General features: G+C 38.5%; 2 protein-coding genes, 1 long non-coding RNA gene and 1 pseudogene across 3 annotated transcripts; 1 reads left to right on the forward strand and 3 right to left on the reverse strand.

Annotated features, from left to right (window-relative positions):
* The first annotated feature begins 10,864 nt into the window (after nt 1–10,864).
* LOC114269057 (DEAD-box ATP-dependent RNA helicase 38 pseudogene) lies at nt 10,865–13,557 on the forward strand (annotated as a pseudogene).
* A 16,729-nt stretch (nt 13,558–30,286) lies between these two features.
* On the reverse strand, nt 30,287–31,312 carry LOC114285676 (uncharacterized). The gene is made up of 2 exons (XR_014365715.1): nt 31,081–31,312; nt 30,287–30,984 (listed from the first exon to the last, which is right to left on the reverse strand). It is a non-coding gene; the product is annotated as an uncharacterized LOC114285676 (long non-coding RNA).
* Nucleotides 31,313–32,576: 1,264 nt separating this feature from the next.
* Nucleotides 32,577–39,083, reverse strand: LOC145789486 (L10-interacting MYB domain-containing protein-like). The gene is made up of 2 exons (XM_082866160.1): nt 34,712–39,083; nt 32,577–33,441 (listed from the first exon to the last, which is right to left on the reverse strand). The coding sequence occupies exons 1-2, from the start codon at nt 35,111–35,113 to the stop codon at nt 32,809–32,811; spliced, it is 1,035 nt and encodes a 344-aa protein (XP_082722286.1). The 5' UTR covers nt 35,114–39,083; the 3' UTR covers nt 32,577–32,808.
* A 7,641-nt stretch (nt 39,084–46,724) lies between these two features.
* On the reverse strand, nt 46,725–48,752 carry LOC114269011 (CBL-interacting serine/threonine-protein kinase 5). The gene has a single exon (XM_028210262.2). It carries the CDS (start codon nt 48,482–48,484, stop codon nt 47,081–47,083), a length of 1,404 nt encoding a protein of 467 aa, XP_028066063.2. The 5' UTR covers nt 48,485–48,752; the 3' UTR covers nt 46,725–47,080.
* Between the last annotated feature and the right edge of the window lie 23,337 nt (nt 48,753–72,089).

Genomic DNA, 72,089 nt, shown 5'->3' on the forward strand with positions numbered 1-72,089 from the left:
AACACAACCTAGTTCAATACTGATTGATGACATTGATGAGTTCTTTGGAGATCAAGATGAGTTTCATAAGTATATGGATGTAGTAAAAGTTCAGTTCCAAAAGGATGGTGGTGGAAAAGCTGGGTTAGAGCAAGATAAGGTAGTAGAAGTTGATGATTTGTTTCATAGTGGATATGATAAAGGTTCTTAGACAGAGTCCACAGATTTGGAGGACTATGAAGATAATGAAATTGATGAAAGTGAAGATGACATGCTATTTGAAACATGTGGATAGGAATGTGGAATGGGGTGGTTTAATAAGAGATAGTGTGACTGATGAAGCTGGTACTCATGAAGCTGGGGTTGGTTTAACCAACAATCAAGAACAAGTTAAAGAGAGGTAGGAGGATGAGTCAGCTTCAGATGAGCTTAGAAGCACTGATTCATGAATTGAAGGTGAGGATAATGGAAAGAAGAAAGAAAGGTATCCTCAATTTAATATGTATACAGATATGGTTGAGCCCCAACTTAAAGTTGGGATGTTGTTTGCGGCTTCCAAAATCTTTAAAGATGCTAATAGACAACATGCTATAAAGACTAGAAAATCAATTAAGTTTGTGAAAAATGACAGCCTTAGGGTGAGAGCCATCTGTAAACCTTCATGCAAATTGGTCCTTTTTGCATCTAAAGTTCAATGGGAAAATAATTTTCAAATCAAAACCTATCACCCCACACACAACTGTGGCAGAGTTTTCCACAATAGACAAGTTAATTCAACTTGGTTGTCCAAACAGAACATGTAGACACTTAAGACCAACCCTACATGGCCATTGTTTTCTTTCCAACAAGCTGTACAGGTGGACCACAAAGTTGGGGTCTCAAAGAATCAAATTTATAGGGCCAAGAGGAAAGCATAAGAGCTGATTGAGGGCAGTCATCAGGAACAATATGCAAAGTTGTGGAATTATTGTGAAGAAATTAGAAGATCAAATCCTAGGTCAACCATTATTATGTAGGTTCATGAGATTCAGCCAGAGGATGGGGATGATATAAGGAAGTCCAGATTTGAAAGGATTTATGTATGTTTGGGGGTTTCTAAGCAAGGCTTCATTGTAGGTTGTAGGCCATCTATTGGAGTGGATGCTTGCCATTTGAGAGGTCCTTACAAAGGGCAGTTGCTTCAATATGTGGCCATTGAAGGTAACAATAATACTTTTCCAGTGGCTTTCGCTGTAGTGGAAGAGGAAACAAAATCCTCATGGAAGTGGTTTCTAGAGATACTATAACAAGATCTAAGGATAGGCAACCAAAAAGGGTTCACAGTCATGTCTAATAAACAAAAGGTAAAGGGTTTGGTATTCTTTAACTTAATTTAATTATTCTGTTGTGGATAACCTATGTTACTTGCTTTTGGCTTGGCTTTTAATTGTTGTTGTCTTTGTTTTTGTTTTTGTCATAGGGACTGATTCCAACAGTTGCAGAGGAGCTTCCACATGCTAAGCACAGATTTTGTGTTAGGCATTTGTACAACAACTTTAAGGGCATCCATTTAAAATAAATTTTGTTTTATGCAGCCAAAGCCACATATGTGCAAAGATTTGAATATCATATGGAAAAGATGAACACAGATAAAGAAGCTTTCTTAGGGTTTGCAGACAAACCAGAATGCTTCTGGAGCAGGTCCCATTTCACAACATATAGCAAGTGTGATGAGTTGGACAATAACATGTGTGAGAGCTTCAACAATTTGATACTATATGAAAGAGGTAAGACTATTTTGCCACTGCTTGAGGAAATTAGATGCATTTTGATGAAGATGATACAAATAAGAAGAGAAAAAATGAGGACATATAAGGGTCCTATATGTCCTAACATCCAAAAAAGGCTAGAGAAGAGGAATTGGATGCATGCAATTGCAATGCAATTTGGTCAGGGGAACGAAAGTACCAGATCGACTGCTTTAATGGACAACAATTTGTGGTTGATCTACACGATAACACCTGTTCATGCAGAAGATGGAGGCTAACTAGCATCCCATGTTGTCATATAATAGCAGCCATTTATGATAAACATCAGAACCCTGAAGAATATGTGGCACATTGGTTCAAGAAAAAGACTTATATGGCCTCTTATGAGCCAGTAATCTACCCCATAAATGGATCTGAAATGTGGCCTAAGTTAGTGTTAGATACACCATTGCCCCTCAGAGTGAAAAAACAACCAGGGAGGCCAAAGAAATTGAGAGGGAGAAAGGCAGATGAACCCAAAAATCCTTACAAGTTGAAGAGAAAACACACTCTAACCACATGTGCCACATGTGGTCTTGGACACAATAAAAGAAATTACAAAGGTCAACCAGTTGAAGGCAATGCTATAAAGCCAAACTTACCTATAAGTGAAATTATTGTCAATTTATTTCACTCTTAGAGGATAATTTATATGGGGCATTGATTGATTAATCATATTAAATTTCACCATGTTTGAAGGTGAGGAAGAGTAATAGTTCAAGCCACGTTGACATACCTGCAATGGTTGCTGACCAAAACATGGCAAGGAGGAGTAAGACAAAGGTAGCTGTTGTAGGAGGTAGTAGTAGTCAACCAAGCATAGGCACCAGAGCAAAGGCAATAGCTGGAAAAGGTATTGGCAGTCAACCAAACATAGGCAAAAGGGCAAAGGCAACACCAGTGGCAGTCAACCAATCATGGCCAACAAGGCAAAGGCAAGGTCAAGCATTGAACCGTGCATGCCTACCGTGGCAAGGTCAACACCACCACCTGGATTTAGTTGCATTTTCACAACTCAGTCGTCAACATCTACACCTACAGACTCATTCATGTTTAGGGGGAGGAGATTTGTGAAATTGTCTCCACAGAAACAAGCTGCAACTGGTGCAACCAAGAACAAGAATGCCACTTTGTGAGCTATTAGGACAAGGACCAATTGTCTTTTGTACATAAACTGCTATGACCTAATGTTTTTTGCTAGGGTTAACAATGTTAATCATTTTTGTGTAGTTACACTTTTTGATTAGATGTGCTCATCATTTTGCTGGTTTGTAATCTCTTTTGTTGATCAACTATTGTATTAGGCATTGTCTTTTGTTGGTGTACCTTGTCTTTTGTTGGTGAACAATGTGATTGCTTTTTGTTGTTTAATGAATGAATATATCTCAAGTGTTTTTGTTTTATTCTTATTGCCTTTTGTCATTGTATTGTTCTGTTTTTTGGAAGTCAATATTACCAAATCACAAAACATTATACATTTGTATGTAATCCAATTGCAGTCTAACATTGATCACAAAAGCTCACAAAATTCAATACATAATGTTCAATTGGCATTGCAATTCACAAAAATACAAAACCCATTTCATTTTAAGCATTCAGGCAACATTACACATGGTTATCATTGCATAAGCTATTTTAGCATTGTTCACTAAACTAACACAATCCAAATTCAAAACATAAAAGCATGAAACACCTATTTCTACCATTCTCATTCCCATTCCCAAATACACAAAAAAGGAAGCAACCCAGTTTATGTCGAATCATTGTCATTGTTACTGCCAGCAACTTCCCCATCTTACTCTGTTGTGAGGTAGCACCATTAGAAAAAAAAATCCATGACATCACTACAAAGCTTAGCAGCTTCCTTTCTCTTCTTATGTGCAATCGGACCTGGTCTTCAATGACCCCAATTCTTCTAAGTAATCCATTAATCACCTCTTGAACTCGGGCACCAGAAAGAGGATCAACCCATATGAAGAACCCAAGTGTACCCTTAGTCTGCATTTATCAAACAACAAAAAATTCAAACAAGAATGATTCAACAGAGGAAATATACATATATATATATATATTTTAACTTACTCAATGTCTGCATTTATCAAACAACAAAAAATTCGAAACAGCATAATTGAACAAAGAGAATATATATATATATATATATATAGTAACTTAATCCATATTTGCATTGAACAGAGGAACAATACATATGTGATTACCCTGTTCCGTATTATACTAATTGGTCTTTATTATGAATGTGATTATGTGTTTGATATGATTTTGTGTGCCATTTATGTGAAAATATGTGGTTTTGAATTTCTATCTGTTCACCGTAGGGATATCTGTTTGATTACCTGCTTTGGAATTTAAATTGAAGGCCCTATCGGCCACAGAAATCGAAATTGACTGTGCCATTATGATTGGTGTAATTTTTAGAGCTTACAGTGAAATTTAATTGAAAACTGATTCGGATCAAATTAAATAGATTAAATTAATGAAATAGTGCTCAATTATTTAATATTGATAAATGTGACCAAGAGAGCTTTTTAATAGGGGCATTATACACTCACATTCATGGGTTTGAGTTCAAAAATCAGATTTTGCACCTTAGAGTGAGAGAGGGTCGGCTAAAGAGAGAGAGGGTGAAGGAAATTGAAGTTTTGATCTTAAAGCTTAAGTAATTTGAAGACCAACTCAAGAATTAAGCATAAGTTTGGAAGATTAAAGCTCCTAGGTGAGTAATCAACCCTTAACTCATGAGTTTGAGTTGTGATTTTGTGAATTGAAGATTAAATGGTGAGTTAGATCATGAGTTGAGTTGATTAAGTTGAAATTGAAGTTGATATGTTCATGCATGCATAGAATTGCTATGAATTGCCATGAATTTGCATAATCTAACATGTAGCATGCCAATTATGCAAGATTGGGAGTTTGGATCATACATGCAAGCATGGTTTTGTTGAGTTTCATGAGAATGGACACCATTTGCATCATTTGAAATGGAATTGAAGCCAAAAATTGGCATGCATGTTCGAATATTGAAGATATGGAGATTATATGAAGTTTGAATGCATGGGCCTTGATTATACAAAGAAATGTTGATTAATTTTGAAGATTGGACCATGATTTTGAATAATTGGCCTAATGTTGTTTACATCCATATGCTATATGATGTATTTGCCTGTTTTTGGTGCCTTAATTTGAACTTTAAAGCCTTTGTATGTTGGATTTGAGCTTAAGAACAATTTTGGATTTTCCGAATTTTGGCATGTCCGCTCGAGCGGGGAAGTCGCCGCTCGAGCGTGAAATACGAGCTCCCAGAAGTTTTGCAGACATGGATGTTCGCTCGAGCGAGGAGATTAACGCTCGAGCGGGGAGCCATGTAGTGAGATTTTCAACTCGAGTGTCCAAATTCACGCTCGAGCGTAAAAATGAGGTAACCAGAACTTTTGCAGACCTAATGGGTCCGCTCGAGCGGGGAAGTCCACGCTCGAACGGGGACCCCTGTTTTAGAAATTTTGTAAAGATGCTCTGTGTTTCATTTTCCGTTCTCTTTCACTTTTAAGCACTCTTAGGCATGCATTGAGCGTTATGAATGAATTAAAAGGATAAGAAAGGAGCCTAAGAGGGATGTATGAATTAAGAACGGATTGAATCATTTGTGACCCATATGTGTTATGTAATGTGTACGGTCAAGCTCAAGGGTGAATCCATCGGCAGAGCACTATGAGTAATATCTTAATAAAGATATTTTGAAATATGTTATTTGTCCAATTACTTATTTCTCTATAAGTTTTATGAGTTTGTTGAGTTAAATTGTGGACAAATGTTTACTATGCCATATGAATTGGGCCTAAGGCCGTTTGTTATAAATGAATGGGCCGGAGGCCGTCTGACATGAACGATAGTCTAACTCGAATGATAGTCTGATATGGATGATAGTCTGACTCAAATGATAGTCTGACATGAATGAATGGGCCAGAGGCCGTATGACATGCATGAATGGGCCAGAGGCCGTATGACACGAATGAATGGGCCAGAGGCTGTATGACTTGAATGAATGGGCTAGAGGCCGTATGACACGAATGAATGGACCAGAGGCCGTATGACACGAATGAATGGGCCAGAGGCCGTATGACACGACTGAATGGGCTAGAGGTCGTATGACATGAGTAAATGGACCAGAGGCCGTATGATACGAATGAATGGACCAGAGGCCGTATGACACGAATGAATGGGCCAGAGGCCATGTGATACAAATGATTGGGCCGAAGGCCGTCAGACAGGAATGATTGGGCCAAAGGCCGTCGGACATGAACGAATTGGGCCCGAGGCCGTTTGATGTGTTTGGAATCGCAGTCACCTGACCTATATATTTATATATATATATATGCCTGATATAAATATGAATTGGGCCCAAGGCCGTTGGTGTATATTGTTCTTAGTACCGTTTGTGTAACTTCTTTATTTGATATTATTCACTGGGCTTTCGCTTACGCTCATTCATGTGTTTGTAGGTGAGCCAAGAGAGGTCCAAACCCAGCCTCGATGAAGTTTGTGTGGAATAACTAAGGTTTTGAAGGGTCAGCCCTTATGTCTCATGCATGAGACTCATCTACGCCGTTTTGCTATCTTGTTTTATTTTGTCATGTTGGCGAGGACTTTGGATTACGACTGTATGTAGTTTTGATTAGTTGACCTAGACTTGAATGATCCTGTATGTACAGAACTTTGTGTTAGTATATATTTTGATGTGAGTTATTAATATGTATATGCATGGTTTGTTTATGACGTGCCATATAAGCACAACTCTAAGCACAAAGTTTTAAATTTGCTTCCGTTTGGCCCCTCTACTCTGATGAGTTATGTCTTATTTGGTTTGAGGCCGTAGGTAATCTCGTGATTACTGGCCGATTATGTCCTTAACCCATGGGGGCGGGTTTGGGTCATGACAGAGTGGTATCAGAGCACGAGTTAATAACTCGCACACTTATCCAAATGAGCAATAAGCGTCTAGAAAAGATCTAAGATGCATTTATGTGACAAGTATGAATTTGGAAGCATCAAAAATATGCTTTAAATGTTTTAATATGAACAATTATGTGCTATAAGTTTGTGATTTGCTTGCATTGCAAATTATTTGAATATGTATGCTCTTTAGTACACTACAAGAAAAGTGGGTTTATGAGACAGAACTATTTGCGACGGCACACTTGCCGTTTCAAAAAAGCAGAGTATTTGCGACGGCAGAAAATGCCGTCTCAAAAAAGCAGAGTATTTGCGACGGCACCATTTGCCGTCTCAAAAAAGCAGAGCACAAATGGTGCCATCGCAAATACTCTGCTTTTTTGAGACGACATTTTCTGCCGTCGCAAAAAGTGACTTTCGTGTTTTTTTTTTTGGGTGAATATTTTTAAAATTTTAAATATTTTTTGTAGATGCACCTTACTTAGATGTATCTAAAAAAAAATTATGAAAAAATATTTTTAAAAATTAATAAACACATAAAAATACAAAAAAAAAATGTATTGAATTATTGTATTTTTGGTATTTAGTGAATTTTTAAAAGATTTTTCTTACAATTTTTTTTAATTTTTAGGTGTATTTATGTTAGGTGTGTCTAAAAATTAAAAAAAAATACTTAAAATATTTAAAAAATTCAGTAAAAACAATATAACACGGAAAACAAGAAAGTATAATTTTCTCAAAAGAGTTTTTGGAAAACTCTAACCTAGCGTAGTGATTATGGTTTTGACATAGCTTCATATATATACAGTCACAAAATGGTTTGAATAAATTCAACGGTATCTTTCTGTCGCAAAAAAAAATTTAAAAAAACAATGTCGTCTTACTCTTTTGATATAACATTTCTCTTTTCATTCATTTTTTCATTTTTCTGTCTCTCTGTCTCTCTCTCTCTCTCTTCTCTTTATCTCTTTCACTCATCACTCTTCTTTCTCTATCTGTCTGTTTCTCTCTTTCATTTTCTCTCTATGTCTCTCGCCTATCTCTCTTCTCTCTATCTCTCTCATCTGTTTTCTCTCTCTGTCTCTCTCGCTCATCTCTCTTCTCTCTATCTCTCTCATTTCTTTTCTCTCTCTTTCTCTCTCTCTTATCTTTCTATCTCTCTCGATCTCTCTCGCCCATTTCTCTTTTCTCTCTGTCTCTTTCTTTTTCTGTGTGTCTCTCTCGCTCATCTCTTTTCGCTCTATTTCTCTATCTTTTTGTCTATCTCTCGCTTATCTCTTGTTTCTCTCTCTTTTTCTATCTCTTCTTCTATCTCTCTCTATCTCTTTTTCTGTCTATCTCTCTCTCCCTGTCTCTCTCTCACTCGTCACTCTTCTCTCTCTCTCTCTATCTACCTGTTTACTTGTCTATTTGTCTATTTCTCTCTCACTATGTTCGCCTTGCTCACTCTCTTACTCCCATCTTCTTTATTTATCGAGCTCCTTCTCGATTTATCGATCCACTATAAACGACGTCGTCTTACTCTTTTGAACATTTCTCTTTTCACCTATTTTTTTATCTTCATATCTCTCTGTCTCTGTCTCTCTTCTCTTTCTCTCTTTTACTCATCACTCTTCTCTATCTATCTGTCTCTCCCTTTCTCTATATGTCTCTATCTTTCTTCTCTCTCACTCTCTCTCACTCATCACTCTTCTTTGTCTGTCCATCTCTCTCTTTCTCTCTGTGTCTCTGTCTCTTTTCTCTTTCTCTCTCTCACTCATCACTCTTCTCTGCCTGTCTGTCTGTCTCTTTTTCTCTGTGTCTCTCATCCATCTCTCTTCTCTCTATCTCTTTCATCTATCTTCTCTCTCTGTCTGTCTTCTCTCTCTTTTCTTTTTTTCTCTCTCGCTCTCTCGCTCATCTCTTTCTGTCTCTTTCTTGTTTATCTCTTTTCGCTCTTTTTTTTCTCTCTCTTTGTCTATATCTTTTCACCCATTTTTCATCTTCTTCTCTCTCTTTTCTTTCTCTCTCTCATTCATTACTCTTCTCTCTCTGTCTGTCTATTTGTCTCTCTCTCTCTCTCTCTGTCTCTCATTCATCTATCTCTTCTCTCATCTCTTTTCTCTCTTTGTCTCTTTTGCTCATCTCTCTTTTTTCTATCTCTCCCACCCATCTCTCTATCTCTCTCACCTCTCTCTCGCTCATCTCTTCTCTGTCTCTCTATCTCTTTCATCTATCTTCTCTCTCTGTCTATATTCTCTCTCTCTCTTCTTTTTTTCTCTCTCGCTCTCTCACTCATCTCTTTCTGTCTCTCTCTCGTTTATCTCTTTTCGCTCTTTTTTTTTTTCTCTCTCTCTCTCTCTCTATCTCTCTCTCTTTGTCTATATCTTTTCACCCATTTTTTCATCTTCTTCTCACTCTTCTCTTTCTCTGTCTACCTGTCTGTTTGTTTGTCTGTCTGTCTGTCTGTCTGTCTCTCTCCCTCACTGTGTTCGCCTTTCTCACTCTCTCCCTCATCTCTTCTCTATTTATTGAGCTCCCTCTCGATTTATCGATCCAACCATGTTGGGGACCCCCAGTGGGAGGTGACCCGCAGCACCCCCAGAAAACAGTGAGGGTGGTGAGGGTCACTCCCACTGGGGGTCTAGGGCATTTTCCTTATCGATCTACTACAAAAAAATGCACTTTTACTACCATCATCGCCACCACTCCACTACCACTACTGCCACTACTACTACCATTACCTCTCCTCCACAACTGTCACTCCATCTCCTCTGTCTGTCTCTCCCTTTCTCTATGTGTCTCTTTCTCTCTTCTCTCTCTTTCTCTCATCACTCTTTTCTGTCTGTCCGTCTCTCTCCTTCTCTCTATGTCTCTGTCTCTCTTCTCTTTCTCTCTCTCACTCATCACTCTTCTCTGTCTGTCTGTTTCTCTATTTTTCTCTGTGTCTCTCATCCATCTCTCTTCTCTCTATCTCTTTCATCTATCTTCTCTCTCTATCTCTTTTCTCTCTCTTCTTTTTTTTCCTCTCGCTCTCTCGCTCATCTCTTTCCGTTTCTCTCTCGTTTATCTCTTTTCGCTCTTTCTCTCTCTCTCTCTCTCTATATCTTTTCATCTATTTTTCATCTTCCTCTCTTTCTTTTATTTCTCTCTCTCACTCATCACTCTTCTCTCCCGGTCTGTTTATTTATCTTTCTCTCTCTCTTTCTCACTGTGTACGCGTTGCTCACTATTTTCCTTCCGTCTTCTCTATTTACTGAGCTCCCTCTCGATTTATCGATCCATTACAAGAAAATACACTTTTAGTGACCACTTTGTCTCTCTCTCTCTCTCTCTCTCTCTCTCTCCTCTATCTGCCTCCCACTTATCTCTCTCTCTCACCACCCATCTCCTCTACCACCTTTACTACTACTGCAAATGCCATTTCACTACCACCACTACTACCACGGTCGCCATTTCACCTCTACGACTACCATTACAATATTTTCATTAAAATATTACCCATACTTCTACTAAATAAAAAAATAATAATAAATTTTTTTTCATTAAAATAAAAATGAAACAAATAAATTTTCAAGCTTAGTAACTACAATAAAATAATTTTAAAAAAAAATTATTTTAACAAAAAATAAAGTTTTTTGACGACGACTCCCCTGTTGCAAAAAAAAAAAAAAAATTAAATAGCGTTGTTTTATTGTTTAAATTTTTAAAAAAAAGAAAATTTTGATTTTTTCTTTTCTTCCCCCCTCCCCCTTTTTCCATTCCCTCTCCTTTTTTTTTTTTTTTTTTTCCATTCCCGCTTTGTTTCCCGCCGCCCGCCCAAAACCAAAAAGCCCTAATCTCTTCTTACCCCTCCCTCTCTGTCGGTCGATCGAGCGGCGGCAGACGACGGAGAGCGGAGAGAGAGAGAGGCAGAGAGATGGTATGCAACAACACATTTGCGAAGACCATATGCTCAATCTGCTACGAAGATCTCAAACCCATTGTCGAAGACCTTCAATCCATCTCCATTTGCAGTCAGGTCTTCCACGAGCTCTGGTCAGTCATCACTCATTCATATTTCATATATATATATATATATATACACACACTCATTCACATTAATCGATTGAAAATTTTGTTATTTACCTTTGTAAAAACCCTAGCATTCAACAATGGTTCGAGTATTTTTCAAATGGAAAGAAGAGAAATTGTCCTGTATGCAAGCAGACCTGTTCGAAGAATTGAATCTGTTTGCTGATTTGTTGAAGGGTTTATATGTGGAGATGAAGTTTGAGAGGCCGAGTAAGATCCAGACGATCAGTTTGCCTATGATTCTGACCCCTCCTTACAAGCACTTGATCGCTCAGGCACACAATGGTTCTGGCAAGACTACTTGTTTCGTGCTTGACATGTTGAGCCGTGTTGATCCCAAACTCACTGATCCTCAGGCGCTTTGTATTTGCCCTACCCGAGAATTGGCGATCCAGGTTCGTTAACATATGCAAATCTGTACATAATTTCTATTTGTTGATGTTTACAAGTATCTGAATGTTTGAACTCTGTTTAATATATATATATATATATATATTTTGGCATGTGAATTTGGTTTTAATTAATGGTACTCTTTGGGTTGGGATTTCAGAGTTTTAATCATATTTACTTATTCCTTTATGTATATTTTGTTCTCTTTTGATCCTTGAAGTGTCTTTGTGAATTCAGGGTTCCCCTCAACCTTTGGATAGGGAATGGGAAAATCTAAGGAAAATGTTAATGAAATATAAGCTCAATTTTTTGGATTTTAGGCTTCATTTGGCGAATGGGTTTGTAACCAAAAAACGAAATATAAAATCAACTAAAATAGCCAATTGCCAAACGGGGAAAGTGTGGTCGTGTGTGGTTTCTTTAGGTTGTTTGTGGGTGTTTAAGTTTTGTTGGTTGGGTTCGCTGTGGTGATTTTATTTATTTATTTGGCTGCTAGTCTATGTAGTTATGTATTTGTTATGTTCTGTTCTGCAAAGTTTGTGAAACTAAGGATGAATTAATGATATATGGTTCTTTGGTGGGTTTAAAGATCAGTGTTCTTTAACATGTAGTTTAATATTTAATCAATGGTAGCAAGTGGATCATGTGTACACATTTTATTGGGACTTTTCTCTAAAGTGTTTGTGAGTTTAGGATTTAACTAATAGTAGTGGATGACAATGATGCAGAACATGGAAGTTCTTAAGAAGATGGGGAATTATACAAGAATTACTTCTGAATGTGCTATACCAATGGATAGCAGCAATTATGTTCCAATTTCAAAACAAGCACCAGTGATAGCACAAGTAGTGATTGGCACTCCTGGTACAATCAATAAATGGGTGACAACAAAGAAATTGAGCACGAACTATTTGAAGATTCTTGTTTTTGATGAAGCTGACCACATGTTGGCAGAGGTACTATCATACCTCTTATTGAGATTATGTATGTTTTATGTGCTTATGATAAAACCCAAAAATTAGTGACCTACTGTGTCTAAATTTTTTGATATTGTTTTCCTTACTTCAATTATTAGTAAATCTTAAACCCCCAAATCTAGTATTTGTGTATTCTTTTATTTACTTTTAATTTTAGATATTGATGATGGTTTTGCTTTGATTTGTATTTTCCGATTTGTATTTTCCGATCTTTGTTAAGTATGTGTAGATTTAGAAATTTATGTATGATCTACGAGTTTGATCACTAAACTCGTGTTATTTTGAAACAGATTTCCCTAATCCCAAGTTGTTTTGAATGTATTTCACATCCTGGGTTTGAGAAATAAGTTTAGGGTTTAGGGTTTAGGGTAATTTGTTCGAAAATGACATGGGTTTAGTTAATAACTCCATAATCTTCAGTGCTTCCGCTACTTTTCAATCTTTTATTTTTTGAATTAATTTTGTTTTGGAATTTTATATTTTTATGATTTGTTGTTTTATTTGGTCTTTTGGTGCTGACTGCTGATATAGATTAACCAAGGAATGGGGCAATCTATTTTCTCTGTTTAATTTTAAAGATATTTTTAGCCCTCTTTCTCCTGAAAAATGAAAAATCAAATATGAAGAGGTTTTGCCAGAGTTTTAAATGTTAGCTGTTATGGTTTGGGATTTTGGACTTCTGATGCCATTATTAATTGATATTAGTTGTCGATACTATTTGGTATTGACCGTATCGTTCATACCGATACATATCCTAATAACTTTATTAAAAAAAAAAGGGTTTTGCACATAATAATTTAGGGTTGTGCTCCCCTTGGTTCCCAAATCCCAACTATGCAAATGTTCAATTTGTGGCCAAAAAAAAAGGATGAATCACAAAACAAAAGAGACATTGTTTGATTTTTAAGTTTACTTTTATTATTTACTAATTTATCATTTAGATTGGACATCAAACATGATTAATTTATCATGGTTATCAAACATGCTTCTTCATTTACTAGACAAATTTTGATATAGTTTTGTTTGTGTCTTTGGTAGATAATTTTCATTTATTTCTAGTGTTGGTTAAATGCTTTCATTGAGAGGGTTTCTGGTCTGGAAAGCAGGAAATGTGAATGATTTGTTTTGAATAGAAGTTTGATGATACTATTTCCTTTGTTGACACAGAATCTTTTCTGACTTAATTATGTTTTTCTTAGCTAGTAGTAGTCAAGAAACTCGATACTACAGCTTGTAGGAAGCAGAGCAATGAAGATTTCCTTGAGCTAGTGTTTAGTGTCTCCAAGCTTAAACACGCTAATGTAGTTGAGCTTGTGGGTTACTGTGCTGAGCATGGACAACAGCTACTTGTCTTTCTTGGGGGAGACTTTGGAGCAGGTTTTCTATCTCCTACATTGAGTGCATAGAAGATTTCCCAGATGGGGTAATCGATTGAAAGGGTGGAACCTCTTTCTAATTGCAGTTGTTTGCAAAGTCTTATGCGTCCATTGTTAATTTGTAATTTTTTTTTTTTTTTTTTTTTTTTTTTTTTTTTTTTTTTTGGGTTTTGTGGCAAAGGTATCTGCATGAAGTTTGTTAATTAGTTAGTCTTTCTTGTACAATATATGACAGCAAAAAGAAAAAAATAGAAGATGAATTTTCATATTTTTAATTATGGATGAATTTTTATTTATATACTGGACTTTTTATATTATTTTGTAATTATTGATTTTTTTTAAAGTTATTTTTTATTTAATACAGGTCATTTTCATAATTTTAACAATTTTATTATATTTTTTTTTTGAGACGGCAACACACACCGTCTCAAAAAAAAATTGAACCAGGGTTTTTTGCGATGGCACCTTTACTGTCACAAAAGATAGGAAATTGGTTGAAATGTAATACCTTTAGCGACGGTTTTATTGCCATCGCCAATAGTTCTTTAGCGACGGCTCTGCTTGCTGTCACAAATACACTTTTAGCGACGGTGTGTTCTGTCGTCGTAAAAAACCCCTTTAGCGACGGCAAACAGTGTCGTCACAAAAAACACAGATTTTGATCCATTATTTGCGACAGAAATTTTCCGTCGCAAAAAAGGCATTTTCCAGTCGCAAAAAAAAGGCGACGGCATAACTAAAACCCTTTTTGTAACACCCTTTGTTGCGACCCTCACTTGCCGTCGCAAAAAGTCACTTTACCGTCACAAAAGCCTTTTGCGACGGCATTTGGAGTATTTGAGACGGCGTTTTGCCGTCGCAAAAAATAAATTTTTTTTTGTAGTGGTAGATGCATACCTATGAATCTTTTGTATAAAGTATAATGCGAGTCTAATCACATGGTGAGAATAAGAGGTGATGAGATAGAGGAGTCCTCTATTGCCAGAATGGATAGAATGGAAAGATTGATTCAGGAAATGGGAAAAACCTTGAGGCAACAACAACAGTGGCAGCAACCACAACCTCCACCTCCAGCACCACCTGTGCCAGATAATCAGAATGATGACCAAATAATAGCTCTCACCAAAGAGTTTAAGAAAATGAAACCACCACAATTCCATGGGGGACTAGATCCGTTGAAAGCCGAAGCATGGGTTCTCGACATCGAAAAGCTATTTGAGGTGTTCCCTTGTTTGGAGACACAGAAAGTGCTTCTAGCCACCTTTATGCTAGAAGACGAAGCAAGAAGATGGTGGATGTTAATGCGTGAAAATCATAAAGATGTTGACTGGGCGATATTCCTAGAAGTTTTCTATGATAAATACTTTCCGCAATGTGTCCGTGATAGGAAAGTATCAGAGTTCATGGAACTTAAACAAGACAACATGACAGTGGCTGAGTATGAGGCCAAATTCACTGAATTGGCCAGGTTTGCACCACATGTGATTGATACTGATTATAAGAAGGCGAGGCACTTTGAAGGTGGGCTTCGAAGCGACATTTTAGAGAGGGTGAATGTCTTGAAGCTGAAAACCTATATTGGGGTGCTAGACAGGGCCATAATATCGGAAGCTAATATAGCTAGACAAACTAAACCAACAACCGACTGGAAAGGCAACAAAAGACAAGGCTTCTTTACGAAGAATAAATTTTTGAAGAAGCAGAATACGGGCTCCTCGAGTACTTCTAATTCTTCCTGAGATACATCCCCAATGTGTAATAGTTGTAGTAAAAGGCATCGTGGGGTTTGTTATCGTGTGTCAAGGGCCTGTTTTAAATGTGGTAAACAAGGGCATGTGGCCAGAGATTGTAATCAGAACAGTGGGAAGTTAGCTGCTAGCTCAACTACATCAATCTCGAAGCCGGGAAATACTATGATATCTACTACCACCGGGATACCGTGAGGCAAGGGAGAGTTTTCGCGCTTGTTCCGGGCGATACACGGAATGTTAACGCAGTTGTCTCAGGTACTATTTCTATATGCAATCAAGATGCTTTTGTGTTAATTGACTCCGGATCAACGCACTCTTTCGTAACATGTGCATTTGCATCTAGACTGAGTAGACCTCTAGAATTATTGCCATATCTACTACGTGTGTCTGCTCCATCTGGGGAGTCTGTATTGTGTAAATCTGTATATCGTTTTTGTGACATGCGAATTGGGAATGCTATTTTGTATGTGGATTTGTTGCCCTTGAACTTTAGGCACTTTGATATAATTCTGGACATGGATTCGTTAACTAAATATTGTGCCACCATTGATTGTGTGACAAAACGGGTTGTGTTTAGACCACCAGAACATGAAGAAATTGTATTTGTGGGTAACGGGGTAGTACCTCCGCCTTATTTAATATCTGCAATGAAGGCATGTAAACTGATCAGGAAAGGGTGTCAGGGTTATTTGTGTTATGTGTTGTCTGAACCATCTGTGAATGTTGAATTGAACAGTATCCCTATTGTTAGAGAATTTCCAAATGTGTTTCCAAATGAATTACCAGGGGAATTGGTGGACAGGGAGATAGAGTTTACGATTGAAATTATACCAGGCACCCAACCTATTTCTAAAACTCCCTACAGAATGGCTACTGCTGAAATGAAAAAGCTAAAGGAATAGTTGCAAGACCTGCTTGACAAAGGGTTTATCTGGCCTAGCACTTCACCATGGGGTGCACCAGTGTTGTTTGTGAAGAAGAAAGCTGGAACTTTTCCTTTGTGCATCGACTATCGAGAACTGAACAAGGTAACGATAAAGAATAAATATCCCCTACCCCTTATTGATGACCTGTTTGACCAGTTGTAGGGATTACAAATGTTTTCCAAGATTGATTTGAGATCCGCGTTTTGAATTTCTTGAGCCGCATTCAGAACGAGGTATGGTCATTTTGAATTTCTTGTTATGCCATTTGGAGTGACTAATGCTCCGGCAGTGTTTATGGACTTAATGAATTGAATTTTTAAAACCTACATTGACAAATTTGTTGTGGTTTTTATTGATGACATTTTTGATATACTCCAAGAATAGACCTAAACATGAACATCATTTAAGAACTGTCCTGCAAACACTTAGAGAAAAGAAATTATTTGCCAAACTAAAGAAATGTGAATTTTGGTTGGATGAAGTCATCTTTTTAAGGCATGTGATCAACAAGGAAGGGATTTCAATGGACCCATAGAAAATAGAGGCAATTGTGAATTGGCCTACACCGACAAATGTGACGGAAGTTCGCAGTTTCATGGGCTTAGCCGGTTATTACAGGAGATTTGTGAAAGACTTTTCAAGGATCGTTGTACCTCTTACCCAACTGACACGCAAAAGGCAGCCATTTGAATGGAATGACGAAAGAGAATCTGCCTTTCATGAACTAAAGACGAGACTAACCACTACACCAGTATTGACATTGCCCATAGGTACGGAAAACTTTGTAATTTTCAGTGATCCATCTTATAAAGGTCTGGGTTGTGTGCTAATACAGAACGGAAGGGTAATTGCCTACGCCTCTCGATAGTTGAGATCACATGAGAAGAACTACCCAACACATGATTTAGAATTGGCCGCAGTTGTTTTTGCTTTGAAAATTTGGCGGCATTATTTGTATGGGGCGAAATGTGAAGTCTACACAGATTAGAAGAGCCTGAAATACTTCTTTACACAGAAAGAGCTCAATATGTGGCAAAGGAGATGGCTTGAGTTGATAAAGGATTATCACCTTGAAATCCAATATCGCCCTGGGAAAGCTAATACAGTTGCTGATGCCCTAAGCAAAAAGTCGATAGGGAGTATGGTTTGTTTGCTTACTGAACAGAAAGAGATCCTGCAAGATTTTGAGAAGTCTGAGATTGAAGTGGTATTGTGCGAACATGGCGGATTGATAGCTGCTATTTCAGCTGAACCGGCAATCATTGATGAGATTAAACAGAAACAAAAAGGGGATGAATCCCTCAAGAAAGTGATTGATGAATTTGAGACAAGTCCGAAAGCAAAATTCAGCATTGAAGGCGAAATGTTGAGATTCCGGAACCGAATGTGTATTCCTGATATTCCGAAACTAAAGAAAAGGGTTTTAGATGAAGCCCATAAATCAGTGTTTGCTATGCATCTGGGTAACAATAAAATGTATCGGGATTTGAAACAAAGCTATTGGTGGCCTAAAATGAAGAAAGAAATTGCAGAATATGTGTCCAAGTGTCTTCAATGTCAGCAAGTTAAAGCTGAACATCAGAAACCGGGTGGTCTACTTCAACCTCTCCTTATTCCTGAATGGAAGTGGGAGCATGTGACTATGGATTTTGTTGTTGGTCTACCTCGGACCTCTCGAGATAGAGATTCTATTTGGGTTGTAGTTGATAGACTCACTAAATCTGCACATTTTCTACCTGTTAGAACTACATTTGATGCTTATAGATTGACTACTATATATGCTGATGAAATTGTTCGTTTACACGGAGTTTCGGTATCTATTGTGTCGGATAGAGATCCGAAATTTGTATCTAGATTGTGGAAGAGTTTGCAGAAAGCTATGGGGACAGAACTGAGGTTTAGCACTGCATTCTACCCCCAGACATATGGGCAATCAGAACGGACTATACAGACGTTAGAGGATATACTGAGAATGTGTACCTTAGATTTTCAGGGGAGTTGGGAAGACTATTTGCCACTAGCAGAGTTTGCATACAATAATAGCTTCCACTCCAGCATCAGTATGGCACCATACGAGGCTTTGTATGGTAGAAGGTGTAGATCACTAATTTGTTGGACAGAAGTCAGGGATAGAGCTTTATTTGGCCTTGAAATTGTGCAAGACACTTCTGAGAAGATCAAAACTATTTAACAAAGGCTCAAAATAGCTCAAGACTGACAAAAGAATTATGCAGATGTTCGAAGAAGACCTCTTGAGTATGAGGTTGGTGACCATGTATTTATCTGTGTGACTCCGACGAAAGGCCAAGTTAGGTTTGGAAAGAAAGGTAAGTTGTCACTGTAGACACCCCATTTTTGACCGACCTTAAGACTCAGACGTCATCGATTGAGCGCTCGGTGATCGCGCATGTTGTGCTTGTTTCGAGGTTTCGGAGTTCTTGGCCGAGAGCCTCACCTCCGGACCTCGGGACCCTTTGTGCTTTGACTCGGTCCGCGGACCAAGTTTTGTTTTCTCTTCCCGGAGGGAGGGAAAGGTCTTGTAGACCGTCTCTTAGTGGTCGTAGGCTACTTTTCATGGTCGTAGGCCACTGTTCCCATTTGGAGACTAGTTTTCGATTTTTTGGAGCTGTCGGCCGTACGCCTCGGCTCGGGACCGCTTAACATTCTCCGTTTGGAATGGTTTTTGGAACACACCTTGTTTCCTCTGTCAAGAGGGACACTGTGGTCCGGAAGACCACTTTTGTGGTCGTACGCCACTTTTTGTGCTTAACAGCCAGTTTTCGAGGCCCCCGGCCGCACGCTTTGCCTCCCAAACTCTCGTTTTGCATCCGTGTTGGTTCATTTTTGGCATGAACCTTGTTTTCCTTGTTTGGGAGGTGGTACAAGGGTGGGAGACCACCTTTTCTCCTTGGAGACCACTTTTCCCCGCCAGCCGGTTTTCTTGATCTTTGGGCCACATTTTCTGGTTTCCCACCCCACCATTGGCTTGCTTTCAGTGTGGAGACCACCATTTGCCCTGGCCGACCACTTTTTATCTAGGAGACACTTGCCCTGGTCGGCCGACCAGGGAAAGTGGTCGGCCGACCACCTTTTCTGGTCGGCTGGTTTCCTCCTGTTTTGTCAGATTATGTGGATGCCAGTTGTGCCAGCTGGAAGGCACAGACTATATCCTCCATACACGTGTATGGAGGATTTGCACCCAAGTTTTTAGCTTCTTGAGGAAGCTTTAGCTTCAAACCTCTATAAGAGAGACCCTCCCTCTCCTTTGCACAGGTTCAGATTTTGGCTAAGGCAAAAATATATATCTCTCTCTATATCTCTACATTTTGGGTTCAAAAGTGTATTGTTCTTGACCTATTGCACCACACCTCATAGCCACACACCCCCACCATTGATCTGAGGTTCTTAGAGGGTATTTTTAGAGGTTGAAGAGTTGGTTTTTGGTCCCAAAACTTGCTAGTTTTGCTGAGCTTCAAGGGTAACTCATTTTCCCTCTTTTTAAGCTCTATTTTGATCATTCTCTTAGCCATACTTGCATGCATATTTAAGCTTTGTTGTCAACTAGAAAAAGCTTCATATTTAAGTGTTTTTCATGTTTGTTTAAGGCTCTTTTGGTGTTGAGGGTCATCTACCCTCTTGCATGCTCTATTTAGCATTGTTTTGTGCCATGCCATGAGACCTTTGTGTTGATCTTTGCTTGGCCTTTTAGCCACAGAAATCCAGTAGATTTTCAGTGGTTGGAATGTGGTTTTGAGGGCCTAAATCAGAGAGGGGAGACCCTCTCTCTTTTGGCCTTGTTTGTTCGCATTTTTGGCCCTTCAAAGGAACACATACTTTCATACTTCCAAGGCTTGGTTCAGGCCCTTTTTGGTGACTTTTGGGACCTGCCTAGACTCTGTCTATGGCTGGTTTGGTCACCTTGTGTTTGCCTCTTGCATGTGTAGAATAATCCCTTTCATGGCTTATCAACGTAGCACCTCATTCTTGCATGTATTGGTCATGTTTCAGTGGGTTTGTGACCATAATTTGGCATGCCATGATTCTTTTTTTGGCTGGTTTGGTAGCCTCTCATGTGCTTCATATGCTTGTAGTGTAAATCATGTTAATTAGCTCGAAGTGCATGATGTTTTGGCCCTCTATTCTAGCATATTTTAGCCTTGATCCAAACTGATTTTGTTCATATTTTGGGCTGCCTTAGCTCTGTTTTGAGTCCTCTTGGTCGAATGATGCTTGCCATGCATGCTTGTAGTGTAATACCCTTGACTAGCTTTGAGTTTCGAAGTCCTTTGCATGCTTAACTTGAGGTCTTTTCATGTTTTGGCATCATTGAGCATGATATTTTAGAGCATATAGGGCTGTCATACTTCCATGTTTTCCACTCTTTAAGTGCCTGTGAGAGTTGTGCTTTTGTACCCTATTTGTGAGCCATTGCATGAGCTTCATTTTTGTGCCTTTCAAGCTGACATTCCAACTCATTTTACTACTGTTTTGGGCCTGCATAGGGTCTGTTTGGAGTTGGTTTGGCCATTTGAGCATTGCCTTGCATGCCCATAGTGTAATACACTTCACTAGTTTCGGTGTTCGAGCCATTCAACATACATTATGTGAGTTGTTTACATCATTTGGAGTCATTTTGTATGCCATTTTAGAGTTGGAACATGTGTCCTTGCACTTCATATTTCATCCTTTTCAATGCGTTTGGAAAGTTGTGTTTTATGCCTTAGGCTTGGGGCCATTGCATTGGGCATATTCGCATGAGTTTTGGAGCCTTGTTTTCATCATCTTTGGCCACTGATTTGGGTGTGGCTGAGGCCTATCTATTTTGGTTTAAGTCCATTTTGCATTGAGTATGCCATTGTAGTTCATAGCATTGAGTATGCCATGTTGTCGCATGATTGATCATTGCATTGTGCATGCCTTGTTCATCTCATTGTGTATGTTAGTTTCTATGTGCATTGTGTATGCTAAGTGTCATGTGCATTGAGTATGCCATTGTTAGTTCATAGCATTGTGCATGCTAGTTGCATGCTTGCATGTTATTCCTTGCATGTTTGCATGACTTAGTTGCATTGCATTGAGATTACATGCTAGAGTCACATTGGTGCATGCCATGTTATGTGTTGCATTGTGTTTGGAGTAGGAGTTAGTCCGAACACGGGAAGCGAGGGATATTTCATACTTGAAGTGATGAAACGTGCCTCAATTCCCGGTCACCGACGCTCTTGACTACCCATGACGGAGTTGTTGGCTTTAGGTGCTTGTATGTGCATTCATTTCACATTGAGTCGTGCAATTCGGCTCCTCAGCCATCATGCATCGAAATGCGTGATTGGTGGCCCGAGGGTCGAGGACTACACTCCCTTGAGCTTATGCCATGATGGGGAGAGTGGTCGTACACACATGTGTTGCAAATACTTTGCCGTGCATCTCTTTTTTCCTTTGTTGCAGAAAACCAGAAACCAGGAGAGGAAACTGGTCGGCCGACCAGATTTACTGGCAAGCCGACCACTTTTTTTGGTTTCCACCACAAAAGGTGGTCGGCAGGTGGTCTCCCATGCCCATAACCTGGTCGGCAGCCTTCCCACAGATTCCCAGGGTAGAGTTTCATCTCTCTGGAGCTTTGTGCAAGTTTTTGAGATCAATTGCAAACAAAGGCGCGTTGGGGTGTTACGAGGGATTTCCGAACAAGACAATTCGGGCATGCATGCATCCTTCATCATCCAAGACAGAGCTAAGGCAGCCCATATTCATTTAGTTTGCATGCTCATTTAGATTGCTTACTTAGTTAATGTTGTGTAATAAATAGCTGTAGCTTATTATTCATTTCGTTGTGTAATAATTAGTTTAATTAGATTAGCTTAGGTTAGCTAGTTGGTTTTGTATTATTTATTCGGACCCTCCGTTGAGAGGGTGAATTTTGTAATAAGTATGCGTATGTGTGATGCATGTCTTCCAACCCCCATTTCTTTCTCCCATTTATTTACCAGCTTACGATGATTAGTTTTAGGGCATATTTTAATTAGCATCCTTATGTTTCACATGTTTGCATCCATTCATCTATCTTGCATGCACCGGGCTCGGCGCATCATACTAACTGCCTTGTATTTCAATTCCGAGTTGAATACATGTTATCTGTAACATCTCATATGCCATCTTAGAATAGCCGAGCCTATCTTAGTTGCATTTCGCATGTGTTGCATTAGCCATCTTAACATGAACTAGGATCATGCATTGATTACTAACTAGTTTATGTTCTGGCTTGGAGCACTCGGTGAGTGTTTATGCTTTAGCATCCTTGCATGTGTGTGAGTGACTGCCATGATAGCATGCTTGCCATGAGGCTAATTGCTTATGTGATATAACTGCCTGAATGGCTGTGGGTGAAGGTTGGATTACCTGAATTGGAAAAATTCATTGATTATGAGTTTTAAGCCCACTTGAGAGTGGCAAATCACCATGTTTTCTAAACCCACTTGAGGGTGGCAAAATCCACATTTTAGCCTAATTGCGAGTAGCAAACCGCTTTCAAAAACAAACATGAGATGTTTTGTTCCAACTTAGACGATCCAGTCTATACTTGTATGTTGTGCGCATCACCTAGTAATTCTAGGTTAATAACCGGAATAAGAGCACATGTGTTTTCAAATATAAGATATCATGTTTAGTAGTGGCCGATCTTTGATCGGGCGAGCGGGGGTGCTCATTGCATGACCTTCCCCTCTCGTACCCAAGTTCCCGAGCCGAGGCAACTTTGGTGATGACGGACACGTGGCCTTAGGCACGAGTCAGGGTTTCCTAAATTCCCCCAAAATAAAATATTTAGGTGGCGACTCTGTATCTGGTAAAGCAGTCCATGTTTGACACTTCTTTCTAAAAATTAGTTTTTTAAAACGATTTGTCAGATTTGGACTCTTTGGTGATTTATTGATCTTGCATTGCACTTTGTGAGATTAGATTCAGATCCGTGACATTGAGTTCGAACTGTAGTAAGCCCAATGGACGAAACGGGATTTTCCGGGGACGTTCGGAGACGTCTACAGTTTCGAGCGACTCTGCTGGGGAGTTAGAGAACTTGACTCGAACTCATGATATCTTGTTTTGACTACACTTATGTGTTTCTTTTCATTGCATGTGCATTGGTGCGCATAGGACACCGTGTTTGCCATCTGTTATTCCTGAACGGTCTGCCGGAGGCTCGCTTTGAGAAAGCGTACCATAAGGCTGACCGGTTACGGGCTCTGCCACAATGGGAACACAAATCCCGATTTTTACTGAGGCACCCTTTTTGACCGTTCAACCTAGTGTATATTCGGAATCCATAGTGACCATCCCAAACTAGGACAGGTTGCTTACCCGATTATAGGTTGTTTGAAACCGCTGTGTGCGTAGTGAAACCCTAGTTCTTGATGAAATTAGGACAGGGAAACCCTACCCCAACATAGGGGTGTTTTGGCTCTCACTTTCTTGCTATGTGCTTTTAGAGTGTGTCTCTACAGGAATGCATGTATCAGTTTGCAAGTCAGGGTATTAGGTCTGCGGGCATCAGTATCAGTATTTGGGAATCAGTTTTACCTGTGGGTATCAGATTCAGATTTGGGGCAGTAATTTGGAAACAACGATCAGTGTTTGAGAACAGTATATTCAGCTTACAAATGCCAACTGTGTGTTGTCAATGACCACCTATGTGTTGTGTTTATTTAAGCCGTTATGCTGTCCGTTTTTCTGGTTGTTTATTTCCTTATTTTGCTTTATTTATCTTTTTGCTAGGTAGTTTAGCACAATTGCTTCTAACCAAGCAGATATTCCCCAAGCACTCTAGACTAGAGGTCGCAGACTCCATCGATCTGAGGATCTGATAGACCGACAACTAGTGTTCTACTCTTTACCCTTGGTTGCTAGACGGAGGTCAGTGAGGCACAGTGTATCGGTACCGCGGTTCCCAGATCAGTGGTCCTTGAGTAGTCAGGTTGAGATTTCTGAGTCTACTGCAGAGGCAGATATACCGGCAGTTCAGTTAGATTAGGGCAACATAGCAGGAATGGAGGAAATGATGCGTCAACTCCAAGAAAGTATGAAAACTATGCAGCAGGACGCTGTTCGTCAAGCGGAATTTTGCCAAACAACATGTTGAGGTCATGGCTCAACATACAGAGTTAATTGCCAGACTACAATAGCAAACCGGAGCATCTGCTTCACACCAAGCTCCTCCTCCACCAAGAGTCCCAATACCCGGGGAGACGGCGAATATCCAGAATGTCCAGGAGGATATAGGCATCCCAATGGGGCCACTTCCGCCCCCGATTCTACCTCAACTATCCAAGGCACCAACGCTTATCAATCTACCGGATTCTCCCTTCGAGTTCGAAGTGGACCCCACGGCATTAAAAGCGAGCAAGCTTGAGAAGCTGTTCAAGAAATCTCAAGGTGTGAAGTCCATTCCGGACATTGAGCACGGGTATACCGATGCGGCCGTAACTTTGCCGGACCGGTTTAAGATGCTACATATGGACCGCTTTGACGGGTCTGGAGATCCTATGGTGCATCTGCGGTTGTTTTCAGACATACTAAGGTCGATGGGCCTCTCCAGATTACAGAAGCTTTCCGTGTTTGGCTGGACCCCGTCGGGTGTAGTGGCCATTTGGTATGCAAAATTGGAGGATTCCGTCAAGAGGAACTGGGAGGAGATGGCCGAGGCCTTCGTAGTTCAATACTCCTACAACACACAGATCGAGATCACAACTCGTGATCTTGAGACGACTAGACAAGAGCCGAAGGAGAGCTTTTCTGACTTCGTAACTCGCTGGAGGGCCAAGGCCTCGATGATGACCGTTAGGCCAACTGACAAAGATCAAATACGGATGGTTGTGTGCAACCTCCAGCCCAAGCTCATGCAAAAGATGATCGTCCTCCATTTCCCCACTTTTGGAAATCTACATGATTGTGCACAACCTCCAGCCCAAGCAAGTCCATCCCAATGGTGAAAGTGGAATGGAAAGAACACTAAAAAGCGGATGAAATGCGACTATGCTATCCACATTTGTTTCTCGATGAAGGTAAAATAAGTTTGGAGGACCAAACTTCCTAAAGGGGGGAAGACTGTGATAACCCTGTTCCGTATTATGTTAATTGGTCCTTATTATGAATGTGATTATGTGTTTGATATGATTTTGTGTGCCATTTATGTGAAAATATGTGGTTTTGAATTTCTATCTGTTCACCATAGGGATATCTGTTTGATTACCTGCTTTGGAATTTAAATTGAAGGCCCTATCGGCCACAGAAATCAAAATTGACCGCGCCATTGTGATTGGCGTAATTTTTAGAGCCTACGGTGAAATTTAATTGAAAAGTGATTTGGATCAAATTAAATAGATTAAATTAATGAAATAGTGCTCAATTATTTAATATTGATAAATGTGACCAAGAGAGCTTTTTAATAGGGGCATTATACACTCACATTCATGGGTTTGAGTTCAAAAATCAGATTTTGCACCTAGAGTGAGAGAGGGTCGGCTAAAGAGAGAGAGGGTGAAGGAAATTAAAGTTTTGATCTTAAAGCTTGAGTAATTTAAAGACCAACTCAAGAATTAAGGATAAGTTTGGAAGATTAAAGCTCCTAGGTGAGTAATCAACCCTTAACTCATAAGTTTGAGTTGTGATTTTGTGAATTGAAGATTAAATAGCGAGTTAGATCATGAGTTGAGTTGATTAAGTTGAAATTGAAGTTGATATGTTCATGCATGCATAGAATTGCTATGAATTGTCATGAATTTGCATAATCTAACATGTAGCATGCCAATTATGCAAGATTGGGAGTTTGGATTATACATGCAAGTATGGTTTTGTTGAGTTTCATGAGAATAGACACCATTTGCATCATTTGAAATGGAATTGAAGCCAAAAATTGGCATGCATGTTCGAATATTGAAGATATGGAGATTATATGAAGTTTGAATGCATGAGCCTTTGATTATACAAAGAAATGTTGATTAATTTTGAAGATTGGACCATGATTTTGAATAATTGGCCTCATGTTGTTTACATCCATATGCTATATGATGTATTTGCTTGTTTTTGGTGCCTTAATTTGAGCTTTAAAGCCTTTGAATGTTGGATTTGAGCTCAAGAAGAATTCTGAATTTTCCAAATTTTGGCATGTCCGCTCAAGCGGGGAAGTCGCCGCTCGAGCGTGAAATACAAGCTCCCAGAAGTTTTGCAGACATAGATGTCTGCTCGAGCGGGGAGGTTAACGCTCGAGCGGGAAGCCATGTAGTGAGACTTTCAGCTCGGGCGTTCGAATTCACGCTCGAGCATAAAAATGAGGTAACCAGAACTTTTTCAGACCTAATGGGTCCGCTCGAGCGGGGACCCCTGTTTCTGAAATTTTGTAAAGATACTCGGTGTTTCGTTTTCCGTTCTCTTTCACTTTTAAGCACTCTTAGGCATGCATTGAGCATTATGAATGAATTAAAAGGATAAGAAAGAAGCCTAAGAGGGATGCATGAATTAAGAATAGATTGAATCGTTTGTAACCCATATGTGTTATGTAATGTGTAGGGTCAAGCTCAAGGGTGAATCCACCGGCAGAGCACTGTGAGTAATATCTTAATAAAGATATTTTGAAATATATTATTTGTCCAATTACTTATTTCTCTATAAGTTTTATGAGTTTGTTGAGTTGAATTGTGGACATATGTTTACTATGCCATATGAATTGGGCCTAAGGCCGTTTATTATAAATGAATGGGCCGGAGGCGTCTGACTTGAACGATAGTCAGACTCGAATGATAGTCTGATATGGATGATAGTCTGACTCGGATGATAGTCTAACATGAATGAATGGGCTAGAGGCCGTATGACATGAATGAATGGGCCAGAGGCCGTATGACACGAATGAATGGGCCAGAGGCCGTATGGCACGAATGAATGGGCCAGAGGCCGTATGACATGAGTGAATAGGCCAGAGGCTGTATGACACGAATGAACGGGCCAGAGGCCATATGATACAAATGATTGGGCCGAAGGCCGTTGGACGGGAATGATTGGGCCAAAGGCCGTCAGACATGAACGAATTGGGCCCAAGGTCGTTTGATGTGTTTGGAATTGCAATCACCTGACCTATATATTTACATATATATATATATATATGCCTGATAGAAATATGAATTGGGCCCAAGGCCGTTGGTGTATATTGTTCTAAGTACCGTTCGTGTAACTTCTTTATTTGATATTATTCACTGGGCTTTCGCTTACGCTCATTCATGTGTTTGTAGGTGAGCCAAGAGAGGTCCAAACCCAGCCTTGGTGAAGCTTGTGTGAAACAACTAAGGCCTCGTTTGGGAACAGGCTATTTTAGTAACTTTTTGGCTTTTTGGCTAAAATGTAAAGAAAAAAAAACCTAGTTGTTTGGGATAAACTTTTTGACTTTTTACGAAAATATGTGAAATAAAATAAGATAAATAATGAAAAAGAGGGTAAAATGACCGAAATGGCCTTATAGCATGTCAGACTACCTGTGAATGTGTCACTGACCTCTGCAAAGTGTTGGATGTGAAGTTGCTTTCTTGGACAACGCAATAGGAGGGTTGTGTGCTGTGTAAATAATACAATGCATTTCTTTTTATTATACAACAATGGTCAAAATTTATTTCTTTTTCAGTATTCTACACGTGTCACGTAATATTATGTAAATAATATTTACGTTCATATACATAACTATTTTATGTATATGGGATATGGATGGTACTTTTGTGTATTGTAATAATTTGTTATGAAACATCACATTTTATGTTAAAAATAAAAAAATTTTAAATTTTTTTTTAAAAAAATCCAACAAATTATGGGAGTGTTTGGGAACTTGGCTTTTCAGTTTTTTTATTTTTTTATTTTTTCAATACAACAAAAATGTCTTTCAAAACCCAACAAAACAAATCCCTCACAAAAATATCATATCAAATTCCATACTATTTCAATTTTTTTGTCATAAATATCATCACAAAAAAATTCCAACTATCACAAAGGGTCTGTTTGGTGTGCCGTCTTGTAACACATACGTTTTCAATTTTCTAATTATATTTACAAAATGTAAACAACTGAAATATAAACTTGTTTGGTAAATTTCAATTACATAAATCAGTGGTCTCTGTTTATAAATTTGGCCACAAAATGTAAACTTAAAAAATGTGTATCCGTTTTGAGTTTTGAATTTTTCTTTTTTTAATCACCCAACACTAGCCACCACCCGCCACCATTTTCCACCACCGTCTTCTGCCACCACCACCCAACCCCCACCACCATCTTCCGCCACCACCACTCACCACCCGCCCACCCGCCACCACCACCCACCACCCGCCACCCACCTGCTACCACCGCCCACCACCCGCCACCACCACTCACCTGCCACCCCCTGGCCACCACCACCCACCCTTCGCCACCACCAACACCCACCTACCACCCACCCGCCACCATGTGCCACTACCGTCCACCGCCCGCCAACGCCACTACCATCTACCACCCGCCACCACCACCACCACTACCCACCACCACCCACTTGCTACCACCCACCACCTGCCACCACCACCCACCACCCACCACCACCACCATCACCCACTACCCACGTACCACCCATCTGCCACCAGTACCCACCACCACCACCATTACCCACTACCCACGTACCACACATCTGCCACCAGCACCCACCACCACCACCCACTTGCTACCACCCGCCATCGTCACCCACCTATCCACCCACCCGCCACCACCTGCCACCGTCACCCACCCACCCAACATCACCACCCGCCACCACCACCACCACCATCACCCAGCACCCACGTGCCACCCACCTGCCACCACCACCCAATCACCACCTGTTACCCACCATCCATCGTAAACAGACATCCATTCCGTTTTCAATTTATATTTAAAAAAAATTAACAAATTGTAATAAAATTTGTTTGGCAATTTTTTTGGTTGAAAATGAGTTTAAAAATTTGACAAAAAAATCAAAAAAATGAGGAAACGTTTTCAGTTATCAATTTTTTTCAATTAATTTTTTTATCAAATGTAATTTATTTTCAAAATTTGTTTTCAAGTAATTTTTTCCTCAAATAAATTTATTTTCAATTAATTTTTTTTTCCCAATTAACCTTTTCGATCAAATATTTTTTTCCCAACTAATATTTTTAAATTAATTTTTTAATAATTTCCATTTCTTTTTCAAAGTTTTTCGAATTAGTTTTTTACCCAATTATTTTTGTCCAATTACATTTTTCATTCAATTATTTTTTTAATTAATTTTTGGTCATTTACAATGTGTGTGATTCCATTGTCATAAATAACGAAATTATGTAAAAAAGATTTGAAATAAAATAGTTGCAATTCTGATTACTACAAGGCACAGTACCCCCCAAGAATTCAACAAAATTGAAAATCATTTTCTATGTCCTACACATAAATCAATCATTTTTTTTCTCCACTTTCTTTGTAAATAGCACATGTCTGTCAGTCACATCCACTCAAGTACAGACTAATATACAATCTTTTTAAGTTCCCACACTGGGAAACTATTTCCAAAATATACAACCAAGCAAACCAAAAAATTTGTCAATGCTTTCCCCAATTCTTTTTTTCTTTTTTTTATAAATTTATCTCCCAAAACCAAACCACACACACCCATACTTTCAAAAATTCACAATTTTGTAAACTTGGTAAATTTTCAATTTGTTTTTTTTTTATAAATTTGACATAGGTGTCCGGTCCACAGACATGGTAATTTCTTTGATGTCTAGAAAATTTTAGAAAACAAATTTCGTAATGAATAACATTGACACTTTCGTTGGTAATGTTTGTGGTGTTATAGATGAAACTTGGAAAATAAAATTTTAATTATTGTCAATTTGCAATATTGAAAGTAGTTTATTTGAAATCGTGATCAAATACATTATTTTTTTTATTGCATTTCTTAAATACTGATTTTTATTTTAGTTGGTTGAAGACAATTTTGTGCCATGTTTTTTACGTGATGTAATTGGGCACAATTATAGACTTTACAGTTATTGCATGTAATATGTGTGACGAACTTCGTTATGACAATCTGTGAAATAGGGATTTTGCATTAACCATACACGCATGCAAAGTACGACGATTTCGAAAGTTTTTTTTTAAACATTCGTACATCTTCAAATATCTAAACAGTTTTGTACGTTATGCATACAAAAGTATAAAACAAGACAGGGATGACAGTTTTCACAAAACACATACTACGGAAAACATTTAAAAGCAGTCATGGTAAACAACACTGTCCGACTACCTACCATTGCGCCGAATTTCGTATAACTCAGCCCTTATCCGATGACGCACCTCCGCCATTTCAACGTCCTCGTCCGTAGCCACCACGGCTTCGTCTAGGGCAGCCAAATCTGCGCGATCGGGAATATCGGCATACGTGTACTCCGCCGCATTTCTGACAGCAGCAATGGTCGCATCATCCTCGCAGTTTCTGCGTATGAAATTGTGTAATGCCATAGATGCAGCCACCAATGGCACCTGGACTCTACGAAAGTCAAACCGAGGCATATTGTGCAAGAATCTCCACCGCGACTTCCAAGCGCCAAATGTTCGCTCAATCACACTCCGCAATGAAGAGTGGGCACGGTTGAACAACTCATCACGATTTCTCGGCTTGTGACGTTGAAAGTGTGGTTGGTGATAGTGGCTGCCCTTATATGGTGCGAGAAATCCCTTCTTATTACTGTATCCGCTATCTACTAGATAATAGCGACCTGTAAATGTGTACATATTAATACATTTTTGTTTCACGTGTGGGCAAACAAATTTAACAAGTTATGGCATTGAACAAATAAACTGTGCGTACGTACCATCCACTGCAGTTGGAAAATTATATTGCGGATCCTCGGTCACAATGTTTAAAATCCGGCTGTCATGCATGCTACCCTCCCAACCACATGACACAAAGACGAAACACATATTGAAATCACACACTGCCAAAACATTTTGAGTGTGGCAACCCTTTCGGCTAAAATACGGGGCTGCTTCGGACTCCTTTATGCACGCTGGCACGTGTGTCCCATCCAATGCACCTAAACAATCCTACACAATTCGAACAAGTAGGCAACGTATTAGTACCATGATGACATGCATTATAGCCGCGCAATTTTTGGAAGTCACATCTTTGTAGAATTTACGGAAACAAAACCTCGAATTGTTGCATTTATTTCGCACCTTAAACGGCAAATACTGTGATTGGCTCTGCAGGTGGGGATCCCTCCTGTTTTGGAAATCTGTGGGCGGCCGACAGTGCGCGACGGTAAACTTTTTCATTGCTTTAAGAACATTATGAAAATGGCATGATATTGTTTCACCGGAGTGTTGAAATCTTTCTTGAAGCTCGCGGTTAGGCAAGTTTTTTAGGACGTGAATGAAGATTGCAACACTCTCCTCAACGTGCAAGCCGTGGTCCCGCTCAGGTACATGCAACCCGAAGTCGTTCACTAGTGTGCCACATAAACGGGTAAAAACGACTTTGGGCATGCACAGTTCATAGCGAAATCTGCCACTATGTCCATTATACAATTCCAAAATCCATGCCCTCCCCATCAAGATGGACGTCCGACATGGAACTTTAAGCACGTGCGCCCTGTAGTAGTCGGAGGCAATTCTGTACGCTTCAACATAATTATTATTCATTCCAGTATGCCACTCGATTGCGAGCGCCGCGACATCATCACACATTTCCTGCATCCGTGCATCGGTGTCATCGTCGCTTTCCATGCCTAAATCACATAACTTCAAATAAAATCAGAAGCATAACATGACAGACTACTACTCTGCCAAAATTAAACATGCGAAAATTAATTTTTGTAAAAAAAACTGTTAAGGCTGTCAATAACAGGAGTATTATGCATAAATAATCAATTTATTTCATTTGCATAAGTTCTTCTGAGACCTTCTATTGTATTAAAGTAGTTCTGTTGGCACGGTTGAAATCGTGAAGTCATTTACTTGATGTATAAATAAGCAAATTTTTTTTCCCTTTTATGACTAATAAGCAATACAGAAATTGCAATGAGATATACAAAAACACAATGTTAAATTAAAATATACAAAAATAATAACTTAAATTATTTTGCTTGTTTAGTACCTTACAACGGGTCTAACTTCCAATTTTTAAGTTGAAGGCTTCAGTAAATTGGACATGTCTCTCTGCAAGTAGCAACGCTTTTGTTGAAATGGTCAGTACAGCTGATTTATAACTATGAAGCTACAAATTGGAAGAGTGTAATCAGATTCATGGTTTATTGAAATTTTAAAATTGTAAAATCCATAGCCAATACCCAACCAATGCACATCCATAAAAACTAGGCAAAGAAAAGGAATAGCATAACCATCTCCCTACCAATTGTCCTTACAAAGCATAGTTGAAAACATCATGTCATTAGCAAATACATAACAAACAAGTTCGAAAATAAGTCCAACACAAAGCATTTCATTAAAACGCAGCCCTTTAGCAAATATAAGCGAAGTCCAACGCATAAGCGAAAAGAAGTCCAACACGTAACCCATAACAAGTCCAACACACAGCATAGTTAGAAACGAAGTCCTTGACTGCGCAATATGCTTGCAAGAGTTGGAGCTGCTGTCGTCCTCTCTTTGTCTTGTTGCTTCACCTGGAGCCAGCCGATAATGCCTTCATCGGAAGGAATACTCATAACCATCTCCCTATTATTGGGCACCTCCATAAGGGAAATACCGAAATGGAGCAGTGGATTAGTTTGTTCAAGTCCTTGAATTTCATAAAGACGTCGGATAGCTTCGGCCATAGCGACACTTTGTCCACCGACAACATGGTTAACAGTGAGTTCCTTACTTTGTGTCTTCACCGAATTCACCAAATCATCCATGCTTGTTGCCAATGCTTCTGCCCCGGTGATTCGTTTCTTCTGCACGGCTGTGACAGATGAGTGCCTCCTTTTGCTACCACTACCGGATGCGGTAATGTTTGCAGATTTCATCAAGTTTGCAGTTTCAAAGGCACCCAATTCGTTGTTGTCCGTAGAGAAGTCTGCACTATCGGACTCCCCTTCCACCTCCAGCTGGTTCCGCATCTCACCAGGCGTCCAAGCATTTTTTCCTGTTGCCGCAGCCCCCGTGAAAACACGACGCATTAATTCCTCGTGTTCCAACCTCTTTGTTCTAAACTTGCAACACTCTTTGTCAACCTGTAATACAATACAATAGGAGTACACCATTACCAAAATGAATAACTTATGAATCACAGAAAATTTTAAACTACCAACATTCAGCAAGTATTAATCAGCCATTATAATAACAAATTTGTCTTGATAGTCCTTACAAAACAGATCTGTCCAACTGTCTGGGCAATTCCATGATTACACATTGCTAACAGGTAATATATTAATCAAATCTGATACAATCTGTTATAATCTGTCCAGCCAGGGATTATGTCCACACAGGGATAATCTGTCCAGACATATTTTTTGATATAATCTGTCCAGGAATAAAATCTGTCCAGTATATTTTTGCAATAATCTGTCCAGGAACAATGTTGAACACAGCAATGTAAAAATAATATTCATAATAGGGCATACCTAATGGAAGATCTAATCCGCAGAAATGATCAAAATTGCATGTACGCAATCCGACAAAGTGACAAATAGTTTAAAACCCAGCTGTTTCATCCTAAAAACTAACAAATTAATAAAACCCATAATTAAAAGTGCCAAAACCAGCAATACTATTTTGAATTCTCAGATAACCCATTTACCAAATCCAGAAATGAGACAAACCAAGATGAGACAAGGCTTAAACCCCTCTCCCCCGAAGAAGAACCAATAATACCAACAAAGGTTTTTTTAAGAGGGTTCTAGTGGATAGATAAGGGTTCATGTAATCTGTCCAGGAAAATGTTACTGGACAGCTTATTGTAACAGATTATTACTATTTTGGACAGATTATTATATGATAGCCAAGTGATAGGCTTTTATTGTAACAGATTATTACTATTTTGGACAGCTTATTGTAACAGATTATTACTATTTTGGACAGCTTATTGTAACAGATTATATTTTGGACAGCTTATTGTAACAGCTTATTGTAATTCCCAGGATCTTACAGTATAGGCTTTTAAAAATATAAGCATATGTTGTCGTCATTCATTAGACATTGTTGGAGTTTATTACATCAATAACAGAAAATGGGGAAAACAGTGAAACAGAAAAACACAACATGATAGATCCAATTGTGAAAGAAAAATTAAGGTAGAAATCTGAGACGGACTACGCAACCACAAAGTAAAAAGTGAAATCAACTCGTGACAATTATACATTTCAACATTACTGAGATGCTGAGGGAAGTTTTCAAGAAGATCAAACAAAGGTTTTACAAAAAACACATGACATGTCATGCCAAAACTAGTGTAACCACGAAGTGAGCATCACAAAATTATGAAACATGAGTTCAAGTCGTTACCTTCTCCATTGTAGCCCACCATTCATCTGACGCATTGATGAGGCCAGTCTCTTGGTCGAACCCAATTCCAGTGGGACCTTTGCGGCTATCCATTAGTTTCGACCATGCACGCCACTCTGCCTTTAGTTGGTTGTACTTATTTTTCAGTTGTTTCATGCTATGTGTCAACCCAGTCGCTGCCTCAAAAGTCTTTGCCAAGGACCGGTACCCATTCGGATTTATTGACATGTGCAGCCTGTTACCTGCATCTATTTCCTTGACAACAAGTTCCAAGTAGATACGTGTGTTCTCCCAGTCCCAAATGGCTTTGTGATAAGGTTTTGGGCCCTTCCCTTTCCCGGAAGGGGTACGAGAGCTGGATCGAGTTGAAGCCATGCGACTATAGAACATTATAATTTGCATTACTTATTTGTTTGTTGTGTGCATTACTTGTAGTTGTGTTAACCATATGTTATTATGTTTGTCCAACACATATGCAATAGTAAAATGACACGGATAAGTAACATATTACATAAGGAAAGCATAGTACGGTAACAAGCAACACGCGGATACATATCACATACGGAAACCATAATACAGTAACCATCTACACCCTGTTACATATATTACATACGGAACAACAAGATAGCGACGATGATGGACAAAAAACATGTGACAACTTTAAGTACACGCAGACTCTGTTCAATGTCAATCAAACGCGCCTCAAAACGACGACCATTGTCTCTGTCATTCTCAGCAGCTGTTTGTCGGCCATATTCGTCACACCACCCAATCCAATTGACACATGGCTGAGGTTAAAAAAAGTTTTGAAATTATTAGTGACGATCTGACAAGGTAATAATCCCAAAGAAGGTGAAGGTGCTTGTACTCACTACTCTACGAGGGCATTGGTAGTACGCACGTCCTGGATTTTTGGCGGACCGAGAAATCTTGACCACACAATGCCCGTACCCACAAGCACACATAGGGCCTGGTTGGGTTGATGTCGCAGTAGACATAAACGAGGCCATGAACTCTGTGAATGTGTGATTCGATGACATGACAGGCACAACAAAACAGGTAAACGGGTGTGACACTTATGGTAGGGGATAAGTGTATTGTGTAAACAAAACACAACATTATATTTACAAAAGGGAACATATATTCTTCCATTTTGAATAGGTTTGCTTCCCTAGTCATTTATGTGCAAGTGGTTGAATGCTAAGAAGCGCAGAGGCAAAGACGGGAATTTAGTAAAAAAACTAGGATACCGACAAGACAAGACAGAAATACAGCAACAGAAATCTTTTGGTTTTTTTTTTTAAGATTTCCAGGTTCATGTATATAAATATTAATTTACGAGACACTGATATAAAAGGCATTAATGTATGTAGGTGTATTTTGACGTTCTTAGTTTCCTGTCTTTGTTTTTATATATTTTAGTTTGATCTTAATGCATCTTCTAAATCATATAAAAAAGATCACAAATATGATTTCAAGCATGTTTAAACATAGGACACATGTATCTATGAACTGTGTAGTTAAAAAAAACAAATAAGTCATTCCACCTGACGTGTCCAACACAGAGATGTATCCCTAGCATGTTGGTGCCCCATACATTGACACAAACACATCTATTTTGAAGTGTCAGTACTTCAAGTGTCTCAGACTTTTCCTTGCCTTTCATAATGTGAACATAATTTACACTTGTGCTTTGTTATGACAGATTAAAATCGAGGAATTAAAATATTAATCATGATTGACCATACAACAAGCAAAGAGCTTGAAAATAAAAGTTAAAAAAAAACAGAATCATGGCAAACCAATAATACCAAAATAGCACATGACACACATCAGAAGAAACCTCTTTGATAGCCATGCACACATACTGATGCAATTAACATCTTTGAAATGGGAGAAATGAAAAATCCTCAATCAATTACCATGCTGAAAGACAACCATTCATCATGCTGGAATGACCATGCAGACATACTGATGCAAGTAATCTATCACTTTAGGAAACATTGTGCTAAGGTGTCTATTTGGGCAACATTAAAATTTGTAGTCTCAAAAAACTAGGTAGGTATGAAGGCAACATAATAACGTAAGATCCCACCACAGCATTAACCATATATTGATAGCATTAAAAGTCAAAGTCATCCTTGGATTAGCAGTTTTGTTGTATTTAGGACAATGTTAATTAAGGCATAAGGACAATAAGCCAACTGATATTTGTCAGGATATATAGTAGGTAAGCAAAGCCAACGCGATTTTCAGGTCAATATATTAAGGCAACTATGTACCAAGCAGCACAATGGTTTGCATCAACCAACATGGCGATTACTAAAGACTGAACCAACTCAACGGAATGTCAAACTCATTCATGGATTTTTTTGAAACTACAAACTTGCGTATTAGATTAGAAAGAAATAGAATGTTATGTCATGTTAAAATATATGGACATTTACATATATATGTATGTACATGTGTATTAGATTAGAAAGAAATAGACTATATTCATGCATATGTATATGCATAAAGATCTACAAAAAGTACTTGAATAGATGTTACACAAACATCCTGATCATGGAAATCATGCTCACCAACTTCACAGTTATACAGCTACTGAATTCATGTCTATGTTCCATCTATTTAGCACTTTTTAACAATCGTATCACATTTCCATGAACACTATGAGGCAAGCGTGAAGCAGAAAAATGAAAAATAAGAAAGCGTCAAGCAGAAAAATGAAGACCTTTATACTATTTTGTGAATTTAAAATACAGCTCCATGACCTTACCTTAAACAGATAACCTTAAACAGATTAAAAATCTTAAACGCATGCAAACATATTACAAAATTTTAAGCAGATTAAAAACCTTAAACAGATTACCTAAGAATATAGCGCCATCAAATGCATACATTACCTTACCTTAAGCAGATGACCTTAAACAGAAATCTTAAACAGTTTAAAAATTTGAAACAAATTAAACATTTGTGAAAATTGTAAACACATAAAAGTCAACATTACCTTGAACAGATTAAAAATCTTTTGCTGAAGTACATTGTTTAAACACTGAGACATATGGAAGATGAGTTTGTTGTGGAAATTCGTATGATTCGTTGTTTTCTAGTGACAAATTTTCTTTTTTTCTCCCCCCTCCTTTTTCATTATAGGGATTGAATCCACCTTACTCAAAAGATTAACAGGGACAACCAGACTGCCACATAAATAAAAAGAAAATGACTAATTATTCACCAATGTTATTGTGATGTGTTCGTAGGAATCACAATGGTGGCATTCGTAGCTAATTTCACCAAATTTATAGGAATAGTATAAATGAAAATTTCATGTCAACGTATTGCACAATTATAACCACAGAGACAGACAGAATACTTCCAACTTGTTCTGTTAATACAGACTACGTCGTCCTATTTAGGGGGCTTTCTTGTTAGGGGAAAATTAATCATAATACTTCATCGTATTAGGGGACTTTGTTATCCCCCCAAAAAAAGCGTTGTAATTTTTTGTTACTGCGTAAGAAATAGGCAACGGTTGATACACACACAGCGACAAAGACAAACAGAGAGCGAGAGGGAGAGAGGGCAGACTGTGCACATATACAAAAACCAGAGCAGAGAAGTCATGGTTATGAGATCCGCACCCCCCCACCAACGGACAACCCGCAATATTGCCTATTTCCGGTACGTGAAAGAAACCCTAAAACCCCCAACATAATAGGCCAGTTTCTGGAAAAATTTACCCAACTAGAATGTTGAAGACAAATTGGAAAACGACAATGGTCAGACAGAGCGACAGACACATACACACAGACAGAGAGGGCGCGAGAGAGAGAGAGAGAGAGTTCATACGTACATACAAACCAAACAGATCATATTCCACGATTGGGAAGCCATAGCGAAATGGAAATAAGAGAGGCTGAAGAGAGAGAGACAGAGAGCGAGAGAGAGAGAGCGAACGAGAGCATACCTGCAGTTGGGGGGATCGTCGGAGGAGGGACTGCTTTTCCGTTTGCCTTCGCGGAGTATCGTCGTCTCTTGGTTCCTCTTTCTCTTCAGATCAGAGCTGCTACTATGATCCAACCTTGAACGAAGGGTCATCTTCATCTTCACCGTTTGATGTAGCTGCACAGCCGTAGCTACTACACCCTGTGGGAGAGTAGGTCTGCTGACATCCCCATCAATGTTTGACATAAAGGCAAGGGTGAATACGAGATAAACAAAATGAAAGAGGGGCAAAACGGTCATTTTACACAATAGATGGCAGCCTTCACGTGCAGCTAGATGTATATAGGTTTTTAGGGTGACTTTTTGGCTTTTTTGATAACTTTTTGGCTTTTTGGCTAAAACAGAAGCATCCCAAACGAGGCCTAAGGTTTTGAAGAGTCAGCCCTTACGTCTCACGCACGAGACTTGTCTTCGCCCTTTTGCTATCTTGTTTTATTTTGTCATGATTACGACTGTATATAGTTTTGATTAGCTGACCTAAACTTGAATGAACCTGTATGTACAGAACTTTGTGTTAGTACATATTTTGATGTGAGTTATTAACAAGTATATGCATGGTTTGTTATGGCGTGCCATATAAGCACAGCTCTAATGACAAAGTTTTAAATTTGCTTCCGTTTGGCCCCTCTACTCTGATGAGTTATGTCTTATTTGGTTTGAGACCGTAGGTAATCTTGTGATTACTATTCGGTTATGTCCTTAACCGATGGGGGCTGGTTCGGGTCATGACAACATATATATATTAACTTACTCTATATCGGGGACAACCCATAAACCTTCTTGAAGGATTATTCTCAGTCCAAGATGTGCATACTCGAGCCCTCAACCCACATTTGCAACAGATTGATTCCATTTTCTTTCTATTCTCTTCTTTGTTTTGCAGTAGCAGAGTATATACGTAATGTATATGTACATATATATCTATATATGCCCTGTATATATATATCTATATATACGTAATGGAAGCTATGGCCCCATTGCTCACCACGCAAAATTCTTTCCCTCAATTTAGTTTTTTTTTTAAAAAATTGTTTTACGTTTCAATTGTTTAGGTGATTTTTTTTTTAAATATTTTTTAGTTTGATTTTTTAAAAATTGTTTTCCGTTTCATTTGCTTAGGTGAATATATATTTTTTAATTTTTATTTCTTAGTGTTTGATACAATAAAAAATAAAAGTTAACCAAAAATATTTTTCATAGTTAACAAAAAACAAATCTATATGGACTAAAAATATTTGTTACTCTTAAAAGGTAAAAACCATTTTTTAGACTAAAATCTTACTACTGTCACTAAACTACTACCGCCACTCTGACTTCCATCACCACGGATTATTTTAAGAAAATTGTTAATTACCAACCAACAGGCTACGGTTAATATTGTTATATGTATAAAAAAAAATGTTAAAATATGTGAAAAGTCTATAAGAATATATGAAATTATTAAACTGTACTTTTTTTGACTTATGATTCTTAATGGACTCTCATTAATTTAAGTGGTATTTACACCTCAGTAGAATTTTGAATATATATATATATATATATATTTATAAAAAAATTAAAATTAAAATTATTAATATTTATAAAAAATTTCACTGATTTACAATTATTTTTAAATTTTTTTATTGAAGTGATATTTCCCCTTAATTTAATACTTTACAAAAAATTTACTATCATTTGACGACATTATTTGATACATGTCACCCATTCAAGTAGGTAAAATTATTGGGTATTTTCGGAATATCACGTGCCTATATTTTTTTATTAATCATTATTCATCACGTTCCATTCTTCAATCACTTAATGCAAAATTAAAAATATCATATTTTTTACCAATCAAAATATCTTAAAATACCATATGGTCGTACTCGAGTGTATCCAATAACTTCCCTTCAAGTAGATAAAAAGGGTGGTTGTCATGATGTTTTCTTTTTCTTATCTATCGTGTTTGTGCGAGTGAGATTGTTACAGCCCAAAAAAATGATTTACGAACAATATATATATATATATATATATATATATATATATATATATATATATAATTTATAAAATTTAATACTTCATTTTTAAAAGAAAAATTTCATAGCGATAATATTTTGTTAAAAAAATATATGTTACATCAATTAATTTCTATTTTCTAATCTAAAATAATAATAAAAAATAAAGACCACCGCATCCTTTTAGATATTAATAATTTTGTATTAATTTTATAAGTGTGTATTACTCATTTGAATGAGAACCAAAATGATCCATTAAGAATGGTCAAAATGGTCAATTAAGGGGCATGGCTCCCCTCCATACTTTTATTCTCTATATTTTGTTTACAGTTTATTTTTTAGGTTCCATTATAGACTCATAATAATAATAATATAATTGTTTATTTTGTAAATCTCAAAATGAAAACTATCTGTGTAAAAAATCAGTTTCATCAAATATTAATGAATACATAAATAAATTACTTTTTATTTTATAAAATGAAAGGTTTAAATTTAAACTCATAATTATTGTTTATTTTGCAAAATAAGATGTAATTTATTCATATATCTAATGATATCCAATCAAATTAATTTATTGGATAACTCACCTAAATTATTTAGATAATGAGATAAATGATTTAAATTATCAATATGAGATTAAAATAAAACTCAAAAAATAAAATATAAAAAAATATGAATATGGGAATGAGTCATTCGTAGGGCCACACGCTTTCAACTTTCAATTTACGTCGGTACGTATAGTTCAAAAAAAATTTTATGTCGGTACGCTATGCCCCCATTGCTCGTGTTTGTTCCACCACGCAAAATTCTTCACTTTGGTAAAAAAGTGCGCTTATTTCATCTTTTTATCTTTTTTGGGTCACATCAATCAACATCTCCTCTCTACTTTTTCTACACATAATACAAAAAAAGTCAAAAAGTACACTTATTTAGTCTTCCCAAACTAGGCCTCAATTTGTTTGATTTTTTTAAAATTGTTTAACGTTTCATTTGTTTAGGTGATTTTTTTTTTACAACATTTTTTAGTGTTTGGTATAATAAAAAATAAAAGTTAACAATTTTTTTTTTTTTTTTTTTTTTTTTTTTTTTTGTAGTAAACAGAAAACAAATCTATATAGACACAATATATTTTCTACTTTTAAAAGACAAAAAATATTTTTCAGACTAAAATCTTACTAATATCACCACACTACCATCTTCACTCTCACCTCCATCATCACACCACCATCACCACGAACACTTTCACTATCACTGTTGCCGCCGCTCTACCACCATATTACCACCTCCACCTCCACTTTCGTTTCACCACCACCACTACCAAACATAAAAATAAAGGCTCCGTTTGGTGGAACTTTCAAAATATAGTTTCACATTTACTTTTGAGTGTGGTGTTCGTTTAACGTTTTCAAAAATTAATTTCATACTCACTTTTGAAAAAATTTTCGAATGTGAAAAAATTTGGACTAACCGGTCATTTGACCGGTTGATTGGAACAATATTCAGTTTTTTATTTTTTATTTTTTTTGTACCTTTTATTTTTATATTACAAAAAAAATATTTGTGAATTTTTTTAAAAATTTTTTATGAGTTTTGAATAGAATTTTGGGTTGTGTGTTTAGTTATGAGTTGTAAGTTTTTGTATCAAATATCATATGTCACTTCACTCAATTCAAACTCAATTTAAAACTCTTTTCAAAACTCATAACCAAACAAATTTTTTACACTTAAATCATAATACCAAAACTCACAAACTCAAAATATAATTCTATTTTCAAATCATAACTCTAAAACTCTACCAAACACTACCATATTTTCTCCAGAAATTTTTTTCATATAAAATGTTTTTCATATGAAAATATTTTCCACTCAAACAAACACGGCATTAGTTAAAGTTTTGTTTATGTTTAATATTTTTATTTATATTTTAATTAATTTTTTCAGCAGTATTACATCCATATAATTTCTTTCCCTCACAATCTCCCTAACCAGGTGGCAAGACAAAACACATATAAAGAGGGTTTTGAGGAAATATTTGAATGCGGGTCAATTTTTCAAATTTTACTTGCCACATTATTTAGGGTTTTGTTTTATTTTGTTTTGTTTTTTTTGGAGGAGGAGGAGAGAGAAATTGTGTGGATGAATCATTTTTCTAATTTTTTTATACACTTAGATATACCTAATTTTGGATGTATCTATCTACAAAGAAAAATATATTGACCAAAAACAGACGAAAATTTGAACAAAAACGTGTGTGTGCATTTTTATTCGAGTTTTCGTTTAGTTTTAATAAAATGTTTCCTTCTTCTTCTTCTCTCTTGAGATACATCTAATCTTGATGTGTCTGAAAAGTTTTTAAAAAAACAAATCAAAACAATAAAAAACAATAAAAAAAAACAAAACAAAAAAAAAAAAAAAAAAAAACTAAAATATTAAAAAAATTCAATAAAGACAATCAAAAATTCATTTAAAAATATTTTCTAAAAAATTAAACCTAACAAAGCCATCCTTTTCATTACCCCAATTTTTTAGGGTTGTGAGAATTTTAGAACTTATTGTGAATTCGGTTTTGATTATTTAAATTATTTATTTTATAAAAATTTTAATAAATTTTATTTATTAAAAATTTAGATTCATTTTATAATTGTAATATTTTTATTTTGTCGTGTTTGTTTTTAAAAAATTGATAACAAATATGTTTTAAAAAACAGACCATTCATTTTTTTTTTTTTAAGACAAACATATATTTTTTTTAATCACAAATGATATACACGGAAGGTCTAACAAAATAAAATTTTTCAATCATCATCACAAGACCCATAGCCCCTCAAGTTTAGATTTGAACTTAAGAAGAGTCCATTCTCATTTTTTATTAGGTTAATTACATTTAGCATCTTTATATTTTTACTATAATTTAATTATTATTTTTTTTACTTTTAATTGTGATGATCAAATATATACATTTTAAGTCAAGTTTTAATGCCACCATTTCATCTGTCTACCATTAATAAAGCTAGCAAAACTTGTCATAAGAGCTAAACATGATTTTTTTTTTTTTTTTTTCATCTCATTGGTGCCTTACACTTTTATTAAATGGGTTTAACCTGAGAGAATTTGACAGACCTATATTATGGACCAAAGTTGTTAATTCTGTACCAGAGAAAATGCCATTTTTTCAATTGGTGCGGTACCTACCGACATCGGTTTATTTCTAGGTACCGTTTTCGAAAATTTTATCTAGGAGTAAATAATTTAAACATATAATATATTTAAGCATATAATTTAAGTATCCGAAGTTGTATTGTTTTGTTTTCTTAGGGCAACAGCATCTCTCATATAATATATTTGATATATACAATAAATAAATAAAAAAAAATCATAAATTCACCTTGCTTGGGTATCGTTTAATTATATTAGAATTACATTTTCTAGCCGATATTGTTTGGTATTTACAGAATTGGGTAGAACTTATTGAGAAATTAATCGAAACGGTATTAGCAATTTGTATTCCATTTTCTCTCTAGTACCGGCCGGCACCGGCATGGTATGGGATTGACAACTATGCTACGGATCCTGATCCTGTTTAGATGATTCTAACCATTCATTTTATAAGGGTCTCTGTATATATCATCCATGAAAAAAATTAGGTTGTTCCAATAATTGTAACATTTTTATTTTATCGTATTTGCCTCAAAAACATAGATGGTCTATTTTCAAAATGTACTTATCATCCAATTTTTTTTGGAGATAAACACAAATAAATAAAAATGTTATGATTATTATATTAATCTAATTTTTTTAATGTATGATATATATTGCAGATCTTAGAAAATAAACAGTTTAGATCATTGAAACAGAACTAGTAGTTGTCCCATGCACCCCTCAAATTTTTTTAAGTTAAGATATGAACTTGAGGAAAATCTGACTCTAATCAAATGTCACGTTAGTTCTTGCAGTTTTACTAAAATCTCATTTTGGCTCATTCACTAGTGTTTTTGGCAATTGACTTTTTTTTAGTCAAAAGAACAAAAAAATCACTAAAAAAATCAAAATAGCTAAAACATCATGTAGAAAAGTAAAAAATACTCATTTTTATTATTTATTATTTTTTACACATTTTTAAGTAAAAAAATCAAAAAATCATTCTAAAACAATTTACCTTTTTCAACTCATATTTTAATTAAAAAAAATCACTAAAAAAATCATTTCCCAAACAGTTTGATTGGTACCCTTTTTTGTGTTTAGCAATTTTTTATTTTTATTTTTACTTTAACATTTAAAGTTTTTTTTGCCTTTCATATTTCAAGTTTTTGACAATTAAAGTTGACTTATATTCAAAATTCGATAGAAAATAACACATTGACAACCATATGATATAAAAAATGTTCTATTATATAGAACTTACACATTTAACACAAACTTATATCACAATATAATAATATATTTTTATATATTATATAATAGTTAACGTGATATTTTATTTATAATTTTAAGTAGAAATTAGCTTTAGAAGTAATTTAAAAAAAATTAAAATAAAGGTTAAAAGTGAAAAAAAAAAACTTAAGAACCAAAATAAAAGAAATAACTAAATATAAAGAAGATAAAGTATAATTTACCAATAATTTGATAGTCAAATTAAATCAAACAAAATAGATTCTCCTTCACATGCAATATGCAACGCAACCCCGATTTATAATGTTGACTACTGAGCATTCCCATGGGCCAGCCACCATTTTGGTTTCTAAAAACAACCACCATTCCCAATTCTCACCCAATGCCCATACATATAGCCCCCACAATTTTAAACCACCAAACAAATTAGATAAGATGCAAAACAAACACTACTTGTTTGGTTCCTCGTCAGACACCATTTTCAACCACCTCTTTAAAAGAATCAAATTAGACATATTTGGTTTTTTTAGTTTTGCCTCAGTTGTGATTCTTCAATTGGCTATTTAAAAGTTAAAGTTATTTTGGTTCATTTTTGTTTGGGATGACCTAAATAAGTGTACTTTTTATCTTCTTACAAAAAGATATGTAGAAAAGTAGAAAGGTGATGTGATAAAAAAAAGATAAAAAGATAGATTATTTTTGGGTTGCCAAACTTGGCCTCATTTTGAACTGTATGCATTTGAGGATTAAGAGACTCTCTGAATTATACAGAACGTTGTTAGAGGACATATTAATTATGATGGTTTGATTAAAAAAAAAAAATACTTTTCATTGTATTTAGATTATGAATTTTGATTGAAATTTAAAAAGAAAAAGAAAAAAAATAAGAGAAAGGTGAATAAAATACAAGGTAATAATTTTTGCAATTGTTACTTTTCTAAATTATGAATTATAAATCTATTTAAATAGTGTTTTACTAAAATGAATATAAAATTCAATCCTCATTCTATCAAAATATTTACTTTTCTCTTGATTTATTAAAACAATAATAAAAATACTTTACGAACACATCATTTAATTACATTATAAGTAACTGATCATACATTGGGAACAACCATTTCATTTCAATGAATCAAAAATTATCGTTATTTGCTTTTTGGGGGGGGTGGGGAGGGGGTAAATTACAATTTTGAATAATTTGATCAATCTATGTTAAATACAGTTTCAATTTAATCATGATGTTCAATTATCACAAATTACTTTTTCCGTCTTGATTCAAGAGAATGACATAAGTTACAAAACATAAAATATATAGACTAATTACTTAAATTGAAACTATAATAAAAGAGTGAAAACCGTACTTTATCTTGAAAAATTATATAACAATCTCGGAGTACTAAGTAGTTATACTTCCTCACCAATCATCACTTATTATACTCCTCATATTGTTCAATTATTCAACACAAATAATCAATACTCCACGTTCTCGACCGTCTCCACCAATTGTTACATTTATTTTTGTTTTTTGATTTTTTAATTTTCAATATAACCAATCATAACAATATGTATTTCAATGAAATAGTCAAACATGAGATGAATCAAACCCAACAACATTATAAAGATTCAAGAACACTAGTCATCATTCCCAAACTAAAACCATGTACAATACAAAGACACATTGTTGAAAAAAAGAAAAAAAAAAAAAAACCCTCTCTATCTTTCTCTATTCAGTCCCCTACCACAGCCCATGCTAAACTGCAAAACTCATTATTCATTTATTTACATGCATGAATTTCGAAATACAAAAACATAACACTGAGAAACTTAAAAATAGATAATGCATCACCAGACAATGGATCACCATCCAAACAAAAATTAGGATGAGTTTGGCTATATGGGTAGGGTTTTTTTTTTTTTTTTTTTTTTTAATGAACACCCCTACTAGTCCTCCCATGGCCCACCTGGTTGATATTATTGTTCACTGTTTGGTTTCTTCACCTTGCCAACTCCAAACAATGTCTTCCAGCGCCGGCCTCACATCCTCTTCACAAAACTTCTTGTACTCCAACGTATCTCCGGCGGACTTCGAGAACTCCACCACCGCCACCTCCGGCGCCACCTCATATACCTCCGCCGTCACTCCCAACTTCCCTTTCCTCCCCTCCACCGCCCCTTCCATTCTCACCTTATACTCCTTCGCTCCCACCACCTTGAAATTCAACTTCCTCGCCACCGATTCCAGCTTCGCCATGATCGCCGACGCTGAGCTTTTTGATGTAAACATCGACCCATATCTTCTTTTGCTCTCAAACAAGCTCGACAAGTCGAACCCAGATGACATCGATGATATGAACTCGAATGCATTGTAGAATGGCGGCGAACGCTTCGATCTCACCATCTCTATCTCTTGCTTGCTCGTTTTCATCACAATTGTTTCTTCTTTTTCTTGTTCTTTCTCATCAATCAATTGTTCTGGAATTGAGAAAGCGATTGGTCTTGTGAACCCCTTTTGAAACCAAGGGACTCGCATTATAGCAGAGATTGAGATTCGCTTTTCGGGATCGGCCACTAAGAGCTTCGAAATCAATCGCTTCGATTCGGTTGAAAACCATGGTGGAAACTCGAATTCGGCCTTGAAAACCTTTCTATACATCTTCATCACATTTTCATCCTGAAATGGAAGAAACCCAGCAAGCAAAACATACAAAATGACACCACAAGACCATAGATCAGCTTTCGCACCATCATACCCTTTTTTCCTGAGAATCTCCGGAGCAACATAAGCCGGAGTTCCACACTGGGTATGAAGGAGTCCATCGTTCCACAATTGCTCCGGCAAAGCCGATAACCCAAAATCCGAGACCTTCAAATCACCATTCTCATCGAGAAGAAGATTCTCAGGCTTCAGATCTCGATGAGAAACGCCCCGGCTGTGACAAAAATCGACGGCGCTGATCAGCTGTTGAAAGTACTTTCTCGCTGAGTCTTCGTTGAGTTTCCCTTTGGAGATTTTGGCGAAGAGTTCGCCGCCTTTGATGTACTCCATTACGAAGAAGATTTTTTGCTTTGTAGCCATGACTTCCTTTAATTCGACGACGTTTGGGTGGCGAACCAAGCGCATCACGGAGATCTCTCGCTTGATCTGAACCATTAAGCCTTCTTTCTTGACTTGGTCTTTGTTGATGATTTTAATGGCGACGCTCTCGGAGGTTGTGAGGTGTTTGCAGTAGTAGACTTTGGCGAAGGTGCCTTGGCCTAAGAGTCGACCCATCTCGTACTTTCCTAAGAGGACGGTTCGGGGTGTGACAGTGGTGATGTTGTTGTGGCGGTTGTGAGTTGGTGGTGATGGTGGTTGTTCTGGTTGATGATGATGATAATCCATTTTATTTTATTTTTAGAGCGGATAGTCTGGATTTGAGGGAGTTGAGGTGGGTTTGTGATGATTTGAATCAAGGTGGGGTAGATTTGTTGTTTTTGGGCTTGGTGATTATTGGTGGGGTGATGGTAGTTTTGGATTGGGATGATTGGAGTGGGTGGGAAGCAAGACAAAAGGGTACCAGAGAGAGAGAGAGTGAGGGGCAGTACAGTGGAGTGATGGTGTCGGTTGGTGGTAGGAGAGCATGTCCAACATTAGTGGATGAAAATATATTGTTTTATTAAAAAATTAAAAGGTAAATTATAAATATATATATTTTTAAATTTGTTTAAGGTATAGATTATTTCTTTTGATTTAAAAATTATAAATATTTTTTTATTAGAATTTTTTATTTCATAAATTTAGCTTAAAAAATAAAATTTATAATTATTTTCCTATATAATAATAAAATTACTTAAATTATTAATTAAAATATATTTGTAATATTATTAAAAACTGTTAATTGATTTGATAATTTATTAATAAAAATAGTGATTTTTTATGAAATTAAAAATTTCAAGGGATGGAATGTAATTTCTAAAATCACAGGGGCAATTTGTATTTTAATTAAACATCATGGATATATTTGTAATATATCCAAAATTAAATATAGAATATGCCATTATTCACTTAAATTGTGATTATAAATTATTATTTTTTTAAATGTATTTTGATTAAAAAGTAAATAATTTTTGTTCATTATTTCATCAGTTTCAAAATATTAGTTTTTTATTTTATTTTTTATTGTCTCAAAATATTAGTCTATTTTTCAAAAAACAAAGGCTAGAATAATATAAATTTCTTATTTTGTCCGTCTTTTAAATTCATTAACAATTGATGTTATAAAAAACAGTCAATGGTTAATTTTGAAAAATCAATCTTTTTGAAATGTAATAATTGAACTATCAAAAAATTAAATTTCTCAAAAAAGACTAATATTTTGAGACGAAAATAATTAATTTTCAAATTTTTATTAAATATATTTATTATTGTACTCATTTTAAAGGTAAGATTTCATCAATTTTATAAAAATTAAATTTAGAGGTGCTCCTTTATTTTAAAGTTGTGATTTCATCCAAACCTTATGGTGTTACTGTAATATAATCAATATTACAAAATGAATAGTATTTTAGAGGTGCTCTTCTATTTTTCATTTTCTCATTTTCTCTTTAAATATGAAAGATTAACTCATCCTTATCTTAAATAGATATAGATTTAGAAGATGAGTTTTTGGTGAAAATTCTTCAAAAATGAAGAAATAAAGGATGGGTAGAGAAGGCAGGTTGAGTTTTTATTTTTTTGTTTTTTATTAGTATATTTTTATAGTGCTATTAGAGCATCTTATTTTTATTTTAAATTTTAGTCATCTTCTCCAATAATTTTTTTATTCATTTTTATTAATTAAATATTATTTTTTTATTTATTATTTTTAAGAAAGAGAAAAATATATAATATGTTTATGTTTGAAAAGAGAGAAAATGGAAGAGGAAAAAAAAATAAAACCAAAAACTTAATATTTTATAGAATAAATTATATGTACATCCCTTGAGATTTGCTTAAAATATGGAGTAACCTTATTGTTTTGAAAATTATATCCTACCTTTTGAAGTTTATAATTTTGTAAATAGCCCATTTTATTGATAACTTCTCAAGTCAATTAACAGTTTTTAATTATGTCAAAAATTTAATTTAATTAATAGTTCATGTAATTTTATTATTAGTTCCAGGTTGTGATATTATTAGCAGGTAAGGAGTTCTACCAGTGCTTAGCTTTATTCTTAAGTGAAAATGGGAATAGTCTCAACATAAGAGTCTCATTCGTGAAATTTTAGATCTTCACTGTAAAGAAATTTTTCAGAAATTCATGCATATGATTGTAAGGGTCATCATGAGCAAGTTCGTGAAATGATCGAAGCATTTGAATAGTGTTGGACTTAATCTCATAGTGGACAACTGTTGTGTCCTGAATGTATGACGGTGAAGTATATGCAGTGGGTGTGAAGTAATCCTTGAAGGATCAATTGGGCCCATTCGGGAGACAATTTTGTTAAGCCATCTCTATTGGTTTTGGATATGGATATTCAAACTTGGGAACATGGGAAGAGGCTCTAAGGTTTTTAAAAGTCTTTTCTAGTTCAAGATCCAAACTCCATAGTTTTGGGCAACAAGAATGGTGCCCTTGCACGCACACATCCCCCCTCCTCCCTCTCCCCACACACACTAAGTTTTGACTCTTGTGTGCTATCTACAAAAATAAAATACTAAAGAAAGAAATTCTCACAGCAATTAATGAAAATGCTTGACTTGTCTCGTTGGTGCTGATGTGTAGACCGTTGTCTCCAATCTCCGCTTGAGCTCTCTATTTTCAGTACTTTGGTGCTTTGCTTGTGGATGCTTGTTTTTAGCACTTTAGTGCTGTGGTTTTTCTGTTTCTTTTCTTTTCTTTTTTTTTTTTATTTTTTTTTAAAGGTGAATTTGTGCTCTACTTTGCACTTCAGTGATAGCTCCACTGGCAAGAAATTATGCACACTTAGCAGCACAAGAACATAAAATCATAAACTAAAAATTAAAATAAGAGTATAACTTTAAATTAATTAATTTTGCTAGAAGTCTCCAACAACAGCGTTGAAATTCGACGGCACGTTTGGCACACCAAAAATAAAGAGCTAAACTATGCCCAAATTTTTTAGAATAATGGCAAGCCTAGATATCAATCCACATGGACAATTATGAAATTAAACTAATTTAATTGCTAGTTTTCTAAATTAATTTTGATAGAAAGATTGAGGGATATCATGACCAAATAAGAATCAAAATGAAATTGAGAAATTGAATTAACAAGCTAAAGTATGGTTTGAGATACTAATTTTTGGAAAATTCTAGGGCAATAAATTCACCACTAGTTACATCAATAAGGTTTAAAATTGGAACCACCCAATTCTTCACAATTACATGCTTGAAGTATTGATCAAGAAGATTATCATTTCAACGTATAAGCACGACTCATCTTAAGTAGTACAAGTCGTTCACTCTAAACTAGGGTAGCATTTTGAAAAAGTCTTTTTTGTCTCGTCTCTCGTAGCATGACTTGTCTCATACTTTGAATATGAAAGAAAATATAACAGTTGTATGGACAATATTCAACAATCACATAAATAAAAATACTTAAAGAGAATGAAAGAAAAATATATTGAAAAACTTCTTAAACACCATACAATTTGTTCAAACCATTACAACAATCGAAAACCTAAGAAAAATCCTATTTATTTCGCTAGGGTTTCATCAAAACATTAGAAAAAGGAAGACTAGCCACGCATGGCGGAGTAAGAAGAGGCAGAAGAAAAACCCACCATGAATAACATCCTTGAAACTCTAAGTTTTTTTTCTTCAAACCCTAGCCTCTCTTTTCTCTTTAAAAATATCCAAACCCTTTTCCAGTTTTTCTTTTTGCCTTTCATACCTTCTAGGCTTCAAAACAGGTTTAAAACGTCGCACAGCAAAACGAGGTCGGTCATACGTGTTGGAAATGTCACTGTATGTGTGGCAAAGGCTTTGCACGTACAGAAAAAATTGTCTGCACGTACGGTTATTTTAGTATGCTTGGACTTCTGGACATAAAACTGCACATACAGAAATGAACCTCCGCATCCATCACATACAGAAATGACTTTTGAAGCCCAATTCCCATGTTTTTGCTCATTTTATGCTTCAAACGTATCTAACTTGATTGACATTAAACACTAGTAAAATGTACAACTGGTTCAAGAATATGGTTAAGAAATCTCAATTATCGGCCTCAATGATGTATAATTCGGCCTCAATCATTCATACTCTAAAATACTTTATTTATAAGAACAATCTCTTACAAAATGACCAAACTACCTATGTATATATACCAACCAAATGCTATATTTCTCAATTAAACCATTATTTTCTCAATCTTCTCTCACTCTCTCTCTATATATATGATCTAAACCCTAGCCACTGCTGTCTCCGTCACCTCTCTATCTTCTGCTCCAACGTTGTTGACTCACCTTTCGTCCCATCCGTCGCCTCCTCCCCACTGTAGACGCGCCCGTGGAGGGGGCCTTATGCTACTACAGTTCGGACTCTCGATTTTGTAGTCACGGTTCTTAATCTTGAACCAAAGAGTCCAAATCTGGCAAATCGTTTTGAGAAACAAATTTTTGAAAAGTAGTGCCAAACATGGACTACTTTGCCAGATACAGAGTCGCCACCTAAATATTTTTTAATGGGAAAATTTAGGAAACCCTGGCTCGGTGCCGAAGGCCACGTGTCCGTCATCACCGGAGTTGTCTCAACTCGGGAGCTTGGGTACGATCGGGGAAGGTCAGCTATGAGCACCCCCTTTCGCCCGGTCCGAAGACCGGCCTCTACTAACCATGATATCCTATTTTGAAGACGTTATGTGTTCTTATTCCATTTATTAGCCTAGAATTACTATGTTATGCGCGCAGCAAACAAGTATAGACTAGATTGTCTAATTTGGAAATAAGCATTGCATATCCGTTTGTTTTGAAAAGCGCTTTGGAATTTGCTACTCGCAAGTAGGCTAAAATACGGATTTCAACGAGTTTTTCCAACTCAAACAATCCAACCTCCACCCACAGGCATTAAAACAGTTTATCACATAAGCATCTAGCCACATGGTAAACATACTGTCATGGTAGCATTCACTCGCATGCGACATGCTAAAGCATTAAAATACTCACATAGTACTCCGTGCCAAAACAGTAAACTAGTTAGCAAACATGCATGATCCAAGTCCATGTTAAGTGCCTAATGCATCGCATACAAAATGTTGCTAGAATAGGCTCGGCTAACCTAAACATGGCATGTGAAAATGCGCAACTATCACGTATTCAGTTTTGAATTTGAAGTACAAATGCAGTTAGCGTGATGTACTGGGCCTGATGCATGCAATACAAATGTATGAATGCACACATGCATAACATAAGGTATGCTAAATTAAACGTGCCCTAATACTAACCATCAAAGCAGGTAAGTAAAAGGGAAGAAAGAAGTGGGGATTGGAAGACATACACTCCACTCACACACACTTATTATAGATTTGCCCTCGCTCGGAGGGACCAAATAAATAATACAAATTAATTAACTACGCAAGCTAATTAAATATTACAAATTGCCTAATTAATTAACAAATTAAATAAGCTAAGAAAAGCAGTAAACCGCCTCAAGGGGAGGGCCAAATGCAGCGCATGCTCGGATCTTGCTCGGAATCGCACCGCCATGCATAGTCTGCCTCTGTTTTCCTTTCTTCACTCCTCTGGAGGTTGTCAAAACCTCAGGACTGCTTCCTTGGACACTGAGGAGTGCCACCGGCTGAATGGAACTGTCACCGGCAGTGTGTTATGTCCATCGGCACAAAATGAAGCTGTCGGCAGAGAAGGGATTGCCGGTCGGCACTTAACACTGCCGGTCGGCAAAGTGTTCCTGCAGAATCTGCAATTGACAGCAACAGAGGGCAAGGCAAAGCATGACAGCACAATTCAAGGCATATATGCACCATTCATGTCCCTTATCATGTTTGTGACTCAAAGGGGCATGTGTCTCGATTCTCGGACCACCAATCACGCATTTCCATGCATGATGGCCCAAAGAGTCAAGTATGCAACTTTCATGTCAAATGAAATGCAAACCAAACACACAAATCAAGGCCCAATTCCTATCATCAAGTCAAGGAACAAGGCATGCATGCAAGATGTAATGCAACCTAGGCATGCAAGCTAAGGATGCAACATGGCATGGCAAGGCACTTATGCAAGCATACAAGCAAACATGAGGCAATGCAAATGGATGAAAAGATGGACTTAAACATGATTTGGGCAGCTCTAAATAGGCCCAAAACAGTGGCCAAAGTGCTATAAAATGAGGGCTAAATGGCATGCAAACATGCATGCACACAAGGACCGACACTTAAGCATAAAAAAGCGACTCTCAAGCACACTTGGGAGAGGCATAATGTGGGCTAATGGCATGCAAAGTAAACAATGAATATGCATGAATTAGAGGCTCCAAACCTACCAATTAACACAAGTAATGCATGCTAGCATGATCAAAGCTCAAAGCAAGCTAAAGGGAGTATTGAACTACTCTTAGCAAGACCAAACATGGCATGAAAGGAAGGACCAAAATCAGAGGTTTAGCATGTTAAAACAAAGCTAAGAACACAATGACATGACATCCTAGGGGCCTAAACATGATGGCATGCATGAAGGCACGAACATGGAGCATGAGATGACAACCTTACAAGGCATTAAAGGGACATCAAATGCAAGCTTACAAGCATACTATAAGGTCTGAAATGACATGGTGGATGGTCCCAAATCACCAAATCAATGCAAAAATGTCATGCTATACATGCGCACACTTAAGGCCAACAAGCCAAAATGCAAAGGGGCTATATGATGCATGCCAAATCCGACCCAAACAACCATGGACAGACCTAAAACATGGCAAAATATGCACAAAAGCTTCACAAGACTAAGCCTAAAACATGCTCTAACAAGGGCTAACAACCTAAGGCACATTGAGGCAATAACATGACATTACATGGTAGGTATGCTAAGCATGCATGGTGTACCAAAACCAACAAAAAACAGAGGTATAATACAACATATTAAGCATGGAAAGCAGCCAAGACATGGTCAATACACACTTTAACATGATGCTCTCTCAAGAGGCCAAAAATGGTCCTTTTCAAGGACAACAAGGGGAGGGGATGGCCCTCTCCTTTTGGAGACTTCAAGGCACCATCTCCACCACTGAAATCCCTCAAGATTTCAGTGGTGAAGAGGCCCAAACACCAAAGTCCCGAAACTAGCACAAAATAGCACAAAATGAGGTTTTTCAAAGCCTAAGAGGGGTCAAACACCCTCAAACCACAAAATACTCTTAATAAACAATCAAGAGGGCTAGAAAATAGAACTTTTTTGTATTATACACTAAGCACAAAAACAGTTCTAAGATAGGTAGAAATAAGGTGCAAAAATGGGGAATAAAGGGGTGAGATTCTTACCCTTGAAGACCTCTTCAACAATGATGCTCCAATGGCCTTCCTTGGCTTGAATCCAACACCAAAACACTAAAATCAGTCCCTTAGAACCTCAGTAGCTAGAGGAAGGTGAAACACTAGGTGTTTGTGTGCAATAGTAAGACACAAAACACCTAGAGCACAAAGAGAGAAAAAGAGAGATAGGATATGTATGGATCCTAACCCTAAAAAACCAGAGCTTCTCTCTGTGTTTTTTTGTCTCTAAAATGTCTAAAGTCTCTAACCTCTCAAGCCAAGAGACAAGCCTTCTCTTTATAGAAGCTTATTGTCTTGTAAAGCTTACAAGACAAGCTTCCAAGAGAGAGATCCCTCCATACACGTGTATGGAGGGGAGCCAAAAGCAAGACAGCTGTCTTAAAATATCTGCAAAAGCAGATGCACAGTAGTCGGCCGGCCAAAAATGCCATTTTGGCAAAAAAGAGTGTCGACTGGCACTAAATAGTGCTGACCAGCAACAAATAGTGCCGGCCGGCAATGGCAATATACATTGCCGGTGGCAGCAAAAACCAGCCGGTGGCCTCTAGCCACTGCCGGTGGTGTATGGGGATGCCTCACAAGGCATTCCCTGCCCTTCCAAGGCAAAACACAAGTGTTTGGTGTGAGACCAGACACTAACGGTCAAGTTCGGAGATCCTGAGGCAAAGCGCGCGAGCCGAGGCCTCCGGGAACTCCAAACGAACACAAACATGGATAATCACCGAGTGTTCAAACGGTGACGTCCAAGTCTTGAGGACGGTCAAAAATGGGGTGTCTACAGTTGCCCCTCTTTGACAGAACTCGAAAGTCATAACAATGACGGGAGTGAATGTCAAAGCCCAGAGACAACCCATTTTTGACAAGGCCGAAGACTCAGACAAACATGCAAGACAAACAAGATATGCGCCCGAAGGCAGGGGCAAAATGCAAGACAATGCACAGAGCCGGACATAACTTATGATCATGCAAAGAAAGCTGTAACGAAGCAAAACATGCGACAGTTTTAAGCCAGCATACACCAAACTACACTACAATGCAGAAAGGATGTAAGAGAATTATGCAATTCTCAATACGTCTCACTTGGAGGATATAATACCTGTGCGGCTCGTCTGGTTGCACTAGCTTCAAATGAACCGTACATACAATATCGTGCCTGAAAAGAAAACAAACTTAACAGGTACAATATTGTTAGCAACATGCATGACAATGCAAGAATGGATGCAAAATGATATGCAATATATACAAAACAATGTATAAACAATGCAAATCAAGATGCAATGTAATTGAAACAATGCAAACTAGAATGCAAAGCAATTGAATCACGATCCAATCACAAGTGGTTCGAAACCACACCTATGTCAAATAGATTGATGGAGGTAACAAGTCTGTCTACCATAGAACGGTCAACTGAACTATGAGCATTGTAGACAGACACAAGAACAAGTATTTGGGGGGAATGACATAAGTGGGGAAACGACCCGCTGGAGAAAGGACAATGATCCTAATGCCGGATGCAAAAATTATACTACGATGTAATGGAAATGAATATGGCATGCGGGCCAAACCAAATCTTGCCTAGGTAGGGCATGTACGCATACAAGCCACGTCTAACACAGAACGGTCTACTGAACTATGCTTCGACACGAGAAGTATGGGCACATACCAGACCAAGCTCAACCATGGAAAGGCGCAAGCCATAAATGGAAGGTGATGCAATGAATGCATGCGATCTACGATGCAATGGATATGGCACGCGGGCCAAACCAAATCTTGCCTAGGAAAGGCATGTACGCATACGAGCCATGTCTAACACAGAAAAGATGCCGCAACCCTCAAACCAACATACCAGCGTGGAATAGGCGCGTACACATGCAGAACTGCGTTTTAACATGAAAAGTAAGGGCACATACCAGACCAAGCTCAACATGGAAAGGCGCAAGCCATAGGTGGAAGGCGTGATGCAATGCATGCATGCAAACTACAATACAATACTTACAAATATGCAATGGAATGGATATTTACAAAATGCATGACAATGCAATATGATGCGATCTACTGGGGAAAATGCAATGAATGCATGCAAGCTACAATGGAAATGCATGACAATGCACTATGATGCAACGACTATGATTGCAACTTTCCCTATCTTACTGTAACAACCCCCATACTGTTTACTGATTAATGACTGATTGATTACCGATAATCACCGATTACTGTTAAACGAAACGGATACTGACTGATAACTGACTGATAATTGAACTGATTAAAAGTACTGAACTGACTGACTGAAACTGGAAACCGAATTGATTGAGTATATGTGAGTTAAATTGCATTATATCTGTTTGACTGTATGATTATCTGTTCATGTTCATATGTTTAAACTGCTAATTGAAGGCCTTATCGGCGGCCGAATCTGAAACCGATTAGTGTTCTGTGACCCTCATAATTTATGTGATTTTATTGTACAATTATCTGAAAATTGATTAGGTATGATTAAATTGGATTAAAATAAGCCAATTAAAGAGTTTGCCATATTTACCATTTTGCCACTATCTCATATACACACACTTGAGCCTTATACTTGAATCAAAACACATTTGCTCAACCATTTTCTTGTGCTTAACCGACCAAGAGAGGGAGAGGGAGAGAAATTGAGTTCTACCTTGTGAATTGCTTGGAAATTGAAGGAATTGGAACATAGGTTGCAAATTTAACTTCCTCACCTTGTAACTAAAGCTCTAGGTAAGGAATTCAACCCCTCTTTGTTGTGTTTGAGCTCATTCATGTTAGATTCTTGAGCCTCTAGTGATTCAAGTCTAGAATTGGTTCATTGTGTTGATTTGGAACTCATTTCATGCATGCATGTTAGTATTGTTGCATTTTGAGGTTGATTGCATGGACATTAGTACATGCATGCTCACATTGTTGTTATAGACCATGTTTCCAACTGGTTTGAAAAGAAATGAGCTCATTTGATCAAGCTTTGGAGCTTTAATTTGGTTTAAAACTCATACATGACATGTTTGAATGTTATTCTTGAAAATGGGTTTGAATGTGGTTTTAATTGACTCACCTTTGGGGCTTGAATTCATAAATTGAGCTTTGAAACTTGTTATACATTGAATTTAGTTATGTTTTCCAGAATTTGGGCCCAAGAGGTCGAGTTTGGAGTGGTTGAATGCTTGGTTTGAGCTTGGGAGGCAAATCTAGAAATTCCAGATTTGGCTTCCTCGCTCGAGCGAAGGATTCCCCGCTCGAGCGAGCACCTTTGTCCAGGGCTCCGCTCGAGCGACCATCGAGCGACCATCGCGCGTAAAATTTCAGCATCCAGTACTTTTACTGTTTTGCAGACCGCTCGAGCGAAGGATTCCTCGCTCGAGCGAAGCCTTTGATTTTGGACTTACGCTCGAGCGTAGAAAGTCTCGCTCGAGCGAGGCTCCTATTTTCAGCAAACTTTGCGAAATATTTTCTAAGTGTATTTTTGCATCCTCATCCCATCCTAGGCATTCTTAGGCCTAGTTTAAGGCATCTTGATGAGGATATCATTGTAGAACACACCAAGGCAAATTAGGGATTAAGTTATGAGATTTCCCAACTGTGTAGCTTAGTGTGTTCAACCTGTGAACTGTGTAGGGTTGGCAACTGGGGAGACACGCTCTAGCATACTGTAGCCCAGAACTTTGTGAGTAACAAATGTGTAAAGATATGTTCAACTGATATCTTTTGAATACTGAACTGAACTGTTTACTGAACTGGTATTACTGAATGAATGTATGTCCTTTATTTCTGAACTGTACTGTGGCATCCTTAGTACCTACGGTTTACTGTTACTGTTACTGTTACAGAGATCTCTGTCGGTTCCCTCGTGGAGCCACTACTGTTTACTGACCGATGGCCATCATTACTGTTCGGTCTTTTAAGACCTACTGTTACTGTTATACTAATGGATGTACCACATATGACTGTTTACTGTACTGAACAACTGAAATACTGATTGAATTGAACTGTTTTCATTACTGTAAGGACATTCATTCTAAACCCCTTTACGCTTTATGTTATTCACTGGGCTTTAGCTCACTGCTCATATATATATATGTAGGTGTACAGGCACCAGACCGGAGCTAGGAGCGCGGGTTAGACTCCAGTTTTGTCAAGCCAGCCTATGTGCCTCACTGCGAGGTTCCGAGCCTACCTGTTAAGGCTTAGGGGTCTTTTACAATTCCCCCTTCTGTACTGTTTCACTGTTTTGTATAGACCGTACTGTTTGTACAGACGGAATGTTTTCTGTACGGTTATGTAGGGTTGAGTCCCCAGTTTGAATGGATGTCAATATTGTACATACTGTTCCGTACTGTTTGTATATGTATGAATGCATGAAAAATCTTTTTGGCATACAGACTGTCACAGCTCATTGGGCATTGTTTAATTACTGTATTGGCTTCCGCCAGGCCCTGTACTCTGTTTTACTGCATTACTGTTAAGCAGGCCTTCGGTAATCTCGGATTACTGGCCGGTTACGGTGCTAAACCCATAGGGCCGGGTTTGGGTCGTGACAGAGTGGTATCAGAGCGATACTTACCACGAGTTATACCGCACACACGTGTCCAAATGAGCTATAGGGTGTCCTAGAAAAGTCATTAGGGCATCTCATGAGCATGATAAGTGTGTGGATATGTTATGACTGAATGCATGCTAATGTGGTAAACTGTTAAACAAATGACTGCTTATGTTTAAAACTGTTATAACTGCTTATAGTGAAATGGACAATGCAAATGAACCTGAATCCTCGTCTACCGAGGAAAGAATGGAAAGAATGGAAAGAATGATAGAACTGATAACTGCTAGACTGGAACAACAACAGAACCAACAGCCTCCTCCACCTCCTCCTCCTCCGGTACAGCCGGAACCTAATGTGAATGTGAATGATGGGGATATTATTGCTTTGACCCAGAAGTTCAGTACAATGAAACTGCCATCCTTTCAGGGAGATTGAATTTACCGTTGATGTGATTCCCGGAACACAACCAGTTTCTAAAGCTCCATACCGAATGGCTCCAACTGAATTGAAAGAACTGAAAGTGCAACTGCAAGAACTGTTAGACAAAAAGTTCATCAGACCCAGTACCTCACCATGGGGTGCACCAGTTTTGTTTGTAAAGAAGAAAGATGGCTCACTGAGACTGTGCATTGACTACCGTGAACTGAATAAGGTAACTGTAAAGAACAAATACCCATTGCCACGCATTGATGATTTATTTGACCAGTTACAGGGTGCACAAGTGTTTTCTAAGATTGATCTCAGATCGGGGTATCATCAACTGAAGGTTAAACCGGAAGACATTGATAAAACTGCTTTTAGAACAAGGTATGGACACTACGAATTTTTGGTTATGCCTTTTGGAGTCACGAATGCCCCTGCTGCCTTTATGGACCTCATGAACAGAATTTTTAAACCGTACCTTGATGACTTTATTGTTGTATTTATCGATGACATATTGATTTACTCCAAAAGCATAGAACAGCATGAACATCATCTGAGACTTGCCCTACAAACCTTAAGAGAACAGAAACTGTATGCTAAACTGTCTAAATGTGAATTTTGGCTTGACCATGTTATGTTTTTGGGGCATGTTGTTAGCAAAGATGAAATTTCTGTTGATCCGCAGAAAATTGAAGCTGTAGTGAACTGGCCTAGACCAACAAATGTGACTGAAGTCCGAAGCTTTTTGGGATTGGCTGGATATTACAGAAGATTTGTCAAAGATTTCTCCAAAATTGCTCTACCATTGACTCAGTTAACTCAGAAGGGGACATCATTTGACTGGACTGACCAAAGGGAATCTGCCTTCCAGGAGTTGAAAACTCGATTAGTGACTGCACCAGTTCTTACCTTACCTTCAGGTACGGATGGTTATACTGTATTTAGTGATGCTTCTCATAAGGGTCTGGGGTGTGTTTTAATGCAGAATGGGAGAGTTATTGCTTATGCTTCCCGACAACTGAGACCACATGAAAAGAACTACCCGACCCATGATCTGGAACTTGCTGCAGTAGTATTTGCACTAAAAATCTGGCGTCACTATCTCTACGGGGTGACATGTGAAGTATACACCGACCACAAGAGTTTAAAGTATTTCTTCACACAGAAAGAACTGAATATGAGACAGCGGAGATGGCTGGAACTGATTAAAGACTATGACCTACAGATATTGTACCATCCGGGAAAAGCCAATACCGTTGCCGATGCATTGAGCCGGAAATCGATTGGAAACTTAGCATGTTTGCTCACCGGACAGAAAGAGTTGCTTTGTGACCTTGAAAAATCTGAAATAGAAATTGTTTTGAGAGAACAAGGTGGAACCTTAGCTGCTATTTCTGCTCAACCGGCACTGGTTGAAGAGATTAAAGAGAAACAGCAACTGGATGACTTCTTGAAGAAGATCATCGAAGAAAGAGAATCTAAACCGAGACCGGGATTCAAATTCGAGAACAATGTACTGAAATTTCATGAAAGACTGTGTGTACCAAATGATACTGAACTGAAAAGAAGAGTTCTGCAAGAGGGCCACAACTCAAGATTGTCTATCCATCCGGGGAATACGAAAATGTACCAAGATCTGAAACAGAATTTCTGGTGGCCGGGAATGAAGAAAGAAATTGCTGATTTTGTATCCAAATGTCTTCATTGCCAACAGGTCAAAGCTGAACATCAGCGACCTGCCGGATTATTGCAACCCCTACCCATACCAGAGTGGAAATGGGAGCATATCACGATGGATTTCATTGTGGGATTACCTCGCTCCAGAAAAGGTATGGATTCAATTTGGGTTATTGTTGATAGACTAACCAAATCTGCTCACTTCTTACCTGTCAAGACGATTTATAATGCGGACAAATTGGCTGTTATTTATATTGATGAAATTGTAAGACTGCATGGAGTGCCTGTGTCTATTGTTTCTGACAGGGATTCGAAGTTTACATCGAGGTTTTGGCAAAGCCTACAAACTGCACTGGGTACTGAACTGAGACTGAGTAGTGCCTATCATCCTCAGACAGATGGCCAATCAGAAAGGACCATCCAAACTCTGGAGGATTTATTGAGAATGTGTGTCCTTGATTATCAGGGAAACTGGGAAAGTCACTTGCCCTTAGCTGAATTCGCCTACAACAACAGCTACCATTCGAGTATTGGTATGGCGCCTTTTGAGGCATTGTATGGCAGAAAATGTAGATCTCCAATTTGCTGGGCAGAAGTTGGAGATGGGCCTTTGCTTGGGCCCGAGATTGTGTATGAAACAACTGAAAAAGTGAAACTGATACAGTAAAGACTGAAAACTGCACAGAGTAGACAGAAAAGTTATGCAGATGTCAGAAGACGGGACAGAGAGTATGAAGTGGGTGATCACGTTTTTGTGAGAGTGACACCAATGAAAGGCCAGACTCGTTTCGGAGTCAAAGGAAAGTTAGCACCGAGATACGTCGGACCATACGAGATCATTGAGAAAATCAATCCGGTGGCGTATCAAGTTGCGCTTCCTCCTGAAATGGAGCACATGCATAACGTCTTCCACATCTCTATGTTGAGAGACTATCTCCGGGATCCCTTCCATATAATAGAGCCTACCCACGTAGTGTTGAGTGATGACTACACTTACGAGGAACGGCCTATACAGATTGTAAACAGACGAATCAAGAAACTGAGGAACAAAGAGATCTCGTTAGTGAAAGTTGACTGGCAGAACCATGGTGGCGTGTATGCCACTTGGGAAAGGGAAGATGACATGGCTAAACGATATCCCGAACTGTTTCCACTGAATCCTGTTTTCTTCCAGAATGAAGGTAACTCGAGTTTAGAGGACTAAACTCTTTATAAGGAGGGGAGACTGTAACAACCCCCATACTGTTTACTGATTAATGACTGATTGATTACCGACAATCACCGATTACTGTTAAACGAAACGGATACTGACTGATAACTGACTGATAATTGAACTGATTAAAAGTACTGAACTGACTGACTGAAACTGGAAACCGAATTGATTGAGTATATGTGAGTTAAATTGCATTATATCTGTTTGACTGTATGATTATCTGTTCATGTTCATATGTTTAAACTGCTAATTGAAGGCCTTATCGGCAGCCGAATCTGAAACCGATTAGTGTTCTGTGACCCTTGTAATTTATGTGATTTTATTGTACAATTATCTGAAAATTGATTAGGTATGATTAAATTGGATTAAAATAAGCCAATTAAAGAGTTTGCCATATTTACCATTTTGCCACTATCTCATATACACACACTTGAGCCTTATACTTGAATCAAAACACATTTGCTCAACCATTTTCTTGTGCTTAACCGACCAAGAGAGGGAGAGGGAGAGAAATTGAGTTCTACCTTGTGAATTGCTTGGAAATTGAAGGAATTGGAACATAGGTTGCAAATTTAACTTCCTCACCTTGTAACTAAAGCTCTAGGTAAGGAATTCAACCCCTCTTTGTTGTGTTTGAGCTCATTCATGTTAGATTCTTGAGCCTCTAGTGATTCAAGTCTAGAATTGGTTCATTGTGTTGATTTGGAACTCATTTCATGCATGCATGTTAGTATTGTTGCATTTTGAGGTTGATTGCATGGACATTAGTACATGCATGCTCACATTGTTGTTATAGACCATGTTTCCAACTGGTTTGAAAAGAAATGAGCTCATTTGATCAAGCTTTGGAGCTTTAATTTGGTTTAAAACTCATACATGACATGTTTGAATGTTATTCTTGAAAATGGGTTTGAATGTGGTTTTAATTGACTCACCTTTGGGGCTTGAATTCATAAATTGAGCTTTGAAACTTGTTATACATTGAATTTAGTTATGTTTTCCAGAATTTGGGCCCAAGAGGTCGAGTTTGGAGTGGTTGAATGCTTGGTTTGAGCTTGGGAGGCAAATCTGGAAATTCCAGATTTGGCTTCCTCGCTCGAGCGAAGGATTCCCCGCTCGATCGAGCACCTTTGTCCAGGGCTCCGCTCGAGCGACCATCGAGCGACCATCGCGCGTAAAATTTCAGCATCCAGTACTTTTACTGTTTTGCAGACCGCTCGAGCGAAGGATTCCTCGCTCGAGCGAAGCCTTTGATTTTGGACTTACGCTCGAGCGTAGAAAGTCTCGCTCGAGCGAGGCTCCTATTTTCAGCAAACTTTGCGAAATATTTTCTAAGTGTATTTTTGCATCCTCATCCCATCCTAGGCATTCTTAGGCCTAGTTTAAGGCATCTTGATGAGGATATCATTGTAGAACACACCAAGGCAAATTAGGGATTAAGTTATGAGATTTCCCAACTGTGTAGCTTAGTGTGTTCAACCTGTGAACTGTGTAGGGTTGGCAACTGGGGAGACACGCTCTAGCATACTGTAGCCCAGAACTTTGTGAGTAACAAATGTGTAAAGATATGTTCAACTGATATCTTTTGAATACTGAACTGAACTGTTTACTGAACTGGTATTACTGAATGAATGTATGTCCTTTATTTCTGAACTGTACTGTGGCATCCTTAGTACCTACGGTTTACTGTTACTGTTACAGAGATCTCTGTCGGTTCCCTCGTGGAGCCACTACTGTTTACTGACTGATGGCCATCATTACTGTTCGGTCTTTTAAGACCTACTGTTACTGTTATACTAATGGATGTACCACATATGACTGTTTACTGTACTGAACAACTGAAATACTGATTGAATTGAACTGTTTTCATTACTGTAAGGACATTCATTCTAAACCCCTTTACGCTTTATGTTATTCACTGGGCTTTAGCTCACTGCTCATATATATATATGTAGGTGTACAGGTACCAGACCGGAGCTAGGAGCGCGGGTTAGACTCCAGTTTTGTCAAGCCAGCCTATGTGCCTCACTGCGAGGTTCCGAGCCTACCTGTTAAGGCTTAGGGGTCTTTTACAATTCCCCCTTCTGTACTGTTTCACTGTTTTGTATAGACCGTACTGTTTGTACAGACGGAATGTTTTCTGTACGGTTATGTAGGGTTGAGTCCCCAGTTTGAATGGATGTCAATATTGTACATACTGTTCCGTACTGTTTGTATATGTATGAATGCATGAAAAATCTTTTTGGCATACAGACTGTCACAGCTCATTGGGCATTGTTTAATTACTGTATTGGCTTCCGCCAGGCCCTGTACTCTGTTTTACTGCATTACTGTTAAACAGGCCTTCGGTAATCTCGGATTACTGGCCGGTTACGGTGCTAAACCCATAGGGCCGGGTTTGGGTCGTGACACTTACCAACAAGGCGATATACTAGGTTGGTTCAGTATCTAGAACTGAGGCGTAGACACGCCGCCTCAATCTATGGGGCTTCCATACAAATTTCAAGCCGAGGGTACACCCCTGGGTATTTAAACCAGACTTTAGTCTCGGAATTCCCGAACCTTTGTGTTCTAGGCATAAGCCGTTCGAACTCTAGTTTTCACCGTCCCAGTTGGTCTTCTAGGAACTTACCGCAAACATAGGTAGGTGGCTTTACCAGACCACCAAAAGTCGTTCGGGCACGACAAACACCAAAGGAATTGCACCTTCAGAGGATTTAGGGTCTCCTAGACCGGGATGCAAAATGTATGCAAACTGCACACGTCAATGTGCTGAAGGTTTCGCACCTTCCAAGAATTTAAGGTCTCCTAGACCGTGCGTGTTTAAGGTCTCGCCAGACCGTGGCAATGTGCGGAACAATGCAAGAATGAGGCACGCATGCCTATGCAAATGAAGCATGATACAAGATGATACAAATGAGACACGCGTGCCTCATAAAATGCAAAATGATACAAGTGTGACACGCATGCCACACGGAATGCAAAATGAAACAAATGAGACACGCGTGCCTCATAAGATGCAAAAATGATGCAAGTGTGACACGTATGCCACACGTAATGCAAAATGAAACAAATGAGACACGCGTGCCTCATAAGATGCAAAATGATGCAAGTGTGACACGCATGCCACACAGAATGCAAAATGAAACAAATGAGACACGCGTGCCTCATAAGATGCAAAATGATGCAAGTGTGACACATATGCCACACGGAACGCAAAATTTTGAAAATTGGACTTATACGCTACGCGAAGCCGGTTCGTATTCAAAACAATGCAATGTACTAACAAGTACAAGCAAGGTGCGCAAAATAGTGCGATAGGATACATGCAAGATGCAAGTGAGGTGCACAAAACAGTGCGATGCGGTGCGCAAAATAGCGCGAGTGATTTTGAAATGCACAAAACAGTGCGATGAAGGTGCGCAAAATAGCGCGAATGAAATGTAATGCACAAAACAGTGCGATGCGCTAAACAGCGCGATCAATAAACTGCACAAAACAGTGCGATGCGCAAAACAGCGCGAACAATTAAACTGCACAAAACAGTGCGATGCGCAAAACAGCGCGAACAATTAAACTGCACAAAACAGTGCGATGCGCAAAACAGCGCGAACAATAAACTGCACAAAACAGTGCGATGCGCAAAACATCGCGAACAATAAACTGCACAAAATAGTGCGATGCGCAAAACAGCGCGAACAATTAAACTGCACAAAACAGTGCGATGCGCTAAACAGCGCGATTGAAATGCAATGCACAAAACAGTGCGATCGATTGAAATGCACAAAACAGTGCGACTGATTGCATGCTCTATGCAAATGACGACACGCATGCCAATGAAAAAGTGACACACATGCCGATGAAAATAAGACACGCGTGCCAATGGAAATGAGACACGCATGCCGATGAAAATAAGGCACGCGTGCCGATGCAAATGGGGCACGCATGCCGATGCAAAATAATACAAATGAAATAAATGAGACACGCATGCCTCATAAGATGCAAAATGATGCAAGTGTAGCACGCATGCCACACGGAATGTAAGATGATGCTAAGTGTGACACGCATGCCACACGGAATGGACTAAAATGCGTAACAACGCACGTGTTTCGGAATGCATGACAATGCATGGAATAAAAAATGCAATGATAATGCATGAGAGATGTGCATAACAATGCGAATGTGAGGCTCATGACAGCGCGATGTAATGCACCGAAGTAGTGCGATGAACGCGTGCAACGCACAAGGGGAAACTTTTGAATTTAAAAGGATACAAAAAGGATACACCTTGCACAAATTCGAGTGCCACGCACAGAAGACACGGCCCGAGGTCAAAGCGGAGACCGGTTGAGCGTCGGAGATGCACTTTCTTGTACTTTCTTGAGCTATGAAGACCAAAAACTTCTCATATGGCCTAAATAAGGCTGTGGGAACACCACCGGCCGGGAGGGGAGGCCACCGGCTGTGAAATAAATCCATCGGCACAATATTGTGCCGGCCGGCACAAAATGTTGCCGACCGGCAAACAGTTCCTGAGTCGGGGCAGTTTCGGCAATTCACTTCGGGTGTTTTAAAATAGGGTTTCAAACCCTATTTTCTCACTTCCCTTCCGCCGAAAACTCTCACTCTCTCTCTCTCTAGAGTGTTTTTCTCTCTTTTTTCGCCCGTTTCTTCGCGTTCTACGCCCGTTTCGTCGTCGGATTCGCGATTCCCTTCGCGTTTCGGACATTTTCAACCGAACACATCTTCGTTTCGGTGCCTCGTTTGCCATTCCCGCCTTTTTGGAGTTTGTTCCCCTTAATTTTCTCTTGATTTCCGTGCCATTTCACATCCCGGCCTTTTCGGTCATTCTTGGCCTTCCCGGGAGTTGACTTTTTGGTTGACTCTTCGTATTCTAGCCTGGTTTTCCTTCCTACGGCTATTTTCTCACGATTTTTGTCATGGCCGACGACATTCCACGCGGTGGGACTCCCCCGGACCACGAGATGGATCCCGAGGTCGAGCTCCTACCCTTGCGCGAGCGCCCGTTCGACCCGGCGACCTACCGGCCGGCGATCCATGTTCTGCCCCTCGACGGACTCCGCCAGTTTCGGAGCTTCGAGAGGCACGTGCCACCCGAGCTGTTGCTGCGCGAGCCTACCTCTCACCTGTCCTTCGGCATTTCCGAGGTAACTCTCTTTCCTGTTCTTTACTTTCTGCAATGTAGGGCACAAAAACTGTCGTAGCTTATTTATGCTCTTTAACTGCTTTAGCTGATATGCCGTATACCGTAGTTGACTGTAAACATACATACAACTTATATCTGCTTGAAACTGACACATGCACACACACTACACTAGCCCTGAATCACCCAAACACATGGCGCACATTGTATACACACTGGTACTCGATATCTGCTTGAATCTGAACGTATGCACACATGCTATACTGTACTGAACCACCCGAACACGCTGACGCATCACACGCTGTAGTTCACTGTAAGCACACCGGCACTCGGTATTTGTTTAAATCTGTTAAACTTGAACACATGCTACATCTGTACTGAACCACCAAAACACGCTGATACATCACACGCCGTAGTTCACTGTAAGCACACCGGTACCCGGTATTTGTTTAAAATCTGTTAAACTTGCACGCATGCTACATCTGTATGCTTTTTAAAGCTGTATTTTGAATGTTGTCTTGCCATTGTTATTTTCTGTTTACAGGAGGGTTCCCATACCATCTGCGGGTATGGGAACACTGGCGCTCGGGAGTGGTACAACGAGCTCCCTGACGCGGTCCGTCGCATAGTGGACCGGGCGGGTTTCGGCGCCTTCTGCCGAGGGCTCTCGCGACTCACTACTTGCAGACCTCTACTCGCCGCTCTGGCGGAGAGGTGGTGGGACACCACCGATTCATTTCACTTCTCCACAGCAGGGGACATGATGATGACCCCTTACGACTTCTCGATGCTCACAGGCATCGGGGTAGGGGGTGATCCGATCCCCTTTGATATTGATATGGACGAGTGGATCGCCGCTCAGGTCCATCTGCTGGGGGAGGCCCCACCTCTTGCTCGCCCAGGTTTTGTGCGGTACTCCTGGTTCGAGGTACAGTTTAGGTCCAGCCCACTCTCGGTGATGCAGATCCGATGACCCCGGAGGCCGAGGAGAGGTACGCCCGCGGCTTCCTCATGTTCTTATTTGGGACGACCATCTTCGCCGACCGGGCGAACACCGTGCCTCTCTGCCTTCTCAGCGCACTGGTGGACATCCGGGACATTTTGCACTACGACTGGGGTGGCGCCGCTCTGGCCACCCTCTATGGGTATATGAGCTCGGCTTCCCGCGGTAGCGGCCAGTTGCTCGGAGGCTATTGGCGGGCTTGGGAGGTACATTTCTTCTCCGCTTTTCATTTTTGCTTTATATTTTCTGTAGTCTGTACACTGTACACACTGTAGTCTGCTCTATACTTGCTGTATACTGTACACACGACACACACATACGCTCTGCTTTACACTGACTGTACACTGCTCACACTGTACACTGTACACAATACACTGCATAACACACGGCTCTGCCATTTCTGCTTTATTCTGTATTCTGCTTTATCTGATAAATGCACTGGTATTTACCTTGCAATTGTGGGTTTACGCCTACTTTCCTAGGCACGCTTCTGTACCAATCACAGAGACTCCTCTGGTCGTCCCCTTTTCACGTCGTTTTGACGGGAGATGCACCTGGAGGCCACGAGAGACATTCGGCTTTTTCCGTCGATACTTCGACACCATTACCCCCGCCGAGGTATGTTTTACTTACAGTTTATTTAAGCTTTGCCTTTCCACTGCATATTTCAATAACAGTAGATAACGAACTGTGTTGCATTTTCAGATCACCTGGCAGCCTTGGGCTCCGTTGCCAGCTGTGACTCGAGATCGGTTTGCCGGTGCCGATGAGACCTCACGTTTTCGGATCTTGTTGGAGGGCCCGGTCTGTCGGGCTTGGTACCTGGGGGAGCGTTTCCTACACCAGACCCTAGGGTTACCTGAGCAGATAGTCCCGGTTCACCCTCCTGCGGATATGAGGGAGACCGAGGGGCTCACGACCGAGCAGATGGACGATTTCACTATCGGCTGGGAGGAGGCCCGCTTCAGAGGCACCGGCGACTACCAGGAGTACGTGCAGATGTACCTGATGCGACCTCTGAGCGGGGGCCGTCGAGCGGAGGGGGCTAGGCCTGCGGTGCCAGCGGCTGAGGCAGGAGTAGGAGCTGGAGTGGGAGCTTCGAGGAGGGCTCGAGTCTGTGGCCGGGGCGGAGCTCAGGGAGGACGGGAGGCTGGTTGGCCCGCCCTGCCTGCTGTACTGACTTTCCGGGGGCAGGGTGGGGCGACCTATCAAATCCCCTTTGCCCCTTCGCCAACTGATCACGAGTTCGTCGGTGTCCCCGACTTGCCTCCGGTATGTATTACTGTACTTTTGTATATTCATTTCATTTCAGTTTATTTGATATTCCACAGAATATTGATGCATCTGATACTTTTGCAGGCTTCTTCTGGGTATACCCGACAGTCATTGGAGATGAATGCCTCCATGATGGGGATGCTCCAGCGGACCTTCGATCTTCTGGCCCTCTACAGCATTCCGGTATGTTCTTCTGACACTGGCCTCAAACCATTCATACACTGCTTCACATAATCTAATGCACTGCACAACACTTGATACACTGATCTCACAGCATCTGATACACTGCATACACTGCATTCTGCACTGTACTCTGCACTGATAAACTGCTCATGGCATTCATACACTGTACTCATACACTGCATTCTGCTGTTAAACTGCCCACGGCATACACACACTGTACTCATGCACTGTATTCTGTACTGTTAAACTGCCTACGACATACACACACTGTACTCATACACTGTATTCTGCACTGATACACTGCTCACGGTATACTGATGCATTTGCCTTTTGTGTACTTTTTCAGCCTCCTTTTCAGATTCCTATGGCAGGAGGCGCTCCAGCTGGACCTTCCGTCCCTGCCCGAGGGAGAGATGAGGAGGGCTGAGTATTCCCCCGCTCGAAGGCGGGGCGTACTTACGTCGGGAGTAGCTCGCGAGCTCCAGTCCCGGATGATGATGATGACGAGGAGTCAGAGGCGGAGGCAGAGGCGGAGTCCGAGTCATCGGAGGAGGAGACCGGAGGCGGTTCTAGCTCAGGCTCTGACGACGATGCTGATGATGCTCCTGGACCCTCGTCCAGGAAGAGGACCAGGACAGACTGATGGCCCCTGGAGTCGCTGGACATAGATTTTTGTTGTTTTTCTTTTCTTTCTTGTACTTTTCCTTTTTGATAGTCAGGATACTTGGTACTGCCGCAGGCAGATTTTGTTTTCCTCAAAACTTTGTACTTGAAAAAGATTATGAAATGAACAGATTTTTGCTCAAAAAGTGTTACATTTACATATCTCATGTATTGCATCGCATTCCATCATGTTACACCTCAATGTAAATGAAATTGATTGGTTATCTGAAAATTGAACACTTGCACTGTAATAATCAGATAATTAAACAGCCAACAGCAAAATAACCCAAGCAACCCACTGCCTGATTCTTGGACACACAGCCCTTACTCTGTGGGGATTA

This window comes from Camellia sinensis, chromosome 4, assembly GCF_055761805.1.
Source record: "Camellia sinensis isolate YWXY chromosome 4, ASM5576180v1, whole genome shotgun sequence".
NCBI lineage: Eukaryota > Viridiplantae > Streptophyta > Magnoliopsida > Ericales > Theaceae > Camellia > Camellia sinensis.

Bases quoted from the DNA above. Each gene is read 5' to 3' on its own strand.
- LOC114269011 (XM_028210262.2), bottom strand. From the start codon at position 48,484: ATGGATTATCATCATCATCAACCAGAACAACCACCATCACCACCAACT.
- LOC145789486 (XM_082866160.1), bottom strand. From the start codon at position 35,113: ATGCAAATTATAATGTTCTATAGTCGCATGGCTTCAACTCGATCCAGC. The intron at 33,442-34,711 runs GTAACGACTTGA...ATTGTATTACAG, and splicing joins GGTGGGCTACAATGGAGAAG to GTTGACAAAGAGTGTTGCAA.